Source organism: Podarcis pityusensis, assembly GCF_964106645.2.
Source record: "Podarcis pityusensis genome assembly, chromosome: 16".
In the NCBI taxonomy this organism is placed as follows: domain Eukaryota; kingdom Metazoa; phylum Chordata; class Lepidosauria; order Squamata; family Lacertidae; genus Podarcis; species Podarcis pityusensis.
The window spans coordinates 741,100-811,728 of NC_138041.1; the positions used below are offsets into that span (position 1 = coordinate 741,100).

General features: G+C 50.4%; 2 protein-coding genes across 2 annotated transcripts in view; both read left to right on the plus strand.

The window, feature by feature from the left end:
- The first annotated feature begins 487 nt into the window (after positions 1-487).
- CASQ1 (calsequestrin 1) lies at positions 488-27,235 on the plus strand. Its single transcript, XM_080986079.1, has 11 exons — positions 488-1,187; positions 9,311-9,395; positions 11,665-11,765; positions 12,522-12,633; positions 15,606-15,679; positions 15,951-16,081; positions 20,517-20,562; positions 21,963-22,017; positions 23,615-23,715; positions 23,973-24,047; positions 25,937-27,235. Exons 1-11 carry the CDS (start codon positions 945-947, stop codon positions 26,096-26,098), a joined length of 1,185 nt encoding a protein of 394 aa, XP_080842205.1. The 5' UTR covers positions 488-944; the 3' UTR covers positions 26,099-27,235.
- Positions 27,236-37,663: 10,428 nt separating this feature from the next.
- Positions 37,664-70,629, plus strand: part of PEA15 (proliferation and apoptosis adaptor protein 15) — a 58,237-nt gene continuing 25,271 nt past the window's right edge. The window contains exon 1 of the mRNA XM_080986123.1: positions 37,664-37,854. The gene's annotated coding sequence lies outside the window, so the exon portion shown is untranslated. The remainder of the gene's footprint in view (positions 37,855-70,629) is intronic.

Below are 70,629 nucleotides of genomic sequence, written 5' to 3' on the forward strand. Positions count from 1 at the left end.
TATCCGACCACCTCCCGTGTAATTCAAGAACACCCAAAAGAGAGAGAGAGAGAGAGAGAGAGAGAGAGAGAGAGAGAGCGCCTTCCTTTCTGGGCCCCGTACAGTATCCCCCCCCCAACCCAACGCTCTCTAATTTCCCTGCCATCCGCATAAGTCCATCTTGATTTACCTCCGACTCATCGTCTCTTATTTTTAGACCTCCTCCAAGCCTCCAGGCCTTCCCACCCGGCCTCACATACCTCCCCTCCATAGTCCCCCCCTCCTTAATATGGCAATAAGGAGAGGCCGTCAAATATCAGCCTCGGAGAGAGGGGGACCAGGCCAAGGTGAGGCCCTGGTAATAAACCAGAGGCAGGTGGTTTGGTCGGGCAGGTGAGGGTTCAGAGGCTCCCCGGACCGGGATGCAGGTGGCTGTTGTTCAGGGCGGGGGCCCCTCCATCTCCCATATACATATATAGGCAGGGAGCAGAGGGGTGGGGTGTCTCTCGCGGGCAGTGCCAAATGCCTGAGGATAAGACAGCCCTCCATCTCCGGGGCACCTCCCCTCCCGGCTGCTTTTATGGGCTGCCCGTTGGTCCCTGCCTTTGCTTTTGACGCCCCTCGCCCCTCAGAGAGGTTGTCGCCACCCTGACGGAGCCAGGGCCCCCCTCGGCCAACTCTCCGGGCTGCCTGCCTGTGTCAGCAAAGAACCCAGACGTCCTTGCCCCCCGGAGCCCCCTGCCCTGACAGCTGCCTTAAAGGCAAAGGCGGGAGAGGGGGAGGAAGAGGAGGAGGAGAAGAGGGCCACCTCTCCTTCCGCAGCCGTCTTCCAGGGGCCGGGTTGACTTTCTGTGTTGCCAGGGGAAGGACGAAGGACCGGGGAGCCCAGAGGGAAGTCTCCGCTATTCAGTCTCCTTCTCTCCTCCTTCAGTTTGGAGCTTCCTCTCCCGGGAAGGTCAGGCAGGATGAAGTGGCTTGGGGTGGCCCTCGTGGCCTTGCTGCTGGCCGCCTTTGGCCCTCTGGGCCAGGGCGAAGACGGGCTGGATTTCCCCGAGTACGACGGCATCGACCGGGTCATCGACGTCAACGCCAAGAACTACAAGAACGTCCTGAAGAAGTATGAGATCCTGGCTCTGCTGTACCACGAGCCCATCGGGGACGACAAGGCATCCCAGAAGCAGTTTGAGCTGGAGGAGCTGATCTTGGAGGTAACGACCAGGAATGTGATGGAGGGAGGCGGCCGGCAGGGGGGGGACAGGTGCCCCCACCCGCCGGAAACTCTTGTCCCCAAACAGCCATTTAGCAAGGAAGGGCAACAGGCAACTCAGGTTGTGGGAACGGGTGAGGTCAAGGAATTTCAGGAGCTTGGAGAACTCTGCGATTCCATCTCTGTGCTTCTAGGGCTGGGGTGGTGCAAGGGTTGGGGGGGCAAAGGGGCAGATGTCCCAGGTGTATCATGGGGGGGGGCCGTGCTGTAGATCATGGGGGAGGCTACCCAAAAGCAATGGCATTCAGCTGGTTTGCTGAGTCCTCTGATTCCTGCCGTGTTCTGTGGGAATTTCTGCCATGATGAAACCAAGCCTTCTCCTCTCTGCCCCCACACCTGTTCCCTCCCCAAACCCCAATGATGGGTGCGATGCAACCCCCCCTCATCTAATCCTTGCCCTGAATCCGTCTCAGGGGAGGAGCGTGGATGTGTGGAAGGAGTTGTGGAAGATCAGGGGAGTGGGCAAAGAGGGGTTGTCCCTTGTGCCCTCCATAAACGGGGGCACTCGGCCAAATCTTTGGGTCGATTGTTGCTGGGGCTGTAATGCTGGAATCTGTGGAACTCCACTGCCTGACCCACCTTGCAAGGTTGTTGTTGTTGTGGGGATTCCACAAGGAAGAGGGAGAACCCCACATGCCACCTTGAGCTCCTTTGAGAGAGAGAAATGGGATACAAATGCAATAAATATATAATCATAAATCTGGGTCAATCCAACAAGGAGGTTCTCCTCATTGTGTGTCTGCCTTGTGAATGGAAGGCAGGGGCAGAAAACCTCTATTATTATTATTTCATAAGATTTATATGCTGTTTCATTGTTTTTAATGAAAATGCTCAGACAGTCCTTCCTGACAATCGTTTGCCTTCTGCAACCGGTCCAAGCTTAGGGCTACACCTTCACGTGCGATACACAAGCATGTCCTTGACATGTGCTGCTGCAATCGTGCCTCCGTGCAAATCTGGGGTGCAGAACCAGGCAAAAGAGATTGCCTCCCCCCAGGCCCAGATCCGCAAGACCCCACTCAGGGCTGCGTCCCCCTGTCCCAGACAGCTTCTCTCCCAAGAGAGGAGAGCAACAGCCAGGGCTAAAATTGCCATCTCCTTAATTGGCGCCTTCGGACGGCTGCAAGAACCTCCTCCTCTCCAGAAAGGCAGCCTTGGAATAGTTTCCTTAGGAATCTTGCCTGGGGGGCAGGAAAGCAGGGAGGGGGCCAAGGGCTGTCCAGGGAAGGGGGTGCAGCCAGCGCAGGTCAGTGGAACTTTCTAAAAATGGCCCCAAGGAAGGAGGAGGAGGGGGAAAGAGACACATTTCAGAGATGGTCTCCGTTTGGGAAGCCTCATTTTGGCATTCCTCAGACCGCAGCAACTTAGCCGGGGGGGGGAGGTGTTGGGTGGCCTGAGGAGGGAGGGTGGGGTGGGAAAGGAGGTCAGTCAAAAGTGGGGACACTTAGGAACAGGAAACTGGGGGCCATCTGGCCTGCTGTGAAGCCGGAAAGGATCGGAAGGGTCTGGCTTAGTTTTGCAATAATGGGCCATTTAGAGACAGAGGTGGAATTCGATTAGGTGCGCATCTTAATTCGGTTTCTCAACTGAATTCTCAGCTGCCAATTCACAACCTGAAAAGAAAGCGTCCTATTGGAATTCGCTCTGTTCTGAATTTTGCAATAGGGTTTTTCCAGCAAAAAACCACATTGACTGGGGTAAAAACCAGAGGAAGGAATGCAGAGAGGTAGTGTGGTGTAGTGGTCAAAGGGCTAGAGGAAGATCTGAGAGGGCAGGGTTCAAATCCCCTCTCAGCCTGGAAGCTCCCTGGGTGGCCTTAGGCCAATCACAGTCTCTCGGCCGAACCTACCGCTCAGGGTTCTTGTGAGGATAAAATGGAGCAGGGAGAGCTATGTGCAGGGAAAGTGGGGTAATGATAACAATAACAATAGTGATAATAATGTGCAGTGGAAATTCGCACTGAAATCAGGATGAATTTTCAGACATTCTTTTTATTTTATTTTTTAACTGACATACTGAGGAGGAAATGCGAGGAACAGAAATTAAAATGGGAGAAAAATGGAAAAGTTGTGGAAACCAAAACTGACAAGCTGCAGCGCCGCCCCCACCTAGTGCTGTTTTGTGAAAAGGCTACACAGATTTGCATCCAGTGTGCATATGCTAATGTAGGTATAATTGCTATAATTTAAGAGCCTGGCTGCTGGATCAGGCCAAAGGGCTCCATCCAGTCCAGCCCCCTCTTCTCATGGTGGTCAGCCAGAGGCCTCAAAGGGAAATCTGTAAGCAGGATCCGAGCGCAAGAGCAACTCTCCCCTCCTGTGGTTTGCCAGCAACTGGGATTCAGAAGCAGGGCTGCCTCTGACGGTGGGGAGCAGACCAGGAGCCACCGATGGCCCTCTCCTCCTCCGTGAATTCCTCCATTGCGCTTTTAAAGCCATCCAGGTTGGTGGCCTCCTGTGGCAGGGAGTTCCACAGTTTAACTCTGTGCTGCCTGAAGGAGGACTTCCCAGTATGTTTCTGAGCACAATTCAAAGTGTTGGTGCTGACCTTGAAAGCCCTAAACAGCCTCAAAGGCCCAGTATATCTGAAGGAGCATCTCCACCCCCATCATTCAGCCCAGACACTGAGGTCCAGATCCAAGGGCCTTCTGGCAGTTCCCTCCCTGCGAGAAGCAAAGCTACAGGGAACCAGGCAGAGGGCCTTCTCGGTGGTGGCACCCGCCTTGTGGAACGCCCTCCCACCAGATGTTAAACAGATAAACAACTACCAGACTTTTAGAAGACATCTGAAGGCAGCCCTGTTCAGGGAAGTTTTTAACGTGTGACATTTTAATGTATTTTTCATCTTTGTTGGAAGCCGCCCAGAGTGGCTGGGGAAACCCAGCCAGATGGGTGGGGTACAAATAAATTATTATTATTATTATTATTATTATTATTATTATTATTATTAAAACTTTAATAGGGAGACAACGCACTTCACCCCAGGGATGACCAGGCTGCTGTCCAACTGCTGATCTGGGTTGAGGAGCAACATCAAGGGAAACACACACACACACACACACACACACACACACACACACACACATGGCCGTCCTGCTTCGTAGGGTCCCTTTATCTTTAAACGGGACTTGGACACACAGCCCTTCAAAGACAGGACACAGGGCCTCCCTCTCTAGGCTGCCAGGGGAGGAAGGGAATTCATAGAATCAGTGGTGTAGCGTGGGGGGTGCCAGGGGGGCCGGCCGCACTGGGCGCAACATGGGCGGGGGGCGCGCTCGCACTAGCAGCTCTCTGCCCCTACTAAAATCCACGGGTTAGGGAGCCCGCGCTCGCTCGGCTTGGCGAGGAGGTCGCAGAAGGGGGAGAGCGAAGCCTTCTGCCGCGGGCAAAAAAAGGAGAGGAAGCCGGGTGGGCGGGCGGGCGGGCTGGCTGGCGGGGGTCTGGCTGCGCCTGCTGCTGCCAGTGCAGGGCAAGGCAAGCAGAGCGAGGAGGAGAGAGAGGGGAAGGGGGGGGAAGCAGCTAGGAAACCCTGCGGTGTGGAGGAGGAATCAATTAAGGAGAGAAAGCGAAAAGCCTTGGAGAAAGGGAAAAAAGGAAAGAAAAGAGGCAGCTCCAGGAGAGCGCGGGGGAAAGAGAAGCCTCGCTGCTGCTGCTGCTTGGGAGAGTAAATTACTGTACTTGCCTTGCCCCGGGTTAGGGGGCGCAAATTATTTGCCTTGCCCCGGGTTAGGGGGCGCAAATTACTTGCCTTGCCCCGGGTGCTGATAACCCACGCTACGCCGCTGCATAGAATTGTAGAGAACGGAAGGGACCCAAAGAGTCTTCTCTTCCAGCCCCCAGCTAGACGTGGATTGTACTGGCTGGGGTTTTTCTTCTCCCAAAGGTGCTTTGATGTATAAGCCCAGCGCGTCTGTCTCAGTCTAATCCATGGCCAGATTTCGAGGGTTTTGTAAACCCTGCAAAAAAGCAACAACCCTTCAGGACCTCATTGTTTGTGAGATGAGGCGAGGTGAGCGTTGTCCTTTGACACCAGATGGCATCTCTGATTCAGACAGCCCCCCCCCCCCCCATGGAGCAAGCAAACAAACAGGAAAGTGATGGTTAGGAGACTTCTGGACACACAGGCAGCAGCCCCCAGGTGGAACCAGGGAGGGACACAGTGCGAATTCTGAGCAGTAGAGATCTAACTCTCCTTCATTGCAGCTTTGGGGGGCAGACATCTCCCTGTGGCTGACATCTCCAGACAGAGGGGCATTGAGTGATGCCTAATCCCATCTGATTTCTTCGTTTATTGAGACAATTTATATACCACTTAATTGCAATAATCTCTAAGTGCGTACAAGGGATGAAACCCAGGGGAAACGGAATTGGCTAAAATTATTAAATCAGGCTTCAGTTAAATTGCCTGACATAGTTTATTTTTTTTAAGTCTTCAGTAAGAATCCGGGACGCGGGTGGCGCTGTGGGTTAAACCACAGAGCCTAGGGCTTGCCGATCAGAAGGTCTGCAGTTCCAATCCCCGCGATGGGGTGAGCTTCCGTTGCTCGGTCCCTGCTCCTGCCAACCTAGCAGTTCAAAAGCACATCAAAGTGCAAGTAGATAAATAGGTACCGCTCCGGTGGGAAGGTAAACGGTGTTTCCGTGCGCTGCTCTGGTTTGCCAGAAGCGGCTTAATCAGGCTAGCCACATGACCCAGAAGCTGTACGCCGGCTCCCCCGGCTAGTAAAGCGAGATGAGCGCCGCAACCCCAGAGTCATCCGTGACTGGACCTAACAGTCAGGGGTCCCTTTACCTTTGTAAGAAACCGAAGTTCAACAGGGAGAGTGGGCCAGTGTGACCTCAGCTAGAATTTAGGCCCACAAAGACAATTAGCTGTGGTTTCCGCAAGGGGTTGGAAGACGATTCGAGGATTCTAGGAGTGCACAGTGCATCTGAGCCACAGTCTCCCCCAAGAATCGCAGTGATTGGCCAAGGATGCAAGGGATCAGGCGGTCCTTGAAGTATCCCCGTGTATTAACGCAAGACCCTTGAACCTGGCCTGGCAGCTTCCCAGGGGAGTTGCATGCTGTGGGCAGACTGCCTCACCCCACTCTAGGTCCCCAGATCCCACGGCAGCTTCAGATGCTGAGCTGGGCTCCTCAGGTCTTCTGGAAAGGACACCCTCTCCTCCGCTGCCCGCCTTGAAGCCTTCTCCCCACAGAGAGACATTCCAAGGCAGCTTCCGAACGTCGTCATTGCTTCCATCCCTAAATATTCTCCTCTCCCTGGCACTAGCCATCAGAGCAGAAGTGCGATATGAATTCCGGCCGGGTTATTGGAGTCACCTTTAATAGGTTTCCCAGAACGAGGCCTGCAAGGTGGAGGCAGATCACCTCTGCCTGGGCTCTGGACAGGGTGGATGTATTCAAGAGATGGGGATCAAGAGATGGGGATCCCAAGGGTCATCTAGTCCAACCCCGTGCAAGGCAGGAATGACAGCTAAAGATGGCAATCTAAGCCCTGCTTAGACACCTCCAGAGTCCGCCCCCTTCTGAGAGAGACCCTTCCACTGTCAATATGTTCTTACCCACAGAATTTCCTCCTAAAGCTGAGCCCTTTCCTGTAATTTGAATCTGTTGGTTCGGGTTCCGCGCTTTGTTCCTGCTATTCTTTGATTTCATGCAGCGCTGCTGCAGGGTGAAGCTGAGTTAATATTTTAATAATAATAATAATAATAATAATAATAATAATAATAATTTATTATTTATACCCCGCCCATCTGGCTGGGCTTCCCCAGCCACTCTGGGCGGCTTCCAACAGAATATTAAAATACAGTAATGCATCAAACATTAAAAGCTTCCCTAAAGAGGGCTGCCTTCAGATGTCTTCTAAAAGTCTGGTAGTTGTTGTTCTCTTTGACATCTAATGGGAGGGCGTTCCACAGGGCGGGTGCCACTACCGAGAAGGCCCTCTGCCTGGCTCCCTGTAACTTGGCTTCTTGCAGCAAGGGAACCGCCAGAAGGCCCTCGGGGCTGGACCTCAGTGTCCGGGCAGAACGATGGAGGTGGAGACGCTCCTTCAGGGATACTGGACTTCAAATATACTAATAGACGTCTCAGGGAGCCAATGCTGGCCAAAGACATTTTCTGCCTGCAGCCCAGTGCTAGATGGAGGGATCCAACTATCTGACTAAGTAGCTTCCTGTGCCCATCAAGCTTAGTGATGCTAACACCGGCTGGCAGCAGCTCTGCAGGGTTTCAGAAACAGGGGACATCCTACTGGATCCAGCCCAAGGGAGGCCTCCTAGCCCATCCTCCTGTCCTCGTCACAGTGGCCAAATACCCCAGAGAACCTTGGGATCTAGATAGACTGCATCTGAAACTGGAGGCTCCATCAGAACCCAAGAAGAACCCGGATGCTGGATCAGGCCAGTGACCTGATCCTGTGCCACCCAGGTGCCTGCAGGAAGCCCCCAAGCAGAAGACCCCAGTCTCAAACCCCAACCCTGTAAGGATCTTTACATGCTTGCCCTTTTGGATCCCAAGCTGCCAAGTATTTGCAACATGTTCTCTGTTTGGGCGGAGGCATCTGGGATCCAGCACTTACTGCCTTCAATGTTTCTCAACCTTTCAGAGTTGATATTCAGCAGGATCTGGCATCCGGCATTTTGTGTTTGACGATAGCTGCCTTCCCACGGAATTCAGTGTTTGAAAACGCTTGAAACCCTGGCAGATTTTTATTTTGTTTTTATTTTTTTGCTAGTTGATTGCTAGTTAGTGTATATAGGACACTGGACACTGTGCCTGAAAGGAAATTCCTGCTCTCTTTTTTAAAACAGGTGTCGAAACTGAAAAACCAAATTTCAAATGGAGGACAACTTTTTTAATTTTAGGGGGAAATTCAAACTTTTTTTAAAAAGCATCTTAGCTCAGTTTTTGTGATTTCTTACACACACACAGACACACCACAATCGGCTTTCAGTGCTAGATCACAGCCCTATGATGTGACAATGCCCAAGCACACCATGCCTCTGACCATGTGCAGAGTGTGTTTTGTGCATCCCTGAGTAACCAGCCCCTCCAGCCAAAACACATCTGGGGCAGCCCGTGAGGCTTCCGAGTCAAGTGCTATGCGATTGCCGGACCTCCCTGAGCCCCAGAACCTGCCTGCTGAGAGCTTAAACTCCCTGAGGGAGGTGGACTTGGCAAGGCCGGCCCATTTGCTGGAAGGGTGCCCTGCCTAGATTCACAGCAAAGGCCCCAACCTCTCCCCTTTTCAGAAATTACGAGCGACTCTCGGCTTTTGAGAAGCTGGTATCACTGCTTCATCGATTTTGTTGAATTTGCTTAAAGTTTTAATTGCATTATATATATGTATATATATATATATATATATATATATATATATATATACCCCGCCCTCCCCAGCCAGAGCCGGGCTCAAGGCGGCTAACACCAATAAAATCGTAGTAAAAACATAATGGGGGGAAAGAGAGGGGGAAGAAAAAACCAATTTAAAATACAGGTTAAAATGCAATTTAAGATGCAGCCTCATTTTAAAATAGCTGATAAATCAAGACCATAAGGGGAGGGAAGCATAAGGGTCAGACTGAGTCCAAACCAAAGGCCAGGCGGAACAGCTCTGTCTTGCAGGCCCTGTGGAAAGATGTCAAGTCCCACAGAGCCCTTGTCTCTTGGGACAGAGCATTCCACCAAGTCGGGGCCAGTACTGAAAAGGCCCTGGCCCTGGCTGAGACCAATCTAAGCACCTTGCGACCTGGGATTTTGAATAAATGTTCAGTTTATTGTCTTGAATTCTATTCTGTTTACCTTCCGGCTTGTGCGAACTGCTCCTTTTAAAGGGTAGGGCTGGTGGGGTTGGGGGATGAGTTCATGGGACCAAGAGGACAGATTTAGAGCCTCTGGAAAGCTCCACAGCTCGCAATGAAGACAAAAATCCAAAGAGGTGGCAAGTTTTTTCTGCAAAAAGCCAACACCCAGGAGCTTGTTCATTCCCATCTTCTCCCTCTTCTCTCTCTTTCTCTCTCTCTTCGTCTGCCTGCCCTCCTGCTGACTCTTTCTCCTAGTTAGCAGCCCAAGTCCTGGAGGAGAAGGGCGTGGGGTTTGGCCTGGTGGACGCAGAGAAGGATGCCGCGGTGGCCAAGAAATTAGGTAAGTGCCCGGCAGGGAGCAGAAGGGGGGCTGGCAATACCTCCCGGGGCAGGGAGGGTGGGCAGCAAGGCGCTGCTGGAAACCAGGGTGAGGTTTGGGGCTGGATGGGGGGGAGGTTTGCTGTGGACCAAAAGGGCATCCGGCTATCTTTCCCTCCAGGAGTAAAGTTACCAGATTTTTTTCAATGAATCCTAAAGTAAAGGTAAAGGGACCCCTGACCATTAGGTCCAGTTGCGGACGACTCTGGGGTTGCGGCACTCATCTCGCTTTACTGGCCGAGGGAGCCAGCATACAGCTTCCGGGTCATGTGGCCAGCATGACTAAGCCGCTTCAGGCGAACCAGAGCAGCGCACGGAAACACCGTTTACCTTCCTGCCGGAGTGGTACCTATTTATCTACTTGCACTTTGATGTGCTTTCGAACTGCTAGGTGGGCAGGAGCAGGGACCGATCAACGGGAGCTCAGCCCGTCACGGGGATTCGAACTGCTGACCTTCTGATCGGCAAGTCCTAGGCTCTGTGGTTTAACCCATCACGCCACCCACGTCCCTCAATGAATCCTAGGACATTTTAATTAATTAACTGCCTTTCAGAGCAGCCCCATCCCAACTTCTACTTGCGTGCAAGCAGGAGGGGGCAGGGATCTCTCAGGCAGCACAATGCCTCCCTTCCCATCAGAGCAGCCCCAATCCCATTCCTACTTGCGTGCAAGCAGGAGGGCATGGGGATCCCTCAGCTGGGAAGGGAGGCTTCACACTGCCTATCAGAGCTTGCGCGCAAGCTGGAGGGGGCAGGGATCCCTCAGCTGGGAAGAGAGGCTTCCTGTTGCCTAACTGAGAGATCCCTGCCCCCTCCTGCTTGCACGCAGGCTCTGATAGCCAGCGTGAAGCCTCCCTTCACAGCTTAGTTGCTGGGGTCAGGGAAGGTGGAGGCAGCCCGGAAGCTGCGTCTTGGAGCCCCTTCACCACCATCATATGGGGACTTCCCAGCAGCTCCTGAAGCCAGCAAGAGCCAACTGTTCCGGACTGCTGAGACTGCCGCTGCTGCGTTTCCCGGGGACATTAGATGAAATCCGGGGACATTCCGGGGATGGAATTTGTCTGGGGACTTATTCGCAAATCCGGGGACTGTCCCCAGGAAACGGGGATGCCTGGTAACCCTGTCCAGGAGGGCTGCCATTTCTACACTTGAGTGACACAACATCAGCAACAGGCTAGACCACCGGGGGGGAGAAAGGGAACGAAGCAGGAAGAGCCCTAGCTCAGTGCTAGAGCAGCTGTTCTGCATGTAGAATGTCCTGGGTTCAATTCTGAACAGCATCTCCAGGTAGAAATCCCTGGTCCGTGCAGACGGTCCTGAGCTGGGCAGCTATACCTCTGAGAATCAAGGCAGCTTCCTATTTAAATCAACCTTTTCTTCAAAACCATGAGGACTGGAAACTTGACTTTGGTTTTAAAGGTTCAGCATGTGGACGATTTCTGCCTTGCATGCAGAAGGTGCCATGTTCCGTCCCCAGGGGCCTCTCCAGGTGGTGCTGGGGAAGAGCGCCTGCCTGGAAACCCCAGGAGCTGCTGCCAGGCAGTGTACGCAGTACTGAGCGAAAGGAGCCAAGGGTCTGGCTGGCAGGAGAAGGGAGGTTCCTGTGAAGTGTCAGTGGTGCGCCAACCACCAGGGGGCGGTAGAAGCTCAGAGATCCCTGCAGAACACCTCGAGCCATTCATGTACTTATAAACAGGATTCTAGCTCCACTGAGATGCACGGGTGCTTTGTGGAATGAGAGAGATGAGTCCCTGACCCAGAGGTGGCTGTCAGCCTCAAGCAGCCTCTGCCAAGCTAGCGTCCTGCAGGTGTTTTGGACTACAACTCCCATCAGCCCCTGCAGCGCCTGATTTATGGCGCAGTTTTCCCCAGCACAGGGCACCAAGCCAAGGGAAAACAAAATTGAGGTGATCCAAAATTGAGAAGATCCATTTTGGGGCGGCAAATCTAGACCGCGCCCAAGGGCGCCATATTACCAAAGATTACCCCAAGCCCCTGAGCTGGTGGGAATTGTAGTTCAGAAGTTTTGGAGGGTGCCCGGTGGGCAAAGAGTGGCCTAGAGTGTGTGTCCCCATGGTATATGCAAGGGTGAAATAAGCCCCCTTGCCCTCCAGCTCCTCTCTCTTTCCTCTGCCCCCTATACCTTACAGCGGGGGGTTGGGTTAGATGACCGTTGGGGGTCCCTTCTCAAGCAACAATTCTGTGATTCTATGTCTGTCTCCCCTGTGCAGGCCTGGGGGAAGAAGACAGTGTGTATGTGTTCAAGGATGATGAAATCATCGAGTACGACGGGGAGTTTTCTGCCGACACTTTGGTGGAGTTCATCCTCGATGTAAGTCCTGGGCCTCCTCCTATCCCGCAGTGCCCCACAGCCTGCCCATATTGGCTGAAATGCCCCCCCCCTGCCTCTCAACGCCTGGGGGGCCAGGGAGTCCTGCTCACCTGGGTCAGGGGCGGAAAGGCGTGTTTGTGTGTGGACGGAACCCTAGAATCCTTTGCGTGGCTGGAACGTAACTCCGTGGCTCTGCAGAATTGGCCCCTGGAGGGTTGGTCATGAAGGAATGTGGCCCTTGAGCCCCAAAAAGGCTCCCCACCCCCACTGCAAAGCCTTAAACAGCCTGATGGCTGAACAAGTCCACCCTCCCTGTAGGAACCAGCCAAGTTCTGAAATTGTTGGGAACCGCCTTCCAAAGGAGACCCTGCTTCGCTTGCTCCATTGCTAAAGCCGCAGCACTCGGATCGTTGGATAAAAAATGCTCTGGTCTGTTGGACAGTGGAAGAAGCAGCCTTGGAAGGTGGTGGGCTTTCTTTCAATACAGGGGGTTGGACTAGATGGCCCTGGGTGTCCCTTCCAACTCTGCAATTCCATGATTTTACGACCTTGAAAGTTGGTGGGCTCTCCTTCACTGGAGGTTTCTAAACAGAGTTTGAACGGCCACCTCTCAGGGCTTCTTTGGCTGTGATTCCTGCACCGCAGGGGTTGGACTAGATGACCTGTGGAGGTCCCTTCCAACTATGATTCTGTGATTTTGGTGCTGTGATGCCAACGGCCTTTTCCTTCCCTTTCTCCTTCTCTCTCTCCCTCCAGGTGATGGAAGACCCAGTGGAGTTCATTGAAGGGGAACATGAGCTTGAGGCGTTTGAGAATGTTGAAGACGAGCCCAAACTGATCGGCTACTTCAAGAACGAAGACTCGGAACGTAGGTGCCTCTTTGGGGCAATGGGAAAGGGGGGTGCTGGTCCCCCCAAGAGGCTCTGCTGAAACGCATCCCCTCCCCCAAACACAAACATGTGGGAATGTCCAGGGATGCAGGAGAGGATATATTGTTTGATTATAGCCTTTCCAACTTGTGTTAACAAGTTCACAATTTAGCAGAGTATCATTCCCCTTTTTAAACTTGCAGCGGATGCATTTGCTCAGGCTCGCTAAAGTCTCTAGAATAACTGTTCTGGTATTTTCCCCTTATTCCCTCATAAAAGATAAGACACGACACAGTCTTCTATAAAAGTATAAAAAGAGTTTACTCACTCACATTTTGTTCACAATCAGATCCCAGAAGGCAGACTTAGCTTAGAAAAGTTACATACACCTGGAAACTATCTCATAAGGAGACAGTCCCTTTGTCCTCTCTTGGCTGGAGGCCAATGAAAATAGGGACAACCTAAGGAAAAGTAGGGGATGCGGGTGGCGCTGTGGGTTAAACCACTGAGCCTAGGACTTGTTGATCAGAAGGTCAGCGGTTTGAATCCCCGCGACGGGGTGAGCTCCAGTTGTTCGGTCCCTGCTCCTGCCAACCTAGCAGTTCAAAAGCATGAAGTGCGAGTACAGTGGTACCTCGAGTTACATATGCTTCAGGTTACAGACGCTTCAGGTTACAGACTCCACTAACCCAGAAATAATACCTCGGGTTCAGAACTTTGCTTCAGGATGAGAACAGAAATCATGCTCCGGTGGCGCGGCAGCAGGAGGAGGCCCCATTAGCTAAAGTGGTGCTTCAGGTTAAGAACAGTTTCAGGTTAAGAATGGACCTCCGGAACGAATTAAGTACTTAACCTGAGGTACCACTGTAGATAAATAGGTACTGCTGCAGAGGGAAGGTAAACGGCTTTTCCGTGCGCTGCTCTGGTTCGCCAGAAGCGGCTTAGTCATGCTGGCCACATGACCCGGAAGCTGTACGCCAGCTCCCTCTGCCAGTAAAGCGAGATGAGCGCCGCAACCCCAGAGTCGGTCACGAATGGACCTAATGGTCAGGGGTCCCTTTACCTTTTAAGGAAAAGTAGGACATTCCAGGATCAAATCAGAAACTGGGTCTGGTATCTCTAAACCAGGGATGTCCCCGGAAAATAGGGAGACTGGGAGGGTCTGCTGCTTAAAGGCCTCCAGTGAGGGAGATTCTGCCGCCTTCTGCGGGAGTCTGCTCCACTGCTCCAAGGTAGACTGCTCCTTCTCCTGGAGGGACTACTCCACCATCACAGATCTATCCTTCCGTTGGTTCTGCAGCTGTGGCTTTTCTCCGGGAGAGACACAGCCCCGGACGAGACACGCAGTGCTGTGCATCCGCCGCCTTGCTGCGCGGGTGCTTTTTTAAGAAACAGAACGCAGCCCGGAGTTAAAAGTTTGCAGATTTGCGCGGATGCCTCGTGTGCTCCCAGACAGCTCCTGTCAGCCCCCCCCCCCCTGTCTCCCGCCAGTCCCTGCTTCGGGGCCGGAAGCCCCACGACCAGCTGACACCCGCATTAAACCAGCTTAACATGTCAGCCCTGTCACCCATCACGGCTCGGCGGAGGGAGAAGCGGCCGCTCTCTCGCCCGGGCGGAAAGCCTGGTGTGGGGACGCAGATCCTCTCTCGGTGAGGGGCTGCCAGCTCTGCAGGCAAGGGGGGAGCTAACTGGGCTCCTGAGCCCCCCAGGGGTGCTGCAGAAAGAAGGTACAGTGGTACCTCGGGTTACATACACTTCAGGTTACAGACGCTTCAGGTTACAGACTCTGCTAACGCAGAAATATTACCTCGGGTTAAGAACTTTGCTTCAGGATGAGAACAGAAATCGTGCTCCGGCGGCGCAGCAGCAGCGGGAGGCCCCATTAGCTAAAGTGGTGCTTCAGGTTAAGAACAGTTTCAGGTTAAGTACAGACCTCTGGAACGAATTAATTACTTAACCCGAGGTACCACTGTAGTTGCTTAAGGGACCTGTGGTCTCAAAAAGGTTGGAAAACTCTGCACTAAGGTAAGAACACAGTAAAATTCAGCAATCCATTGCACATTTATTCAAAACCCGATTCAAAGGATTTAATTTGCAAAATGGATGGACCGGGTCCTGTGAGGCCAGCTTTCCAAAGTCTGAGAGTCATTTATACCTCCAGTGACGCCCCCACCCCATTGGCTCTTAGCTCCCCCCACAGGTAATCCCACTCCCAGGTTCTTAGCGGTATTTGGCTACTATGATAACAGGATGCTGGGGCAGAGGGGTGATTGAAGGGGCTGGAACAGAGGACCCCAGGGTCCCTTCGAACTCTATGATGCTTTGTTGTTTAGTCGCTTAGTCGTGTCCGACTCTTCGTGACCCCCTGGACCAGAGCACGCCAGGCCCTCCTGTCTTCCACTGCCTCCCTCATGCTGGTCGCTTCCAGAACACTGTCCCACCATCTCGTCCTCTGTCGTCCCCGTCTCCTTGCGCCCTCCATCTTTCCCAACATCAGGGTCTTTTCCAGGGAGTCTTCTCTTCTCCTGAGGTGGCCAAAGTATTGGAGCCTCAGCTTCAGGATCTGTCCTTCCAGTGAGCACTCAGGGCTGATTTCCTTAAGAATGGAGAGGTTGGATCTTCTTGCAGTCCATGGGACTCTCAAGAGTCTCCTCCAGCACCAGAATTCAAAAGCATCCATTCTTCGGCGATCAGCCTTCTTGATGGTCCAGCTCTCACTTCCATACATCACGACTGGGAAAGCCAGAGCTTTAACTATACGGACCTTTGTTGGCAAGGTGATGTCTCTGCTTTTTAAGCATCTGGGACGCTACGATGGCCTGATCTTCTTATGTTCTGATAATAGATATTAATAATAATATCAGCCCAAGGCAGGCAGGATCCCCTCTTTCACACACACACCCAGCAGCCTTTCGGGCTTTGCCACCCCGGAAACAAGGCGCTGCTGATCCCATTATTTCCCCCTTTCCAGATTTCAAGGCCTACGAAGATGCGGCTGAGGAGTTTCACCCCTACATCGATTTCTATGCCACCTTTGACAGCAAGGTACATAGCTGGCCACAAACACCACCTCGCTTTTGCAGACAGCAGGACAGCAAAGGATGTGTTCCTTGTGTTGGAAAGAAGCTTGCAAGTTGCAGTGGGGGAAGGGCATTGTGGCATGAGAAGTTAGGAGGGGGGCAGATTGCAAGTTTCCAAACAGGAGCAACCAACACACCTAAGAAATTGATTCCTGCGTTGCAGAGGGTTGGGCTAGATGACCGCCGGGGGTCCCTCTGCAATTCTAGGACTCCATCCCTCTCTCTCCCCATCGCAGGTTGCAAAGAAGTTGTCTCTGAAACTGAACGAGATCGACTACTATGAGCCTTTCATGGAGGAACCGGTCACGATCCCAGACAAACCCAACAGCGAGGAAGAAATTGTCCAGTTTTTGGAGGAGCACAAGAGGTGAAGAGAAATTGAGGAGGGGGGAGGGGGAATTAGAGGAGGAGGAGCCCCCCCCCCCCCACGCCTTCCTGGCTCTAGACAGAGGCGCGCGCACACACGCGCACACACACACACACACACACACACACACTCCCCACTGAAACGGGCAATTCTTGCTCCGTCTCCCGGCTGACTGCTGTGGATGGGGAGGCGAGTCATCCGTTGCCATGGCAGCAGCAACACCAAAGTCCTTCTCCTGCTGCCATGGCAACGGCACATTTATTGGCTGAGACTCCAAGCCCCAAACGGAGAAATCTTTGCAAACAGGGGCTGGGGGGGGGGGGGGAGGGAGAGATGCGTTTCGCTGGGCGGGGGGGGGGCGCAAAAGATGGCATTGCTGTCCATCAGAAGCATCCCCCAGCCAGGCCTCTTGCAGTCAACACTGGCTGGCAGCAGCAGTCAGGCGGGAGGGGGCCAGTCCCAGTCCTTACTTGGAGATGCTTTCGGGAATGGAAGGGACCTGTATGGCACGAGTCCTTCCCGTTTATATGTGGAGAAGACGGCTGGGCTGGCTGCTGAGCTGGAGCATCGGGGAGGCGGCGTCCTGGGGGTCCCCTGAGGACAGCCAGCTGGTTTCTGGAGCTCAGGAAACAGGTCGCGCCTGCAGCTCTGGCGCCCGGCGGAGGCTCCTGAGCGGCGGTCCCTGCACTGCACGACCCTCGGGGTCTCTTCCACATCCTCCACCCTGCAATTCTGCCAGAGGAATAGCCCCGGGGGCGAACGGGGAATGAGGCAAAATGGCAATCAGTCGCCCTGGGGATGTTTCAGAAGCCCATGCATGCCAAAGACCTAGGAGAAAAATCCCCTCTCAAATCATCCCCTCTCTTCCCCCCAACTGCCACCCTCACCGCCGCCAGGGCGCTTATGGGGAGGCCTACCCCCCACCCAAGCTCCCCTCTGCTCTGCTGCAGATGTTTCCGCTGACCCTAATCCCCTGGGATTAACCGGGAGGTTTCCTAACCCCAATCCCTCTCCTCCCAGGGGACCTCAGCCCTGGCACAAACAGGGCGCATTTTGTGGCATAAATCCCCTTCTCTGTCCTGGGGAGGGGAGCGGCGGGGTGTCCCTCGCTTTTGGGGGAAGGAGGCCCTGCACCCCTTTCCCCCTCCTCATTTTGGGGGTGCTGTTGATGCGCTTCATGCCCCTGTTTCTCAGGCACTCCCCCCCGCCCCCCATGGCATCTCCATCCAGCTGCTTCCAACATCGGGCCGACGAGGGGCTGTGCGGTTGCTATGGCAGCCTGGCCTTTGCGATTCGCTCACGGGACCGGATTAGGCCTGTTTTGCACAGCGATGCTTCTCCGGCTCTCATCCCTGGCATTATCCCTGAACCTCGCTCTGACCCCAAACTGACTCCCCCCCCCTCCCCCTTGGCTACCTGCGTCAAAAGGATTTGCTCGGGCTTCTAAGGCTGCGTACACACCCAAATGCGTTTTAAAAGCACGTTTTGCGGGTATGGGGTCTTTCGTGAGAATATAAGGAGCGGCTGGCGGCTGGATCAGGCCAAAGGGGGCCCATCGGGTCCAGCCTCCTGTTCTCACAGTGGCCGAATAGATGCCCTAAAGGGAAATCCGTAAGCAGGACTCGAACACAAGATCAACTCTCCCCTCCAGCAACTTGTGCTCAGAAGTATCTCTGCCTCTGACTGAGGAGGCAGAGTACAGCCATCTTGGCTAGGAGCCACAAATTGTCTCCTCCTCCATAAATTTGTCTCATCCTCTTTTAAAGCCATCCAGATTTGTGGCCGTTGTGGCAGGGAGTTCCACAGTTTAACTATGTGCAGCATGAAGAAGGACTTTTCTTTTATCAGTTCTGAGTCTTCCAACACGCAGCCTGATTGGATGCCCCCCCCCCCAGCACTGGTGTTATGGGTGGGGGGGTTGGAGAAGAAGAAGAGAAGAGTTTGGATTTGATATCCCGCCTTTCACTCCCTTTAAGGAGTCTCAAAGCGGCTAACATTCTCCTTTCCCTTCCTCCCCCACAACAAACACTCTGTGAGGTGAGTGGGGCTGAGAGACTTCAGAGAAGTGTGACTGGCCCAAGGTCCCCCAGCAGCTGCAGGTGGAGGAGCAGAGACGCGAACCCGGTTCAACAGATTATGAGTCCACCACTCTTAACCACTACACCACACTGGCTCTCCCCTCCATCCACTTCCTCCAGGCCATGTATAAAATCATAGAATTGTAGGGAGGGACCCTGATGGTCATCTAGTCCATGGGTAGGCAACCTAAGGCCCGGGGGCCGGATCCGGCCCAGTCGCCTTCTAAATCCAGCCTGCAGATGGTCCGGGAATCAGCATGTTTTTACATGAGTAGAATGTGCCCTTTTATTTAAAATGCATCTCTGGGTTATGTGTGGGGCATAGGAATGCGTTCATTTTTATTATTTTTTTCAAAATATAGTCTGGCCCCCCGACAAGGTCTGAGGGACAGTGGTCCGCCCCCCCCCCCCCCGCTGAAAAAGTTTGCTGGCCCCTGAAATTTCTAGTCCAACCTCCTGTGATGCAATAATTTTACCCAGGCTGGCCCACCCATGAGGCAAGTTGAGGCAAGCGCCTCAGGCAGCAGAATCCACAGGGGCAGCAGACCCAGCCTCCAAGGGATGCATTGGCTGCCGCTGCTGTTCCTGCTGCCTCCTTAGCACCCCTCCCCAGCCCACCTCGGCTGCAATATCTCAGCCAATAGGAGGCACTGGGGGCCTCCTTCCACCCTTGCAAATGATGTACACCTGTCCCTGATGTAGATCTTCACTCGCCAGTGTGGTGTGGTGGTTAAGAGCGGTAGACTCGTAATCTGGTGAACCGGGTTTGCTTTCCTGCTCCTCCACCTGCAGCTGCTGGGTGACCTTGGGCCAGTCACACTTCTCTGAAGTCTCTCAGCCCCACTCACCTCACAGAGTGTTTGTTGTGGGGAGGAAGGGAAAGGAGATTGTGAGCCGCTTTGAGACTCCTTAAAGGTAAAGGGACCCCTGACCATTAGGTCCAGTTGTGTCCGACTCTGGGGTTGCGGCGCTCATCTCGCTTTGCTGGCCGAGGGAGCCGGCGTACAGCTTCCGGGTCATGTGGCCAGCATGACTAAGCTGCTTCTGGCGAACCAGAGCAGCGCACGGAAATCCCGTTTACCTTCCCACCGGAGCGGTACCTATTTATCTACTTGCACTTTGACGTGCTTTTGAACTGCTAGGTGGGCGGGAGCAGGGACCGAGCAATGGGAGCTCACCCTGTCACGGGGATTTGAACCGCCGACCCTCTGATTGGCAAGCCCTAGGCTCTGTGGTTTAACCCACAGCGCCACCCGCGTCCCTTTGGAGACTCCTTAGGGTAGTGATAAAGCGGGATATCAAATCCAAACTCTTCTTCTATTTGGGGGTTTGCCTCAGGTGTCCGAATGTCTTGGGATGGCCCTGAATTTTATATGCTTCTATCATGTTGCCTCTTCCTCGCCTTTTCTCCAAACTAAAAATCCCCCAATGCTGCCAGCTTTCTTCACAGCCCCATCTGGAGGTGCCATGGGGCATTGAACCAGGGACCTTATGCATGCAAAGCAGGTGCACTGTTGCAGAGCTACAGCTCTTCACTTAAAAAGAAAGCAAGATTCTGGTCCTCATTGTTCTGAATTAAGGGCTGGTGGCCTAGAGATGCGCATTGTACCAGGGAGCTTCCGAATGCCCAGTAGTTTATATAACCGCTGGTAAAGGTAAAGGGACCCCAGACCATTAGGTCCAGTTGTGCCCGACTCTGGGGTTGCGGCGCTCATCTCGCTTTACTGGCCAAGGAAGCCGGCGTACAGCTTCCGGGTCATGTGGCCAGCATGACTAAGCCGCTTCTGGCGAACCAGAGCAGCGCACGGAAACGCCGTTTACCTTCCCACCAGAGCACTACCTATTTATCTACTTGCACTTTGACGTGCTTTCAAACTGCTAGGTTGGCAGGAGCAGGGACTGAGCAACGGGAGCTCACTCCGTCGCGGGGATTCGAACCGCCGACCTTCTGATCGGCAGGTCCTAGGCACTGTGGTTTAGACCACAGCGCCACCTGTGTCCCTATATAACTGCTGAGTTGTGGCCTCTTCTCTCCCCTCCCATGGCTCATTTTTGGTCATCTCCAAACTCACATGCATAGCCTAACCAAACAGCTTTCCGGTCCAGCAAAGGTCTTTGCCACCCACTCACAGCCCCAGGATTTTTGCTGACATCTGCAGATTGGGTTAACTGAAAGATGAGTATCTGATGGTTCCTTCTGATGATTAACAGGATTTTGCAAGGCAGCGTTGCAGGGGATCTTACCGGATTTCAACAGAAGCTGCACTGAAGATCATTAGTACCCGGAGCCTTAAAGAAGTTTGTGTGTGTTTTCCCCTCTTCCTCAAACTCTCTCTTCTGCCCCTCTTGTCTTACAGGCCCACACTGAGGAAGCTCCAGCCAGAAAGCATGTATGAGACTTGGGTACGTCTAGGGGAAGCCAGGGGGGAGGGAGAAAGAGGAAAGCCTCTGGAATTCTCTGCCTCCAAACCTGTCCCTGGATTTTGGAGTTTCGGGTTTCCTGGAGTGCTTCTGCAGATGTGTTGCTGATGCTCCTCAGCCCCCCCCCCCTTAGCTGGAAGCAGAAATAATGTGAGGATTTCAGACAGCATTTATATCATGCAGCAATGCCCTTCCCTGTGGCCAAGATCTTTCTAACAATGTCTGCTCACAAGTATAAACAGAACTGATTTTCCATTAAGGAGTTGGGTGGAATTGAGCAAGACGTATGAGTGATTCAGTATTCCACCAGCTGCCTAACTCCCCCATAGGTGAGAAAACGGACATGGGGCAATTCAGAGAAGATATTTTCAAGGGGAAATTGACCACTAATCCCCCAGCCAGTACAAATGCCAAACTTTCTTTGCTTTTATAATTTTATGATGATTTTAATGATTTCATTGTCTGCCCCCATGCTATTTGTTTAATGAGCTGGAAATTGAGAAATACCAAGATGTCTGTGTATTTTTGTGACTTTTGTTTTCTCTGTGTGTTTGCCTTTCTTCCGCCGCTACACCACCAAGGTGCATTGATAAAACACGGTGATCTTGAGGCCATTGTAAGCGAGATGCCTGCAGCCTCGTTCATTCAGAAAAACGTATACCCGGCCACCCCACCCAGCTATTCACCAAGCGGCCTCACCATAAATAATTCACCCTGGTGCAAACAGCACAAAAGCAGCAACTTTGTGCAAACTGATATTGCTGTGTTGGCCAGCTGAAAATGACCAACTTCCTTTTGTTCTGAACTCGTGGATGTTCGTTCCAGCTCTCCCTTCGCCCTACGGACGTAGGTGACAAAACCTTCCCAAAGGTCGTCATCAAGGTGCAGACGCGTCCCTCAAAAAATCTCCCTGTTGTTGTGGGAAAGTGCCCTTTGCCAAGGAGCTCTCCCGCAAAGGAGAGCTGTACTTGAGAGTCACCGTGAAGAGCACCGAGTGGCTAGTGCCTGGGATGTCACCAATTCCTATGCATGTTCCTGCACAACTTCTGTTCCTTGCAACAGGACTTGCGTAGGGGAATTGCCATGGGGCCTTGTGGTCAGTGTCTTTACTAGTGGTAAGACAGTCGCCACAAGCTGGGATGCCGGAGAATTCTGACATAAATGAAAATGGGAGCTGAAATTGTGAATGTTTGGTGGAAATTGGTCCGGCAAATACGGGAACAGAGCTTTGAGTCCTAGTCGGGATTTGAACTCTGATCTCCCAGGTCCTCTAACCTCCATACCACATTGACTCTTGATACAAGGCAGAATAGAAAGCTATGCTTTCCTACATCCCTGCTAGTGAGTAACGTCTCTCTCTCCCTCTCTCTTTGTCCTTCCAGGAGGATGATATAGATGGCATCCATATTGTTGCTTTTGCAGAGGAAGATGACCCTGGTGAGTTGCCCTTACAGAGAACTGAGAGCAGAGCTTCATGGCCACGGGGGGGGGGGGGGGGCTTGCCTGCAGTCTCCATTCTCTTCCCCAATGGTCATTTCCCCATCTTTCCCCATCTACAGTAACTAAAAAAACAGGAAAGGAACGTGGTAATATTACATCAGAAGGGGACATTCAAAACATATCATAAAAACACATCCAAACTAATAATTGAAAGAAACTGAGGAAGAACTAGGAGAGTTTGTGCTCCATTGTGCTGCCTGGAACAGAATTAAAATAGTATAGAAGCTGATTGTCAGTCTTACCATCAACAGACATCCCCAGCAGAGAGTGTTTGCCCACATTCCACAGCTGCAATACCGATAATATATTTATATTTGCCAGTAGCCAACCCAGTTTTCCCTGGCTTGCACTACAGTCCCTCAAAACAGGATAATTAAAAAGGTGAGCCTTTGGGTTTCTTTAACAGAGCACCTGAACCAGCAGTGCGTCTTGCCTTCTGCATCTCCAGAAACACAAAACTTTAGCTTGCTGTGAGTACAAAGGGAGCACTCATCCCACACCCTAAATTTAAAGCACTCTTATTCCACTTTTAACATCATGGCTTCCCCCAAAAAGCCTTGTCATGTGGCGAAAGAGTACTCTAAGCCCGTGGCATGGATGTGGAAACTGAAGCAGCCTTCCTAGAGATGAAATGATTTTGATGTAGAAGTTTGATAACATCTATCAAGTGATTCTGCTGTCCGTAACTGGGGCAGATTTTTGCCACGAGACTCTTTGGATTCCGGCTGTCTCTCTTTGCTGTTATCATACTGGAGCCCCACGGATGCCTCGTGGGGAGGCAGGAGCCATGAGACTGGGTTGAAATAGTGGCTCTGTTTAGGAAGGGCAGGAGATGGATGGGGTGGGCCTTGATTTGTGGGGGGAGGCCTTTGCACAGGAAAGCTGGCAGACCCTGGCTGCCCTCTCACCTCTGTGGGAATGTTCAGGGATGCAGAAGAGGATATATTGTTTGATTATAGCCTTTCCAACTTGTGTTAACAAGTTCACAATTTAGCAGAGTAACATTCCACTTTTTAAACTCACAGCGGATGCGTTTGCTCAGGCTCCCTAAAGCCTCTAGAATAACTGTCCTGGTATTTTCCCCTTATTCCCTCATAAAAGATAAGACATGACACAGTCTTCTATAAAAGTATAAAAAGAGTTTACTCACTCACATTCTGTTCACAATCGGATCCCAGAAGGCAGACTTAGCTTAGAAAAGTAACATACACCTGGAAACTATCTCATAAGGAGACACTCCCTTTGTCCTCTCTTGGCTGGAGGCCAAGAGAGCATCTTTGGCTAAGCAGATGTTGCTTCTTCAACGCATGTAGTCAGAGAAAGAGAGATGGCTGCCCTGCCCTGTGCTTTTGTCGTTACCTGCACAGGTGAGGCCACGCCCACCTCTAGTCACATGCAGAGGAAGTTGACCTGCTGGCTGGACAAACATTCCTCCCCAGGTGTAAACATGTTCACTCTAGGAATGTTGTACTTGACTGCTCTTGTGTTTCACATCCCACAACCTCCCTCTCTCCTCAACACTTTCTGGCCACAGATGGTTATGAGTTCCTGGAAATCCTGAAGGATGTTGCCCAAGACAACACAGACAACCCAGACCTCAGTATCATCTGGATCGACCCTGAAGACTTTCCACTGGTGAACAGGCAATTGTGCTCTTTAGCGGGGGTGGGGGGTGGCTGTCAAGGACACCATGGCTTGTTCTTGCTGCTATGGCCCCCACCAATGCCCCCCAAAGTTGGATTAGACCCATTTCCTGGAAGAAAGCCACTATCAATGGCCGGTGTCCCCACCACCCCTTTGTGTCCCCACTCACCCTCCACAAAATCGGACGCTGTGCAGGCCTGGAAGTCTTTGTGGACCCTCATTCCCTGTTCCCTCTTTCTCTCTCTCAGCTGATTCCCTACTGGGAGAAGACTTTTGACATTGACCTGTCCCGGCCTCAGATTGGCGTTGTCAACGTAACGGACGTAAGTGACCACGGGCACGGGAGACGCGGGCACTTCTGCCACTGTTGTGAAGCCCAAACCGGGCGCATGCCTCTTGAGAACAACGCTTTTGTAGAATTTGTAGAAAAGTGTTTCTGAATTCCCAGGTGGGAAATTCAGCAGTTGTATGGCAAACAAGAGGGACGCGGGTGGCGCTGTGGGTTAAACCACAGAGCCTAGGACTTGCCAATCAGAATCCCCGCGATGGGGTGAGCTCCCATTGCTTGGTTCCTGCTCCTGCCAACCTAGCAGTTCAAAAGCACATCAAAGTGCAAGTAGATAAATAAGTACCGCTCCGGCGGGAAGGTAAACGGCGTTTCCATGCGCTGCTCTGGTTCACCAGAAGCGGCTTAGTCATGCTGGCCACATGACCCGGAAAAACTGTCTGCGGACAAACGTCAGCTCCCTTGGCCAATAAAGCGAGATGAGCGCCGCAACCCCAGAGTCTGTCACGACTGGACCTAATGGTCAGGGGTCCCTTTACCTTTCTGGCAAACAAGCTATGGACACCCCCTGTTTCTGGAAGCCCCCATAATAAATAAATAAATTCCCAATACTCAAAGAAGCAACATTTTAAGTTTCCTGCCTTCAAGCCCTCTCCCCTTCTTTCAGAAAGCTCTGCTATAGACAGCGACAGGGGTCAAGACGTCCATGTAGGCAGGGGGTGGGAAGTTATGGGGGAAATGTTATCTGAGAAAGACCCCCTGAGCCACCTCAGTCACCCGCTGCATGTTCCCTTGATTCCAGGGATGAATCAAACACAAAGTGGGGTTGGACTAGATGGGCCCCATGGGGTGCCTTGCAACTCTATAGTTCTGCGATTCTATAAATTTTTTCACAGTCTTGGGAAAGCTCAGGGGTGGGGGTGGGGTAATCAAAATGTCATACACATTTTACCCCCCCCCCCCAAATATCCTTCACTATATCCTATGTCCTTTTTTATATTCAGAACAGATACAGTGGTCCCTTGGTTCTCAAACTTAATCCATTCCAGAAGTCCGTTCCAAAACCAAAGCGTTCCAAAACAAGGGTGCGCTTTTCCATAAAAATGCAAAATGGATTAATCCTAATCCGTTCCAGACTTTTAAAAACAACCCCCAAAACAGCAATTTAACATGGATTTTACTATCTAACGAGACCATCGATCCATAAAATGAAAGCAATAAACAATGTACTGCAGTCACACAATCAATCAATCAATCAATCAGTAGCTGAACTGGGTTCCACATAGTCACAAAAACAAAACAAAAAGAGCCGCAGAAACAAAAATGCAAAATAAATAGCAGAAACAGACAGACCTCAGCGTAACACTCAAAACAGAAGCATAACACTCAAAATAGAGAATGTTCGGCTTCCGAAAAAAGTTCTCTTACTTCAGGGTTTACAGTGTTTGGGTTCCAAGTTGTATGAGTACCAAAGCATTTGAGAACCACTGTAAATGTAAAGTATTTAACCTGCACTAATAATAATAATAATAATAATAATAATAATAATTTATTTGTACCCTGCCCATCTGGTTGGGTTTCCCCAGGCACTCTGGGCAGCTTCCAACAAAGACCAAAAATACACTAAAATGTCACACATAAAAAACTTCCCTGAACAGGGCTGCCTTCAGATGTCTTCTAAAAGTCAGAGAGTTGTTTATTTCCTTGACGTCTGATGGGAGGGTGTTCCGCAAGGCAGGCGCCACCACCGAGAAGGCCCTCTGCCTGGTTCCCTGTAGCTTTGCTTCTCGCAGGGAGGGAACCGCCAGAAGGCCCTCGGAGCTGGACCTCAGTGTCCGGGCAGAAAGATGGGGGTGGAGACGCTCCTTCAGAACATCACAAATCAATAGGATGATCTCCAGCTGAATTTTACATCCCTCCCGCCAGGCTGACAGCATATGGCTGGAGATGGACGACGAGGATGACCTGCCATCCACAGAGGAGTTGGAAGACTGGATTGAGGATGTGCTGGAAGGAGAGATCAACACGGAAGATGACGACGACGATGACGATGATGACGATGATGATGATGATGATGACGACGACTAGAGGCTCCCGTTCTTCATGGAAGGCGGACCCTGCCTGTTGAGGTCCACCTGCGTCACACCTGTCCCCAGAGTGTCCCTTGGGGGCCGCAGTGCCAGGCGCCTCTGGCTGACGTGAAATTCAACGCTTTGCCACCAGACCCTAGCAAGAACGTATTTTTATATTGATCCTATTTAAGTCAAGGGCCCCCACCCTGTGCTGAACCCCACGTGTCCCCCCCAGGGACCCCGCTCTGCCCTCTGCCAGCGCAGCGGTGGTTGTTGGTGCTGACCCCTCCCTCCCCTTTCCGCACTAGGCTCGCCAGGTGTCCTTCAGGCACCTGAGGATGCTGTTCCTGGATGGACCATCAGTTTTCCCTGGGATGTTAAGCCCAGCTCAGGTTTTCCAGGTGAATCCCAGGAATGGGCAATGCTCTTTGCCTGTTCCTAACCCTCAGCATCCTGGTTTATCAGGGCACTTGATGGACCCCCCAGCTCAGCACAGGCAGAGATGTGTGTGACCCAGCCCTAAGTGTTGTCGGCCCAGTGAATTTCCCATCATGCCTCTCTCCCTCTATGCTTCCCCTGTGATGTCCACTCTGACTGGCAGGGGCTGTCCAGGCAGGGAATCTTTTCTCAGCCCTTCCTGGAGATGCCACTGGGGTGGGAAGGGTGAAACCTGGGACCTTCTAGACGCAGAGCAGATGCCTTATTTACCATCTCTTCCCAAATTCCCTGCCTTCCCACCAATGCCTTCCTCTTCCTCACCGCGACGCAAGGGAATAGTTCCCGTCTTCTTTGCTAGCGTCTCTCTTGGACTTTGTTAAATCTATCACTCACTTTGGCTCTGAGTTTCTGTCAGGAAACACCTCCCCGAATCATTTCATCAGTTAAACTGAAGTGGGAGGGCAGAGATCAGCCAATAACGTGTGTGTTTTGGGGGGGGGGGATAGAAACAAATGTAATTCCTGGGCTTTGGGGGTGAATATATTTGGGCTAAAACTGTCTTGTTAATATTTCGGGAGCGGGGAGATAATCGGGGGGGGGGGGGACACACAACCTGTTCAGCACTCAGTGGGGGTGACACAATGTACAATTTGTATATTTTTCAACAACTTTGTACAGATCAACCAAAGCGATTAAAAAAAAAATCAAATAACAATGCCGGTGAGATATTATTTTCTGCCCGCTACCCTTCTCCCCCACCCCCCAAAATTCTCATAACGATGAGGGCATATCAGTTATTATGGAGAGCGGGGGCTCAAAGTCCCGAAGGCAAAAAGGACCAAGGATAGGAATTAATCCTGGATATCTCTTCTTCATAAGAACTTGAGAAGGGTCCGCTGGATCAGGCCAGAGGGGGCCCAGCTGGTCCAGCCTCCTGTTCTCACAGTGGCCCACCAGACGCCCCAACCAGAAACCCGCAAGCAGGATTCAAACGCAGGAGCCCTCTCCCTTCCTGGGGTTTGCAGTGTGATCATCCTGGCTGGTAGCCATCGATAGCTGGCTCCTCCATTTTAAGGCCTCCACTCCTCTTTTTGAGCCACCCATGTTGGTAGCCATCTCTGTCCCCTGTGGCAGGGAGTTCCATAGTTTAACTCTGCGCTGCGTGAAGAAGGACTTTCTTTTATCCGTCCCGAATCTCCCAACATTCACCTTCACTGGATGTCCATGAATTCTAGTGTTAGGAGAGAACACTCCTTGTTCTTCCCCCAGACCAGGTATAGTCAGATCAAAAGGCTACACTGGGTTTTGTTTCCATGCCTATTTCACTGTGATTTGGGGGGGGTGTTGGGGGGGGACCTTCCCTTGGAGCCTACATTGCCTGTGGGAGATTGTTTTGGGATTTGGGGCAGGGGGCAGAGAAAGAGATTTTTGAGGATGGAGGGAGGGAACCTGATCCACCCCAAGACCAGCTCTTCTGTCCTTTGTTTTCCTGCGGTTGCCAGGGTCACCGTCAACTGCGCCATGGAAACGGCACGCTGCCAGGGGTCTGCTTAGAGGCTGTCAGCAGTGAGCTGGACTGGGCCGGTGGGGTGAGGTGGGGGCACCTCTGGGCACTGATGTGTGCTGTGGGGGGGGGGCTGCCCATGCACCCACTAGGGTCCTGTGCACATCTAGGTGCACAAAGCAGCTAGACTGGTGATGGAACACCCACCGGGACCATATGACACTGGTCCTGAAAGACCTACATTGGCTCCCAGTACTTTTCCGAGCACAATTCAAAGTCTTTGTGCTGACCTTCAAAACCTTAAATGGCCTTGGTCCTGTATCCCTAAAGGAGCGTCTCCACCCCCATCGTTCAGCCCAGACACTGAAGTCCAGATCCGAGGGCCTTCTGGCAGTTCTCTCATTGTGAGAAGCGAAGTTACAGGGAACCAGGCAGAGGGCCTTCTCAGTGGTGGCGCCCTCCCTGTGCAACGCCCTCCCACCAGATGTCAAGGAGAAAAAGAACTCTCTGACTTTTAGAAGACATCTGAAGGCAGCCCTCTTCAGGGAAGTTTTTAATGTTTGATGTTATGTTTTTAAGTGTGCTGGAAGCCACCCAGAGTGGCTGGGGCAACTCAGTCAGATGGGCAGAGTACAAATTATAAAATTATCATCATCGCCATCATGAGTGCACAGAGAATACTGCTGGCTGAGCTCCCCCAGGGATTTTGCCAGTCTTGCCACAGTCTTGCCCTTTTCCATGAAAGTGGCCACCTGCTGCATCAGGTCCTCTGCAGAAGAACGTGAGAAGAGGCCTCCCCAGATCAGGCCAAACAGAGAGTCATAATATCACAGAATTGTAGAGCTGGAAGGGATGCCCAAGGAATCACAACTAAAGCATCCCTGATGGTTGACCATCCAACCTCTGCTTAAAAACATCTGAGGAAGGAGAGCTTGCCATCCCCTAAGGCCATCCATTCCACACCATGGACAGGAATGCAAGAAGCTGCTTTGTATTGAGTCAGACTGCAGGGGTCACCTAGTTCAGTCTTGTCTACACTGGCTGGTAGCATATCTCCAGGATTTCAGCCCAGAAGTTGCTACCAGCCGTGACTGGAATCCTGGGATCTTCCGCCAGCAAATCAGGTGCTCAGCCACTGAGCCACAGCCCTTCCCCCACGCCAGGGACAGGACAGGTCCTTCCAGATGTTTTTGGAGTCCAGCTGCCACCATCACCATCCCTGGCTATGCCACTTGAGATGGAATCGTAGAACATCTGGAGGGTTGTGAGTCTGCGCCCTGTAGACCATAAGGAGTCCAATGCGGTTGCTGGTCCAATGGGTCCCAAACTTTATTTTTTGGGGGGGGACTGCCTCTCTGGTCCCATAAACTCATCCCCAGAGCCCCTTACCCTACCCCAGAAACAGAATCACAGTTTGCACAACCTACAAAGGAACATAAAGGTAAAGGGACCCCTGACCGTTAGGTCCAGTCATGGCCGACTCTGGGGTTGCGGCGCTCATCTCGCTTTATTGGCCGAGGGAGCCGGCATACAGCTTCCGGGTCATGTGGCCAGCATGACTAAGCCGCTTCTGGCGAACCAGAGCAGCACACGGAAACACCGTTTCCCTTCCCGCCAGAGTGGTACCTATTTATCTACTTGCACTTTGACGTGCTTTCGGACTGCTAGGTGGGCAGGAGCTGGGACCGAACAACGGGAGCTCACCCTGTCATGGGGATTCAAACCGCTGACCTTCTGATCGGCAAGCCCTAGGCTCTGTGGTTCAACCCACAATGCCACCCGCGTCCTTGCTACAAGGGAACATAATAACACAATAAAATTCAAAACAGAAACAACAGTACATTTATTCAAGACCCAATTAAAATGATTTAGTTTAATCAATTCAACACAACTGATGAGCTGGGCCCAGTGATACTAGCTTTCCAAAGTCTGATAGTCGTCTCCTCCAGCGACCCACCCTTGCCTCTTAGCATCCCCCCAGGTCAAGGGGGCAATGCCACCCACTTGGGGAGCCCCTGCTCTGGTCCGAATGCCCCCCATGTTCGGCACCGGCTGACACTTACGGAAAATATAAATGCAGAGGGATCGCCACCGTCAGCAAAGGCAGTTTCATGCGCACATTGATGGGTCCGTATGAATAATGTATGCTAAAGCAACAGAATATTCAGGCTCAGAGTCCCAAGTTTGCATCATGTGCTGCTTGGAAATGAAGCGGCGATCCATCATTCCTACAGCACACTGAAAACTGTCTCCCCCTCACAGCAAGATGCTGTGGGCTGCCCTGGTGGGAAGGGTGGGTTGCGGTTACCCCCATTTCACAGACGGCTAAAAGAAGGCAGAGACTGAGAGCGAGGGGTGGTCTTCAACAAAGTGCAAGGGGCAAAAGAAGATCAGAAGAGCAGCTGGATCAGGCCAAGGGAGGCCCATGGAGTCACAGAGACAGGTGACAAGGGGTCCCTTTTCCTGCTCTAGGGTAAAAACGGGTCTCCGTAAGACCGGAGTCATCACTTCCATGAAACCCTGAGGAATGTCTCACCTGAATATTATGCTTCCTGAGAGGAGGGCTTGCCTGCTTAAGGAAACAGGAGCCCTCTTCTGAATTAAATCAACACATTAAAGAACTTTGAACATATCAGACTTGGGATTTGGGCTTCTGCTGTTTTGGTGACTTATGACCAGGGCCAGATCTAGGTTTGATGAGGCCCTAATCTACTGAAGGCAATGGGGCCCTTTATATGTCCAGCTGTCCTTTGTCAACAACAAATTGTCATTGTTTTTTGCGTTGAATACATGCTATATGGTAATTTATGGACCTAATAGGTATCTAAAGCCATTTGCACGTAACAAAATATGTATTTTATCAAAGTAATTGCTGAACTGAAATACAATTAAGAAGAAGTATATTAATAGTGAAATACAATTAAGAAGAAGTATATTAAGAGTGAAATAATTATTGGGGGCCCATTACTTACATCATAGGAGCCTGTTGTTGTTTAGTCGTTTAGTTGTGTCCGCCTCTTCGTGACCCCCTGGACCAGAGCAGGCCAGGCCCTCCTGTCTTCCACTTCCTCTCACAGTTTGGTCAAACTCATGCTGGTAGCTTCGAGAACACTGTCCAACCATCTCGTCCTCTGTCGTCCCCTTCTCCTTGTGCCCTCCATCTTTCCTAACATGAAAGCTGACTTCATAAAACTTAGGGAGGTGCTGGGTGAGATCCCATGGACAGTAATACTAAAAGGAAAGGGAGTTCATGATGGCTGGGAGTTTGTTAAGAGGGAGATAGTAAAAGCACAACTTCAGGCAATACCAATGAGACGGAAACATGGAAGGTGCCTAAAGAAGCCAGGGTGGCTATCTAAAGAACTTTTAACTGAGTTAAGATTAAAAAAGGATGTGTACAAAAAATGGAAAAGGGGGGAAACCACCAAAGAGGAATTCAAACAAATAGCCAGCACGTGTAGACACAAAGTCAGAAAAGCTAAAGCACAGAATGAACTCAGGCTTGCTAGAGAGGTTAAAAGCAACAAAAAAGGCTTTTATGGGTATGTTCGTAGCAAAAGGAAGAACAAAGAAACAGTGGGGTCACTCAGAGGAGAAGATGGTGAAATGCAAACAGGGGACACAGAAAGGGCTGAACTCCTCAATGCCTGCTTTGCCTCAGTCTTCTCTGATAAAGAAAACAATGCCCGACCTGAAGAATTTGGAGCAAATGATTCAGCAGAGGAAACACAGCCCAGAATAACTAAGGAGATAGTACAAGAATACTTGGCTAGTTTAGATGTATTCAAGTCTCCAGGGCCAGATGAACTGCATCCAAGAGTATTAAAAGAACTGGCGGAGGTGATCTCAGAACCACTGGCAGTCATCTTTGAGAATTCCTGGAGAACAGGCGAAGTCCCGGCAGACTGGAGGAGGGCAAATGTTGTCCCTATTTTCAAAAAGGGGAAAAGAGAGGACCCAAATAATTACCGCCCAGTCAGTCTGACATCAATACCAGGGAAGATTCTGAAGCAGATCATTAAGCAAACAGTCTGTGAGCACCTAGAAAGGAATGCTGTGATCCCCAATAGTCAGCATGGATTTCTGAAAAATAAGTCATGTCAGACTAACCTGATCTCGTTTTTTGACAGAATTACAAGCCTGGTAGATGAAGGGAACGCAGTGGATGTAGCCTACCTTGATTTCAGCAAGGCATTTGACAAGGTGCCCCATGATATTCTTGTAAAGAAGCTGGTAAAATGCGGTCTTGACTATGCTACCACTCAGTGGATTTGTAACTGGCTGACTGACCGAACCCAAAGGGTGCTCATCAATGGTTCCTCTTCATCCTGGAGAAGAGTGACTAGTGGGGTGCCACAGGGTTCTGTCTTGGGCCTGGTCTTATTCAACACCTTTATCAACGACTTGGATGATGGACTCAAGGGTATCCTGATCAAATTTGCAGGTGACACCAAATTGGGAGGGGTGGCTAACACCCCAGAGGACAGGATCACACTTCAAAACGACCTTGACAGATTAGAGAACTGGGCCAAAACAAACAAGATGAATTTTAACAGGGAGAAATGTCAAGTATTGCACTTGGGCAAAAAAAATGAGAGGCACAAATACAAGATGGATGACACCTGGCTTGAGAGCAGTACATGTGAAAAGGATCTAGGAGTCTTGGTTGACCATAAACGTGACATGAGCCAACAGTGTGACGCGGCAGCTAAAAAAGCCAATGCAATTCTGGGCTGCATCAATAGGAGTACAGCATCTAGATCAAGGGAAGTAATAGTGCCACTGTATTCTGCTCTGGTCAGACCTCACCTGGAGTACTGTGTCCAGTTCTGGGCACCACAGTTCAAGAAGGACACTGACAAACTGGAACGTGTCCAGAGGAGGGCAACCAAAATGGTCAAAGGCCTGGAAACGATGCCTTATGAGGAACGGCTAAGGGAGCTGGGCATGTTTAGCCTGGAGAAGAGGAGGTTAAGGGGTGATATGATAGCCATGTTCAAATATATAAAAGGATGTCACATAGAGGAGGGAGAAAGGTTGTTTTCTGCTGCTCCAGAGAAGCGGACACGGAGCAATGGATCCAAACTACAAGAAAGAAGATTCCACCTAAACATTAGGAAGAACTTCCTGACAGTAAGAGCTGTTCGACAGTGGGATTTGCTGCCAAGGCGTGTGGTGGAGTCTCCTTCTTTGGAGGTCTTTAAGCAGAGGCTGGACAACCATATGTCAGGAGTGCTCTGATGGTGTTTCCTGCTTGGCAGGGGGTTGGACTCGATGGCCCTTGGGGTCTCTTCCAACTCTTCTATGATTCTATGAGACCCCATCAGGTTCAGCATCTCATTCTCGCCGTGGCCAAAGACCCTTAAGAATCCAGGACTCTAGATAGACTGCCTCTGGACCTGGAGGTTCCATAGGGAGAGCCTGGCTACTGGATCAGGCCCAAGGGGGGCCCTTCTAGTTCTGTGAAAGAACCAAAAGTGATAGCCTCTCCCCTCCACACCGTTCATTGCCAACTCTCATTTAATGCAAACTTCTCTCTGCCCCAATGACACTACAAATGAACGTAATGGTCAGCGGTCTGGACATCTTTTTCTGCAGCCACAGAACAAGGCCTGTGGTTTTAAAAAGAAGCCATTTGAATCTTGGGGGATTTTGCTTCTCTTCTCTATTCCGCACCCCCCCAACAACGTTTACATTAAAAATGCATGTGAAACATTGCCAGTCTATTAATACCAAGCCTTGTAAAAGCCTTTTATGCCCTTAATCTTGTGGTGTGACGGCGAGGCACACAGAGGCACTGAAATATCCCCCCGAGATCTATTTCCTGAGGAGGGGGGGCTCTGGATTCCACCCTCTTTTTAAAAAAGCAAAAGAGTTTAACTTGGGAGACATAGTTTGTGCTGTTCGCCTAGTGAAAAGGCATCACCTGGCAAAAGATTCTTACACCAAATTAATTTGCAGGGCTTTGGACGAGGCGCAGGGCTTCTCCACGCCCCACCTTCCTAATGCCAAAAGGTTGGTGGGGAAGGGGTTAGCAACATAACCCAACAGGCAAAAAAATAGGACAAAAGTCCAAAGCCCTAAGAAGCCCCCAGTAAAAAAGGTAAAGGGACCCCTGACCATTAGGTCCAGTTGTGGCTGACTCTGGGGTTGCGGCGCTCATCTCCCTTTATTCGCTGAGGGAGCCGGCATACAGCTTCCGGGTCATGTGGTCAGCAGGACCAAGCCGCTTCTGGCGAACCAGAGCAGCGCACGGAAACGCCGTTGACCTTCCCGCCAGAGTGGTACCTATTTATCTACTTGCACTTTGCTGGCATCATTTCCACACTTGCCTCTGAAATAAAACCATCTTTGCCGCGACTTTTCTGCAGGAAAGCTGCTAGAGAAACGTGGTCCTTCCTCTCTCTTAACACTAGAACCTGAGGGTGTCTGAGGAGGCTGGACGTGGGAACATTCAGGACAGGCAAAAGGAAGTCCTTCTTCACGCAGCACAAATTTAAACTATGGAACTCACATCTGCAGGAGGCCACCAAACTGCGTGGCTTTTAAAGAGGACTGGACAAACCCACGGAGGGGGAGAGGCTATGAGTCTTGAAAGGTTGTGTGTGTGTGTGTGTGTGTGTGTGTGTGTGTGTGTGTTAACGTATCATTTTCAACAGTAATTAAACATACGTTTACATCTTATTCAATTTTTTTGACTTCCATCAATCCTGTCTGAAAATTTTCCAGTCTAATCTCTTAGTATGCATTTCTTATCTTCCCTATTACATTTCAAACTCATAATCAATATCTCTACCTATTTCTACTTTGTAACACTTTGTATATTTCTCCTTACAAAACTTCTTGTAGTCCTACTAGCGTAATTTGTTGGTTACCGTTGCTCTTCAAATAGTTCATATACTTCTTCCAATCTTCTGTGAATCTCTGTTCCCGCAGGTTTTGAATCCTTCCTGTCATTTTGTCCAATTCTGCACAGGCCATTAATTTTGTCTGCCATTCTTCTTTCGTCTTGAAAGGTTCTTGAGAATCCCTCTGTGGATGGAAACTTGCCACTTGATCTCAGGAAGTGCAAGTGTAAGAGCTGATCTCATCTCCGTCTCATGGCCAGCCACAGGGCGATGTGCGCAGGGAAACAGTGGGAGGAAAGAGGTGCAGCTTGCTCAGATCTCAAGTTCCTCCTTTCTTTCTCAAGTCACACTGAGAAGGTTTCCTGGCAGCACAGAAGGCAAGACCTTAACATGGGAAAGGTCCCACCCACCCCGGCCCACGCAACGGTATCAGCTGATGGGAGAGGGAAATTGTTGTGTTTTTTTTTAATAATATTTATTAAAGTTTCAAAAGAAGAAAAATCACATTAATAAAAAGATTAACAATAAAAAGGAAAAATACAAAGCAGAAAAAAGAAAAAAACAGTTAAAAACAATTCCATCTTTTCATCACTTCTTTTACGTTTACTTGTTTCCCGGACCTCCTCATACCTCCCTCTTTTGTATTCCAATTCAATTTGTTAATCCAACAATTCCTTTCCCTCCTTTTTAATCCCAATCTTTAATCTTGATATATTATAACATTAAATTTTTACATATTAAAAACCAATTTTTCCATATTCTTTTGTACCTGTACAGCTAGAAACCACTTAACTTCAATCCAACATCATTCTAACATTCATTAATTTTGCAATATTTCTGTAAATAGTCTTTAAATTTTGGGGAGAGGGAAATTGTTGTTGAGTCGTTTAGTTGTGTCTGCCTCTTCGTGACCCCCTGGACCAGAGCACACCAGACACTCCTGTCTTCCACTGCCTCCCTCATGCTGGTAGCTTCGAGAACACTGTCCCACCATCTCGTCCTCTGTCGTCCCCTTCTCCTTGCGCCCTCCATCTTTCCCAACATCAGGGTCTTTTCCAGGGAGTCTTCTCTTCTCATGAGATGGCCAAAGTCTTGGAGCCTCAGCTTCAGGATCTGTCCTTCCAGTGAGCACTCAGGGCTGATTTCCTTCAGAATGGAGAGGTTTGATCTTCTTGCAGTCCATGGGACTCTCCAGAGTCTCCTCCAGCACCAGAATTCAAAAGCATCAATTCTTCGGCGATCAGCCTTCTTTATGGTCCAGCTCTCACTTCCATACATCACTACTGGGAAAACCATGGCTTTAACTATACGGACCTTTGTTGGCAAAGTGATGTCTCTGCTAGCTTCCTCCAAACCCAGCTGGTGGATTTTGAGCAAGCAAATGGCAGCCAAAATGAAACTTGTTTCCAAGCATTTGAGGGTCACATGTACCTTTTTCCAAAGACGGGGAATATCTGTGGCCCTCTGAATGTTGCCAGACTCCCAACTCCTACCACATTTGACCATCCTGAAGCTGCTGGGAGGTGGGAGTCCAACAGTATCAAAAGATTCATAGGTGTCCCAGCCCTACACATTCACTCAATCAAACCTTTATTGAATATCCAGCAAATAAATTGTATTTGACGCCTAATGACATTTTAGTTCAGTACTGAATAATACTGCACCGAGGCCATGCCATGTTATTCTTGAAAGTTAACATGCAACAGCATTCAGCCACCTGGTTGTGTTTGACAGCTGGCATGCATCGGTATTTAGTATTTATTTATTCTACAATTATCTTTCCTTATTTCTTAACAGCATGTTTAGGCTGGTGTGAAATAGTATTTGGTATTTTGGACTATATTTATCTACAGCACTCATTTGCTGCCCAAACGCAATGTGCTCTTTGGATGCCAAGCAACAAAACATTAAAAATACAATAACTGCCATGGAACAATGGAAAACAGTAAAGGAAGCCCTGCATGAAAAATTTAGCAGCAGGGAGCGGAGAACCATAGAAGATGCAAAGAGGTAGCTAAAAGCGTGGAACAGATCTGAGATCAAGTGGATTTAAAAGTCTCTCAGTAGGCTGGGCATCTTCACCTGGAGTCCTAAAGCCGCTGGATCAGGCCCAAGAGGCGGTGGTCCTGGTGCTAATCTACTCAAGCACCCTCTCCTCCCTCACAGCGGCCTTGATAACGACCAGCTCTTCAGGCTTGACACCAGCAACAATCAGAGCAGATACCAAGTGGTTTAAGTGCAGACTCCAAAAACCAGGCAGCATTTCGGGTTTGGAAAGACTTGTTCCAGCCACTTTTGCAAAAGTTGGGTTTCTCTTGGCGAGGCTGAGCGGAATGCACCCCCATGGTCTGACTCGGTATATGGCTGCTTCCGACCACTCTGTCCCCAGCAGAGGACAAAGGGGCCGCCATCCGAAAGGACCAGCGTCTTCCCTAATTGTTTAGGGCTATTTTTGGTTTTTTTAAAGATGGGGCGGCGGGAGGTGATGCCCGCTGCTGCCCTCCTTTCTCCCGGCCAGGCTGGGGCGGCTGCCCGTCTCCTGAACCCCTCCGAAGAGCCCTTTCGTCTCCGGGGGTCGTTTGGCGAGACGCGCGCTCCGGAGCGTCACGTGTGAAAGGGGCTGGTTTCGGGTTCCTGCTTTGCCAAGCCTCGCGCATCAGCACAAAAAGCCAGCCCGCCCGCCCGCCAGCCAGCCTCCTCCTCCTCCTCTCCGCGGCTCCCCCCGCTGACATCACTCGGCGCGGAGGAGGGCAGAGCAGGAGGAGGGTGGGGTGACCCGGAGAGCCGCCCAGAGCGAAAGGAGAAGCCTCGCCGCCGCCGCCGCCACCGCGCACAGACAGACGCTCGCCCGCCGCCGCTGCCGCTGCCGCTGCGCCCGGCTCGAGGGGCGCGTCCCGTCCAGGGAGGGCAGGAGGACGAGGTCGCCGCCGTAACCAGCCGTGCCCAGGGGGACGCATCCTGCTCCGGCGCTTCCTGCCGCCGGTAAGTCCAGCGCCTCTCCTCCGGATCAGCCATCCCTCGCCATGGGAGAGAGAAAGAGAGAAAGCTCTCCAAAGGGGCGCAGCCGCCGCTCCGTGCGCTCTGCACATGGCCAGAGGCGCGCCCGTGCCCGCCCGACCGCTGGGGGACTGAGCGACCAAAGTCGGGGCGGTGGGGCTGATGGAGGGCTGGGGCGATGGGGAGTCGGTGGCGACGATGGGGACGCAAAGAGCCCCGTTTCCGGGGCGCGCCCAAGGCGGGGAGCCCCCTTCGCCTCCCGGCTCTCCTTCGCCCGCTGAGGGTGACTCAAACCCAGATCCCGGGCTGAATCATTGCCGCTTCCTCTTTGGACTGCTGCCCTGGCTGATTTCTGGACAGAGCTCAGCAGCCGTCGCCTGACTCGAACCAGAGAAGCTCAGGACTGTCCACACTGGCAGGCAGCAGCAGCGGCTCTCCAGAGTCTCAGGGCAGGGAGATGTCGGTGGAGGGGGGACAAGGGGGGATTTGAACCCGGGACCTTCTGCATGCAAAACAGATGTTCTGCCCGGACTCGGCCGCATTTGCTCTCCCGGCTCTCAGGCCATCGCCAGCCCCCTTCCCCCCGTTAAAAAAGAGCCCAAAGTGAACCACATTGTGCAGGCAAAACTCTAAAAGTGCCAACCGCCTTGAGAGCCAGCCAGAGCCCAACGGGGCATTGTCCCTGCTGCCTAGTCTAACTCTTTAGCTCTTTCTCGCCCCCCCCCATTTCTTTCCCTCCCCCTGCAACTTAACTCTGCCCCTGGTCAGCCCAAGGTGCTCCAAATTGAGAGGAACCAGGCACAGGGCGGGGCTCCTCCCAGTTTGCCACTTCCTCCACAAATCTAGGAAACATAGGTAGCCGCTTTCGAGTAAGTCGGGCCATTGGGTCCACCTGGCTCAGTGCTTCCTACACGGGCTGGCAGCCCTGGCTCGGCAGCTCTACCTGGTCTGCAAGCAGAGCAGGGGCTCTGCCAGGGAGCCACAGTAGACCTGCTCTACTCTAGAGAAGGCGAAAGAACAGCAGCGATTCCTGCAGTTCAGGGGGTTGGACTAGATGACCCCTGTGGTCCCTTCCAGCTCTACAGTTCTATGGCAGGCTAAACAGAGCCCTGGAAGAAAACTTCGGGAAAACAGGAATGAGCCAGGAGCGCTCTCAGCTGCGAGCGGATATGAACTTGGGAGTTTCTGGCACCTAAACTCTGGTGATAAACGGCCAAGCAAAGTCCTTCTGTAACGGGGACCAGCCTGGATATGGCTGTGGAGTGTGGGATGTGGGAGAGACCCGGGTTCAAATCCCCCGCACTTAGCCTGCCTACCTCATGGGTTTGTTGTGAGGATGGTGCTCTGGAGAAGGCACCTTGAGCTCTTGGAGAACAGGCAGGATATAAATGCAGCCAGTAAATGGGGATTGTCCACCCTGGTCAGCTGGAACAACACCCAAACTCTTTCCCTCGGCTCTCCCTGCCCACAGCAGAGCTGAGGGTCTTGGGCCTGGAGATCCCTAGCCAAGAGAGAACTTGAAGCAGATCAGATGGCCACCCCTCAATCACTGGGTTCAGAGTATTCAAGGGACTAGTCCTCAAGCTGTTCATTCAGATCAAGCCTCAGTTCTTTCCCTGGCACAGCATTCCTTCCTCCACCACCGCTCCTCCTCCCCACCCTGATTATCCTCCTGAGCATCTCCTTGCCTTCTGAGGTACCCACTGAACATGAAAAAGCCCTTGTCTTTTTGGCATCCTGTTGTGGACAGCCCTGAGGTGGGACTGTTCTTTATCTAACCAACTTTGCATTTATCTTATGTTCATTTTCTGTTTTAGCTGCAATTACGTGTGTGTGTGTCTGTGTGTGTCAGTGTCCCGGTGTCCTGCTGATTTGCAGATTTGTTGCCTCCTTTTCGATGCTTAGTTGATATTGATTGACAGGGATGGTGGTTCCCGCTTTGCTGGAGTTTTGCTGTGGCGTTGCAAACGGTGTTTGGATACTTTTGCATCTCGGGGAGTTGTCCCTTTTGGGTCCTGCCAACCCCACAATTCTAGGATTCTGGGATGATCCCTCGTGCCTCGGAGCGGGGAAGGCAGCCACCGAGATGTGCTCTCCACACAGACAGAATAAATAAATCATGTTGGGTAAATGCACCCTGCTCAAGCTGAAATGGGCTCCTCTAATAACGCTCGGTCAGAAGCCAGGGCCTTGCAGGACCAGGCCAAAAGGTGCATTTAAGCCAGCATCTGGTCCTCAGGAATAGCTGGACCGGTGCTTCTGTGATGCTTTGCAATTTGGGCCACCTTGGGCTCATTTGGCAGGAGACTCCTTTCTGTGCTTGGAGAAAGTGGATGGGGAGAAGCTTTTCTCCCGCTCTCAAAATACGGTGGTACCTCTGGTTATGGACTTAATGCATTCCGGAGGTCCGTTCTTAATCTGAGGTACCACTTTAGCTAATGGAGCCTCCTGCTGCTGCCGTGCCGCCGCCATGCGATTTCTGTTCTCATCCTGAAGTTCTTAATCCCAGGTACTACTTCCAGGTTAGCGGAGTCTGTAACCCGAAGTGTTTGTAACCTGAGGTGTTTGTAACCTGAGGTACCACTGTACTAAACCCAGGGACATCTGAGGAGGCTAAATGCTGGGAGATTCAGGACAGACCAAAGGAAATCCGCCCTCCACGCTCTGTGCAGAGCTGAACTATGGAGCTCACTCTCCCAGGAGGTAGCAGCAATGGCCCCCAGCTTGGAAAACTTGGAAGGAGGATCGGATTCCTTCCCAGAGGAGGAGACCAGCCGTGGCTATCAGCCGCAAGGGTGGCTGAGCTCCTCCTTCCTCCACCACCATGCCTCTGAATAATACCAGTTGCTGGGATCACACAGCTGTTGTGCTCATCGGAAGCCGCCTTATCCTGAGTCAGACTGTTGGCACATCTAGCCCAGTAATGTCTACACGGACTGGCAGTGGCCCTCTAGGATCCCAGGTCAGGATCTCTCCCAGCCCTACCTGGAGGTGCCAAGGATTGAGCTGCTTCCAGGTTTCCCACGGGGGAATCTGGTTCTTCGCTGTGGGAACAGGATGCTGGACTAGCTGTGCCCCTTTTGGGCCTGATCCTGTTGGGCTTCCCGCAGAGAATGTGGTTGGCCACTATAAGAACCGTGTGCTCGACTAGATGGCCCGCTTTGTCCTGATCAGCAGCAGGGCTATTCTTACATCCGTAGCGTGAGGGTCAGCAGCTGATGTTGGTCTTCTCAGACTCCAGCGCCCATCCTTCCTGACCCATTAGCCAGACTGGCCATGGCTGATGGGAACTGGAGTCCAGCAACATACAGAGTGGACCACCTTAGCTACCCCTGTCGGACATGAATCACTTCCAAGGACTGTGGCAGAGTCAGGATGGGAGTGGGATGTCCCCACAGAAAGGAGAAGGCTGCTTTAGCCATCATGGCTACAGGCAGCAGAGGACAAACACAAAGGATGTTAGCAGAGCAGGTGGGCTTGCAAAGGATTATCTCTTGGGCGGCTCATGCTGCCTCGCTAGCATCCCTTGAAGTCGTAAAAGTGTAAGGAGAGCCCGGCTGCTGGATTAGGCCCATGTGAATTGTCTCGTCCTCTTTTCACGCCATCCAGGTTGGTGACTGTCACTGCCTCCTGCGGTCCCGCTGCCCCACGTGGGTCATTCGCAGAGTCGGGCTGGCTTTGCCTCTTCCTCGCTCCGCCGTGACTTTTGACTTTTTCAATGTCCGCGCTGCAACATCCACGTGGAAGCAGGGCTGCCCCAGCAAAGGGGCCCATTGTGTCCGCTGAGTCCAGATACCATCACGCTTCGGACAGCGGCGTTGGAGTCTTGCTAGACAATGGGTCCCTTCAGACAACCCAGTCCCACGAGAAGCTGCTGCTGCTGCTGCAGAGTCATTGCTGTGTGTGTTGTGGGGGGGGGGGCGGGATCTGCTGTCATCTGGGTCCTCCAGAGAGGGCACACTTTGTCTTAGTTGCCGTCTGGGACCATCTTAATAAACTGACTTGCAAGTTATCACTGTGGGTCCCTCCCTCAGTCCTTCTGGTTTGTAGAAATCGCAAGGAGGGGAGACTAGTGTCACTGTTGAACTCTGGTTCTGTTTTTGTGGACTTTTCCTTAAGGCAGCTGCTTGGCCCCTGGGAGAACTGGACTGGATGAGCCCCCTTTGTCCTGAACCAGCCGCCAGCCTTTTCTGATGTTCTTATATTGACTTCTGTTTGCAGGACGTAGTTTGGGCTTTATTGCTTTAGTGCTTAGTCTTTGTTTAGGTCTGGAGGTCGTTTTTGTGGGGGCTGTTGTTGTCACACCCTGTTGTGAGTTTGGTGTTCACCGCAGGGTGCTGAAATAGGTGGGCCTTTGATCTGAGCCCACAGGCCTCCTTTTATGTTAGGGCTTTTGTTCAAAATGTTTCACACGATGCACCAAAATTCTCCAAAACGACGTCTTTGGGCCAGTTCATTTTTACAACAACCTTGTCAGGATGTGGCAAAGTTATCATCCCCATAGTACAGAGAAGGACAAAAGCAGATAGCGGCAGGGTTCAAAGCACGAGCATCCTGGTTCACAGCTCACACCCTTAACTGCCTTTCCCTCAAATCATTTGTGGTCTTCAAGCTTTTAATTGTGTTTTTCCAAATGCTGTCCCGCCCTTCTAAAGCCAAGTTGTTTCAGCTTCTTGCACACCCCTGAAAACTTGGGGCGACTGCTCTCAGTCTCTTCTGCCTCTCTCTGATCTGCCCTTTGGGACTCTGCAGGCCCCATTCGCCCCCTCACTAGCCCCAAATATTTTTCTCCGGCTGGGATGTGTCCTTGGGCCCTGATCATGGATGGAGAATGCAGAGGGAGGGATGCCAGAGGGTGTACGAGGAAACTAGCCTCCTGTACAAGGGGGACATTCACATCCCTTGCCCCGCCCACATTTCCATCTGGCTCCACCCACACCTGGCATGTGGCCCTCGGAAGATTTCTCAGAAGAGAATGTGGCCCTTGGGCTGAAGAAACCAAGAAGCATTCAAAACTGACCCTACTTGCGGGACACCTCCCTTCTGGTCAAAGCCTCTCTGTCTCCTGTGTTCTCCCCAGGTAGACTCACCTGGTCCCTTCACTGCACATTTTAAGGTGCAGTCGATGGCTTTTTCAGCGTGTTTGCCGGAGAGGAGGGCCACTGGTTTTCGTTTCATTTTTATTATGTCATCATTTTGTAAGTTTATGCTCTTTTGCCATGTGCTCTTCAGATGGGGATCGGAATATAAAGTAAATAAATAAATAAATAAATAAATATCTCCTTTCCTCACCTCCGTTCCTGCATTCGAAAGTTACTGCTTCCACGTTAAAAAAGGGGGGGAAAGGCAGCCTTAAGATCTCTCCCCTTGATTGACAGCAGCCAACTCAGAACACCACTGATAGCAGGCAAATAAGAGATTGGCTTATATATATTTTCCCCCCTGTGTGCGTCATTCGGCAATTACCCTTCCCCCCTCGGTGGAATTTTATCCACATCCTTCTTACAATACTTCTGAAACCCTTTTCTCTGCCTGCCTTGCTTTGGACTCGCGTGGTTTCTGCATCTCATGACAAGGGCTGGTCGTCCTCTCTGTGGTGATTCAGCTGCCTCGCCTTCCGTCAGATCCTTCGTGGTTGTGCTGGGAGGCACAGGTGGGCCCGTCTATGGCCTGCTCTCCAAAGTGGGAACATCCTTGATCCTTCACGTTCAGCCTCTTCCCTTTCCACACACACCTTCAGGCAGTTTTGTGCCTATTAAAAGGCTCCCAGTTCGTCTGACAGCTTCCAGTCGTCTTTCATCCTTCCTTCCTTCGGGTTGAGAAAGTTTTCGCCTCCGCTTGGCTTTCGGAAGAGCTCGTTCCAAGACCCCCGGGGCCACTTCTGCAAGCGAACTCCGCTGCGCAGGTAACTCAAGCACACTGAAGCCCTCCCTCAGTTCTGAAATTCATAGAATCATAGAATGGTAGAGTTAGAAGGGGACCCCAGGGGTCATCTAGTCCAACCCCCCGCAGTGCAAGAATTGCAACCGGAGCATCCATGACAGATGGCCGCCCAACGGCTCATAAAACCCTCCAGTGAAGGAGAGTCCTCCACTTTCCAAGGCAGTCCCTTAAATAAGCTTGTTTTCTGTTGCTGCAGGGCCTGAACCAGTGGTTTCAAATTGTAAGAAAAGAGATTCCAACTAAACATTATTAGGAAGAACTTTATGACGGTAATAGGCGACCTTGGAAGGTGGTGGACTCTCCTTCTTTGGAGGTTTTTAAGCAGAGGTTGGATGGCCATCTGTCAGGGATGCTTTAGCTGAGATTCCTGCTCTGTGGGGGTTGGACTAGATGACCCTTGGAGACCCCTTTGAATTCTACAATTATATGCTTCTGAGTTGTGGTTTATAGGCTGCAGTGTGGATCAGCTTCATTGATAAGGAAGAAGGCTGAGGGGCAGCTCTGTGTGTGCACCTGCCTTTGGATCAGACCCCCATCCAAAAGACATAATCGCAGTTAATAAACATGCTTGCAGAATCCTAAAAAATATTCCAGTGCATTTTGCGAGATGCAACTTTACAAAATGTGCATCGTCTCTCCCCCCCGCCCGCCTTAACTATTAAGGCACTTGCATCATCTTGACAAAATACTAAACTAGAATTACTTACATACATACTTCCGACCTCATCCGTTCCCCAGATTTTTGACTGGGTGCACAATTCAGATGTTTCCCTCTCCTGTTTCCCCTAATATTCCAGGACAGGAGTCAGTAATTCTGGGAAGGAAAACTTGGCAAAAATAAGCCAGTGTGTTTTGCCACAGGAGGAAAAGGATAACCTGGGTGGCAGGGAGAGCAGAATACCTGTGGGATTAGATATATCAGTGGCTGAGAGGGCATTAGCATCCACGAAACCTCCTCTTGCCTGGCAAAACCAGGACAAAATATTGCAAAAATGAGAGGGAGGCCCTGCAGCTCAAAGCCAGCTCAGAAGGTCAGCTGGAGGCTGGAGCCGTCTTGGGCCAAAGCGTTGCCCTTCCTGGGACGCTGCCTCTTGGCTGACGAGCTGCACATCAGAGCTGAGTTTTTTTCTCTTCCTTTTAATGGGAGTGTGCCAGATTGTTTGATCTCAGCTCGTCCATTTAAAAGTCAGCTGCTTATCTAAGTCCAGTTAATAATGCTGAGCCCGACTTTATACGCATCTCAAAGCCCTGGATATATATACATTATAATGACAAGCCAAGCTAGGCCTCCTGCAGAGGAGGAGGAGGAGGGAGGGAGCCATCATAGCTCAATGGGGAGAGCATGGAGAAGATCCCAAGTTCAGTCCTTGAAAGTTTCTCTGGGTAGGGCTGAGGGTGTGTCTCCTAAAACCCTGGTGGGCCTCTGCCCATCAGGGAAGACAAAACTGAGCTACCGTAAATGGGCTCAGGGGTCCTGACGTGGTACAGGGAAGGTCCCTCTCTTCCTGTTTAAATTAGCCCTTTCTTCAGAACCATGAGGACTACATGCTTAGTTTGTTTTTAAAGGGAACAGCTGTAACCTCAGCGGCTTTGCATGCAGAATACGTTCAATCCCCGGCTTCTCCAGGCCTGAAACTCTGGCAAACTGCTGCCAGTCAGTGTTGCCATTACTAAGCTAGATGGAGTAGTGGATCCAACTCCTTATAAGGCAGCTTCCTAGGTTCCCATTTATGCTTCAGATCTGAGTGTGAGGCTTGCTGTCACATTTAGTGTGGGGAGGGTGGTTCTTTGCACATCTGGAAGACGACAGTGTCACCTCCCATCACCCTCTTGAAGGTGCTTTTACAGCTCAGGGGAAAGGGCAGCCAGCCACAGCATCTGTAGACTGTAGCATCCTGAATTAAGGGGGGGGGGTTCCCGTTGCAGCCAAAGGATTGTTTGAGGCCACCACGAAAGAGCTGATCTTCAGCTTGAAACCAGGACTTGCTCTTTCACCAGGCTGCTCCTCCAGTTGCCAATGCCATCCATGTAACCTGTGTGAATATCAAGCGTGGGTTGTGTCCAGGCACCTGGGAGGTTTTCTTTCACGTGTGTGCATGTTTTCATTTTTAAATAAACAGCCCATGCAAGTTTCTAGCTCTTATGGCCATCGAGATTAGCCTGGCCGTCTCAGAGGAAATCTGGGGAGGCTGAGGTTGACCTTCCAGTGGTCAAAGTGTGGTTGTGTCTTCCTGCCCGGCATCTATTTCCTGCCCTCTTCCCCACCGCACCCCTCTTTTTCTCTCACACTTGAACCCAAACCCATAAGTCGTGCAAAAGGAGCAAATCTGTGCAATGTTCTTGAACAGTTGCAGAATCTGGTTTCGGTTCATTTTCCTTTTCTTGCTTGGGACTGGGAGCAGAGCAGGAAGCTTAGATGCCGAGTACACAAGCCTTCCCAGCCCTGCCTCCTGCAAAGCACTCTTCTTCCAACCACATGCTGGAACATTTCGATGCTGTCAGGTGGGTTTCGAAGGAAGATCGCCCCTTTTGTGAGCCTGGAAATCGCAGCAGCAGCCCTGCTTTGAACCCGTTCAGTTGCAAGCCTGTCTCACCAGTCTTCTCTCCCCCCACTCCCATGTTCTCTCTCTGTGCATCTCCGCTCCTCTCTGTTCCCTTCGAGCAAGTGTCACCCCTCGTCAGAGGCCCTTTGCATCCAGGTGCCTGTTCTGCCCTCCCAATAGTCCCCGCGGAGCTGTCTCCCTGACTCCTTCCTTCCACATCTGTTTGCTCACCTCCCTGGCTCTCAGACCCAGCTGTCCCAGAACCTTAGCAGAGCTGCCTGTCATTCTAGGGGCTGAGTTCATTTCGCCAAACAGTGACTGGCGGCTCGGGCAGGGGCTGCTTGCCGTCGCCCCAGCCTCCTGTCGCAACCGTCTTTCCCTGGAGTGTTGCATGGATTTTAATCTACCCCCAAAGAGATCCCTTGTGGTTGTTTAGTCGTTTAGTCGTGTCTGACTCTTCATGACCCCATGGACCAGAGCACGCCAGGCCCTCCTGTCTTCCACTGCCTCCTCATGCTGGCAGCTTCCAGAACACTGTCCCACCATCTCGTCCTCTGTCGTCCCCTTCTCCTTGGGCCCTCCATCTTTCCCAACATCAGGGTCTTTTCCAGGGAGTCTTCTCTTCTCATGAGGTGGCCAAAGGATTGGAGCCTCAGCTTCAGGATCTGTCCTTCCAGTGAGCACTCAGGACTGATTTCCTTCAGAATGGAGAGGTTGGATCTTCTTGCAGTCCATGGGACTCTCAAGAGTCTCCTCCAGCACCATAACTCAAAAGCATCCATTCTTCGGCGATCAGCCTTCTTTATGGTCCAGCTCTCACTTCCATACATCACTAAAAGAGATCCCTTATCATGTTTTCTTTAAAACATGGGAACTGGTGTCTGCCTCTCAGGCCGGGCCAGCATCCTGTTCTCACAGTGGCCATGGGAAGGCGATGAGCAGGACCTCAGCATGAGAAGATTCTCCCTTCCTGCAGTTTCCAGCAACTTATGCAGAACCTCAACCGGCCCCGTATCCTTTCCTTCAGGCACCCTCTCCAGGATTCCTTGCATTTTATAAACCATTTGCTCTGCACAGCAGATTAGCCGACAGATGCCAGGGAAAGAATCTTGCACATGGCAGAGCATCTCCAAGAGCATCAGCCCCGTCCTCCTTCAACAGCACTCGCCTTGCGCTCAAGAGCCATTTGATATAAAGGCAGCCACCTGGCTTCATCTGTTGTCATCAGCAGGAGGCTGTGTGAATAAAAGCAAAATGGGCTTGCTCATCCTTGATTCGGTCTCCCCGAGAGTGGTTTTGCTTTGTTTTGTTTTTTAAGATCTTCCCTTTGCTCATCAAATACTTGTTTTTGGAGATTTTCAGGCTCAGAAACTATAGGAAGAATCCAGAGCTTAATACTCTTCATTTAAATGAGATTTAAAAAATTATATGTCAGGACTGCCACACATAACGGAATGAGAACACATAGAAGTGCAAGAAGGCTCTCTTACCCAATTCTTACTTCTTTTTCCAGTTCAACCCCAGAGTCCAACTCAAAATACATGTCTCTCACCCAGAAAGTGTGGTGTAGTTCAGGCTTGAGGCCGATGGTTAAGTTGGTAAGCAACTTGTGAAAACACAAGACTCCAGGAAGGGCCTGCTGGGTCAGCTGCCCAAGGGGACCCATTTAGTCCAGCCTCCTGTTCTTACAGGGACGCGGGTTAAACCACTGAGCCTAGGGCGTGCCGATCAGAAGGTTGGCAGTTCGAATCCCCGCGACGGGGTGAGCTCCCGTTGCTCGGTCCCTGCTCCTGCCAACCTAGCAGTTTGAGAGCAAGTGCAAGTAGATAAATAGGTACTGCTCCGGCAGGAAGGTAAACGGCATTTCCGTGCGCTGCTCTGGTTCGCCAGAAGCGGCTTAGTCCTGCTGGCCACATGACCCGGAAGCTGTACGCCGGCTCCCTTGGCCAGTAAAGCGAGATGAGCGCCCCAACCCCAGAGTCGGCCACAACTGGACCTAATGGTCAGGGGTCTCTTTACCTTTACCTGTTCTTACAGTGACCAGCCAGATGCCCCAATGGGAAACCCACAAGCAGGATCCGAGCGCAAGAGCAACCCTCTCCTGTGCTTTGGTTTCCAGCAACTGGCATTCAGAAACACTGCTTCCTCCAACCATGAAGACAGAACCAAGTCATCACAGGCAGTTGCCATTGCTAGTCTTATCCTCCACGATAAATTCCTTTCCTTTCCAATTCAGTGTTATTCATTTCCATGGGTGTTGCTTCAGCCCATTCTCGAGAAACTCCTGTGCTGGTCTTTGTGATGTTTAGAATCAAAGAGGAAGCCAGGCTTTACCCGGGAGGGCGGGCGGGAGCCATACTTTTCTGTTTTTTTGTTCCTCCTACACACACAGGCTGACTCTCGGTGGAATAGCCTTGGAGAAAAGCCCTGAGAGTTAAGAGCCAATTGATGCTCAGCTCAAAAGTGCAACCAAAAGCATCTCTTTCCAGGACAGAGTAGCAGGAAGTCAAGTTGTATATTTATATTCTGTTGGAAGCTGCCCAGAGTGGCTGGGGCAACCCATTCAGATGGGTGGGGATAATAAGAATAAGAATAAAGTTGCTGGTTGCATTGTGGCTTGGCATTCTGTCCATGTTGCCACAAGCAGCTCCATGTTCTGGGTGCTATGCTTTTGAGCTCACTGTCCTCTTGGTGAATTTGAACAGTATTTGGGGCAGGGACCCTGCTCAGTGTGCATGGCATGCAGAAGGCCAGGGAGCCTTTCTGGTCTGGCCCGCTGTGATTTTAGCAGGCCTGGCAGGTGCTTTGCAGAGCCACTGCTACTCTGAGGAGACACTGGTGAACTAGAGGAAGGATCAGGCAGCTTCCTACGTCCTCACAGAAAAGGCAGTTGCTGCGGGATTTTTTAATATTGTGCCATCAATGTACATATGGCACTTTGTGCAATAGGGCAGATCTCTGACTTGACAGACTTAGACTCTAGCAGGTGGTGGGAAATGCCTTTGGCGGCCTGGGGGCTGGATGCCGGGGGGGGGGGAGCGAAAGTGCTCAGAGCAAGACATCTCAATTTACTCCTGCATCCCTCCGTAATGCCAGAAGCACAATCTGAGCTCAAGGACACATGGTAGCTAGGCAGAAACACTCAAGAAGAATCCACAGCAGAACCAAAGAGGGGTGTGAGTCCTGGAAGACCTGGAAGACCTTTCCACTTGGCCTGGGAGGGTGGGGCCTGGACGGACTCCATCTACAAAAGCTGAGGCTGCTGAGCAGTATTGTTTTGTTTTCTTGTTCCTGTTATTGATATTAATTCTTTTTGTATATTTATATTAGATGTTGTTGTGAATTATATGGAAACTGTTTCAGTTGGGTTGTGTACTTTTTGATGCTTCATCTGTTGTCCATGACTACTTTTTATCTTTGTAATTGTGTTTTTTTACGTTGTAAGCCACCTTGAGCATGCTTTTAACCATAGGAAGGCCGCATATAGATAAAGTTATGCATGTGTAGTCTGGGTAGAGCTGAAAGGGCCAGGCAGAAAGGTCTCGAGGGCCACATTTGGACCCAAGGCCTGAGGCTTCTCCACTCCTGCGCTACCCAATCAAGGCAGATTGCACCCAAGACACGCACTTGGGTTTTGTTGCAGAAGGCTTTGCGGAAAAGGGGTTTGAAGGAGGGATTTGAAGGAAGTGGCAGAGGTGATGTTGCACAGATCCTCTTCTGGACAGGTCCAGGCATATGGGGAGGGGGGCAGAGGGGAACCAAGGAGAAGTGTGCAAGTTTTACATGTTGCATTCAAGACACTTGCAATCCAGCAGGTCATAACCTGCTTTCAAGGCAGCCTCATCACCCCCAAAAAGCTTGCAGAAAACCCCAAGGGCAGAGGCTGGCAGAAAAACCGGTTGATCCCTGGGTTGAAGTTGACCAGCAAGGAAGCCTGACTTCCACTTGTTTAATAAGAGTAGCAACAAAATAATCATTTTCTCCCCACACCTGCAAATTATACCGCTGAAATGAAGAAAGCTTGAGGGGTAACCAGGAGTGGTTTGGTTTTTTTGAAGGACTGTGAGTTCCATTCGTCTTCTTGTGCTCAAAACAAATTTCTGGGCTTCATTTGGAATTGTTGTTGTTTTTGAGGATGTACAGTATGTCTTTTGCGCCTGGCTTGGGTTGGTGGATCCTGAGATTCTCTTGCAAACAACAAAGCAGATTCTACGAGCCTGCAGCTGCCCTGGGGAACCCAGAATTGCCATTTTGAGTCGTGGCCCAGCTATCTTGCTTGCATCCCTCATTCCTGAGCTGGCCTGTGCACACACACACACTCTTTCCTACTCCTCCCCCAGCAACATCCCCCTCCCTCAGTAGCCAGGGTGGAAAACAGCTGGACCATTCAGCATATCTTCTGAATTGCGTCTGTCTCTGGGTGTCAGCACCATCAGCCAGCCGCTTGCCATTGTCTCGGGATTTGGGTGCTGGGGCGAGCTGGACAAAAGGGCTATTGTTTGGGCACTTACACTGGTATCCCCCTGTCCTGCCTCGCCTTTGTTCCATCCCTGAATATTCCTCTCTCTCTCTCTCTCTCTTTTGCACACACCCCAGTGGCTTCACAGCAGCCAACCGGACATTCCATTGCATTTCCAGAGGTGGGGAGTGGAGGGGGGGGGTTGCGAGAGGACAGAAGGAAACTGACAGGGTGCAGGCCCAGTGTGCAGGAGACGGGCTTGCGGCTGCAAAAGCAAGGAGCGTGAAAGGTGCAAAAGCTAAGAGTAGAAAAATAAATAAATAAAGGCGGGTAAAAGGAACTGTGGAAGGAATAAAGGAGACCCCCCCGGGAAGAACAGACTCTAGTGCATAAAAAAACAACCCTGATGCGATTCCCATCTGTGTAAAGGAAATGTGAACTTGCTGTTCCTTTCCCTTTGCAGAATGCTGGGATCTCTGCTCTGGGGTTGGGCTGAAATGCTCCACATCTGTTGGGAAAGGAATTCTGAGCAGGGAGTTGTGTGTGTGTGTGTGTGTGTGTGTGTGTGTGTGTGTGCATGCGCACATGAAGCATTCTCTCTCTCTCTCTCTCTCTCTCTCTCTCTCTCTCTCTCTCTGGGAAGGAGCCCATCTTTTAACAGCCCAGCTGTGCAGAACTGAAAGATGCCTGCTGCCTGGCGCCAAGCCAGCCCCAGAAAGCGGAAGCGTGGCTCTCAGTGCGCCCAGCTTCCCATCAGATCGCTTTGCTCGGCTGTGTCTGGGGGAACCGACTTCGCGGAGGAGGGGGTTTGGTCTGTTTTATTTTTAAGAGTCCAAAAACAGGATGGGCAAAAGGGAATGGCTCTCTGTTGAAACTTAGGGCTTGCCGCAAGCATACATTCAGAGCGTGTTGGACTTGGAGTGGGGCATATCAAACCCCTCCTATCTCACCTGCCTAAATTCTGCCACATGCAGCCCTGACGCTGCACACCTTTTAAAATGTTCTTGCCTTGCATATTTTTATTTTAGTATTTCATGCATTTCTATCCCAACTTTTTCTTTCTCAAAGATGCTCGAGGTGGCATATATGGCTTGTCTCGCCTCCTGAATAAATCACCCACAACACAACCCTGGGAGGCAGGTTAGGCTGGGAGGCAGGCACTGGCCCAAAGGCACCCCATGAACTTCATGGTTGAGCAGAGATTCGAACCCTGCTCTCTCAAGTCGTAGTCCGAAACTCTCACCGCTACACCCCACTGGCTCTCTGATGGCACTGATTCCACGAGAATTACAGGGCAGTATTAACATATTGAGGGACGCGGGTGGCGCTGTGGGTTAAACCACTGAGCCTAGGGCTTGCCAATCAGAAGGTCGGCGGTTCGAATCCCTGTGATGGGGTGAGCTCCCGTTGTTCGGTCCCTGCTCCTGCCAACCTAGCAGTTCGAAAGCACTTCAAAGTGCAAGTAGATAAATAGGTACCGCTCCGGCGGGAAGGTAAACGGCGTTTCCGTGCGCTGCTCTGGTTCGCCAGAGTCATGCTGTCCACATGACCCAGAAGCTGTACGCCGGCTCCCTCAGCCAGTAAAGCGAGATGAGCGCCGCAACCCCAGAGTCAGCCACGACTGGACCTAATGGTCAGGGGTCCCTTTACCCTTTATTAACATATTGCAGTTATAATCCTGTTTATGAGAGATCTCAACTCTTTCCTCAGTTCCTGTACGGGGTGCAGGGGGGTGTTTGTGTGGGTGTCTTACAACATAGATCAGGACAAGCTAAATGGGAGGGGGAGAGAGAAAAGGCCTGGTATGTGAATGCCCTGTGCCCCTCCACCTGGTAAGGCCCCACGAACTGCCCAAGACCCACCCTCCTCAAGCCCCAGAGCCAGCCCCTGCCTGTTTTGCAAACAAGGATTCTGCGAGGAGGATGCAGCGGGCCGGATCCACGGTGCCTCAGCATCCTTTCGACTACATAGCATTTCCCAAGTTTCTAATTTTAATGACGGGCGGAGGAGAGGAAGTGTGAATCTTATTAAGGAAAAATAATGGGTTAGCTAGGAATGGGGTGAGGTCAAAGAAAGCTCAGGCTGGTTTTGCAGAGAGGTGAAAGTTCTGGTTGTTGGCTGGAGATCTGGGCAACAGTAGAAGATTCTGGGGGCCTGCCTGCTTGCACTCGGGGGCCGCCTCTGTCTTGAATCAAACTCTGGCAGTCCCGTCTGTCGTTCCTGGAGTTACTTTCTCCTCCCTTCCAGGAGGTTTTCAGAGATTACAAGGAAGTCTTTCTTCACGCAGCACAGAGTTAACCGATGGAACTCACTGTTGCAGGAGGCCCCGAACTTAGATGGCTGTGAAAGAGAACTGGGCATCTGGTTGGCCACTGTGAGAACAGGAGGCTGGACTAGATGGACCCCCTTTGGCCTGACCCAGCAGACTCTTCTTATCTTCTTACGATGATGAATTTGGACGTGGGGAATCAGCTGCAGTGCCTCCTTCTGGTTTCTCTTGGCCAGGCCTACCTCACAGGGCCGTTGTGAGCGTAAACAGCACTCACAAAGCAGAAAGCAGCAGAGATAAGGAATGGACCAAAACTCAAGGCGCACAGAGACCGCCACGGGGAAAGTTGCCAGAATCAGAGTGTGCCAGACACTTCACCCTGGTGCCTAATAGGATACGGCAAAGAACTGGGCACATTTGTGGAAATGAGCTGTGAATGAGAAACAGGCGCTTTAGGGCAGCAAGGGGTCTGCGTTGCCATTGGCACGGCCTGCCTCCTGCCCCAGATTTCCTCGGAGGCAAGATGCAAACAAGCCTAGCTAATCCCAGGGGTTTCAAAATGTCATGAAAACGAAGCCTCGGAAATTTATTAGAGTGCTTGAGAGCTGTGAGATTAAACACACAAACAAAGCTGGCCTCCCGCCTCCTGTTCTTAATGGGGGTTTTTTAAAGGGGGGTCTCAACCTACACCCCCCTCTCTGTTCTTTTCCCACCTGACACCTGTGGGTAGCAATGGAGAGGGAGAGAGAGAGAGAGAACAAGGGAACTGGACAAAGACAGGATGAGGCCTGAGGGAGGGAGGAAGGAAACTGGGGAGGGGACAAGACCCAAAGCTGTCTCCTTGTGCTGCAAGCGGGTTTCCTGAATCCCAGTTCCTGCAGTGACATCCTGGGGTAGTTTGTGGGGTGGGGGGGCTGCACCGCACCCCAGCCTGTGAAGGAAGCACCTTCCTCTCCTGGCTTCTGCCTCCCTCTCCCTCTCGCCTACTTGCAGCTGTCACAAACATCTTACGTGAGGAGTCTGGTCCAAATGGGTCATCTTGTTGCGGAGTGACTGGCAGCTCTCATGGTAACATGCTAAGCAGGCTGACGGACTGAGGAGCGGACAGGAGGAAGGCTCTTTTTGAGATGGCATCTTTGAGGGATAGGGAAATACGAAAGGTTCCTTGGGAGGAGTAGATATCGGCTCCGTCTGGCTTAGTTTCATATAGCCAGTGCAGTGCCCTCTCATTTAGGTTTCATAAAATGTGTATACACTGCTTGATTGTAACAAACAAACAAACAAACAAACAAAACTCAAAGCAGTTTACTAACAGAATAAAACAAGAAAATTTTCGGTAAAAACAACTATTAATCATTTTTATATAAAAAACTAGAAACAGATTAAAACACACATCGGCATTCTATATCTTTCTATATTCTATATTATATTTTGGGGAGCGGGGATAAAATGTTATGTTGAAATTACTAATAAAAAAAACTTTAAAAAATGCCCCAAAACACACCGGCATTCCTAAGGCTTGTCTAAACAAAAATGTTTCTAACAGGCACCAAAAAGAGTCAATAGGCAGGGAGTTCCAAAGTGTAGGTGCGGCTGCACTAGAGAATTGGTATCTTACCAATGCAGTTCTGGTTCCACAAATCAAAGCGGTTGAGTGGGCGCATTTGGAGTAAGGCGATCTTGCCGGTTAACTGGTCCCAAGTTATGGGCTTTGTAATCTAATAGTGACATGTTGAATGTCTACAACAGGGGTCGCCAACCTAAGGCCCATGGGCCACAAGCGGCCAATGGGGGTCGTTTAACTGCCCCATGGACCCCCACCACCCACTCGGGGACCCCCGCTGCCCACTCGGTTGGCTCCCGTGCGCTGCACTAAAACCGGCACAGAGGAGAGCCAGGACCGCCGTCCGTGACACTGGCCAGCTTTCCACTGGCTGCAGGAAGCTCCTGCAACCAATAGGAAGCTGTGTACACCTCCTCCGCGAAATAGTGTTTGCTCATGCATGCATGTGTGCGCACACACTCCAGCCCACTGCGGCGTCTGCGGGACCATGAACCAGCCCAAGCCGCAAAAACTTTGCCAACCCCTGGTCTAGAAGATGATGGTGGTGGTGGTGATTATTATTATTATTAAGCCTTCATTCCCTACCCTTACTGTCAGCATCCCTTGGAAGTGATAACACAACATTTAGACATTCTTGCGTTGGATTAAACCACCCCTGGCTTCAGGAAAATGCATGGCAAAATCAATTTGTTTCCTCGGTGGTAAATGACTCTTTTTGTTCCGTAGCCTGGTTTGCGATTTTCTTTGCTTTCAGTCTGGCTTGTGCCTCAGTGACCACGTGCGGACGCCTGGCCGCTTAGGAAAGAGGGCGATCTTGTTAGGCACCCTCAAAGCCCTGGCAAGCCCATAGCAGCCAAGGGGTTAGGAAAATTGACCACTCCGCACTTTGACAGATAGAGAGGCCACTGTTTGGGGGAAAGACCGGAGGGGGGGTTGCCGATTGTAATGGGGAAGGGTGTCAGGCAGAGGGGTCAAAGGCCGGCTTGTTTAACAGTCATATTGTGTCTCAGATTAAATTACTGCTTCATGGAGAAAGGTCAGAGGTCTTCGCCCTCCAGATAAGGCCAAGGGGAGACCCCTGCCCCAGAGACGAAGGCCAAGGACTTGGCTACAGGGGTGGGCCAAGGACGGAAAGAGGGTTTCTTAGCTTTATGGTGGAAGTTTTTTTGAACTATGATACAGGGGAGCTGTTCTCCCTTAGGTGCCCTTGCTGCAAGAGAGCCAACATTTGCCCCTTTGACTGGGTGTGCTGTCACTATAACCGGACTAGAGAAACAGAACTATAGAGTTGGAAGGGGCACAAAGAGTCATCTAGTCCGACCTTCTGCAATGCGCATGATGCTCTGCCTTGCCATCCTCAGCAGAAAAAGTGGGTGGGGTGGCTTGGCTTGGTGCCTACCATAACAGACCAGTTGTTGTTGTTGAGTCGTTTAGTCGTATCCGACTCTTCGTGACCCCCTGGACCAGAGCACGCCAGGCCCTCCTGTCTTCCACTGCCTCCCTCATGCTGGTAGCTTCGAGAACACTGTCCCACCATCTCGTCCTCTGTCGTCCCCTTCTCCTTGGGCCCTCCATCTTTCCCAACATCAGGGTCTTTTCCAGGGAGTCTTCTCTTCTCATGAGGTGGCCAAAGTATTGGAGCCTCGGCTTCACGATCTGTCCTTCCAGTGAGCACTCAGGGCTGATTTCCTTCAGAATGGAGAGGTTTGATCTTCTTGCAGTCCATGGGACTCTCAAGAGTCTCCTCCAGCACCAGAATTCAAAAGCATCAACTCTTCAGCGATCAGCCTTCTGTATGGTCCAGCTCTCGCTTCCATACATCACTACTGGGAAAACCAGAGCTTTTAACTATACAGACCTTTGTTGGCAAGGTGATGTCTCTGCTTTTTAAGATGCTGTCTAGGTTTGTCATTGCTTTTCTCCCAAGAAGCAGGCGTCTTTTAATTTTGTGGCTGCTGTCACCATCTGCAGTGATCACGGAGCCCAAGAAAGTAAAATCTTTCATGCCTCCATTTCTTCCCCTTCTATTTGCCAGGAGGTGATGGGACCAGTGGCCACGATCTTAGTTAGCAGTGGTCAGTAGAGATGTTTAATTGCTTCTGCCCTGCTGGATCTATGATCTTGTGACTATCCAATGAGGCTGAATGCTGGGAGATTTGGGAGAAAAGAAAGTGATTTTTTTTCCACGAGAACATAGTTAAACTATTACACTCTCTCCCACAGGAAGCCGTGAATGGCCACCGATCTGGGCGGCTTTAAGAGAGGGATAGGCAGATTCATGGAGAATGCAGGGCCTTTCCTGTTGTGGCTCCCTGTTTGTGCAATGCTCCCCCCAGGAGCATTACATATATTTAGGTGCAAAAACATTCCTCTTCTCCCAGGCCTTTGGCTAATTAAACAAACAATGGCCTTTTAAACTGGGGGGGGGGGGGTATGGTTTTTGTTTGGTATCATGGCATATTTGTGTTTTAATATTATAAAACTGTGATTTTCGGATGAAGGGCAGCATAGAAATTAAAAAACAACAACAATAATAATAGAAAGTAATAGCCATAGCCACGATGCCTGCACATTGCAAGCAGCATTGCTTCTGAATACAGTTGCTGGAGGGGAGAATGGCCTTGTGCCCTAATTCTGCCTGCTGGTTTCTCTTTAGGGCACCTGAGTGACCAGTCTGAGAAGAGGACGCTGGGCTGGATGGGCTGTTGGCCTGACCCAGCAGTCTCTTCTTATGTTCTTGACTTTTGGTGTTTTAAAACTGCTTCCACACCCATCCTGCAGTCAGTGGGAGAAATAAAGATGGGGAACATCTGTCGCCTTCCAGATGTTGGCCCCTGATCTCCACCAGTAGGTCCAGTGCTCAGAGATGATGATGATGATGGGAGTTGTGATCCGAAAATGTCCCTGACTCCTCAGGACTTCAGATTTAATTGGAAAGGAGATGTGCTTTGAGTTGAGAGACGAAAGGGAGAGAAGGAAAGGCAAAGCAGAAGTGAGAGTCATAACCATGTCAAGCTTAGCTGTTGCCATGGTGATTTCTCTTGCTCCTATAAACTCAGGCTGTATCACTTTCCTTCCCCTCCTCCCCATCCTGGCTGCACTGCTCCTTACCCCACCCCTCCCCATCTCCAGTTTATGCACACTCGTAATTTCTGGGCTTGCATCCTCCATCCTCCACCAGTACCAGTTGCTGGAAATGAAACAGGAGGGGAGAGTTGCTCTTGTGCCCGAATCCTGCTTGTGTTTTCCACAGGCAGCTGGTTGGCCCCTGTGGGAACAAGACGCTGGGCTAGTAGCGTCGTTGGCCTGATCCTGACAGGGCAGTTCTTAACTTTCCCTCCATGTGCAATTTGGGACTAGTGCTTTTAAATCCCCTCTCCGAAGTGCCGAAGTGGGAAAGGGGGTCCAAGGCAGAGAACGACTGGAGACTCTCCATGCCCACATGACAAGCTGGCTTTTGTCCCACCCCTCTCCCCCCACCTAACTATTCATGTGTCAGTTAAATCCCCAGCCTCATTTCAACCCATCATTCTCTGTTTAACAGGGTCTATTATCTGCCCTTGCATTTGCAAAATCTCTCTCTCTCTCTCTCTCTCTCTCTCTCTCTCTCTCTCTCTCTCTCTCATACACACGCGCACACACACACACACGGACACAGACAAATCTTCTTTGCGACTGGTCTCCATACTTCCTCTCTTTCTGCAGGTTGTCTGCCTGGCCTCTTCTCTGGGCACGGGTGGCTCTGCCCTGCCTTCCACAGTCAGAAACCCTAATACAGTGGTACCTCGAGTTAAGTACTTAATTCGTTCTGGAGGTCAGTTCTTAACCTGAAACTGTTCTTAACCTGAAGCACCACTTTAGCTAATGGGGCCTCCCGCTGCTGCTGTGCCGCCAGAGCACAATTTCTGTTCTCATCCTGAAGCAAAGTTCTTAACCTGAAGCACTATTTCTGGGTTAGCGGAGTCTGTAACCCAAAGCGTCTGTAACCCGAGGTACCACTGTACAGGGGTTGGCAAGGTTTACCTCGCCTGGGCCAGTTCACTCCAGCAGAAATCCCTCCATGGGCTGGAGCGCACATGAGTGCGTGTGGCCGCGATTTCCGGTGTCTGCATCTGCACAGACACAATTTCTGGCATCGGCATCTGCGCAGACATGATTTTCGGCATCTGAGCACGCGCAGACGCAATTTCTGGCACCGTGGAAGTGAGTCCCTGCGCCGTGCTCAGCCAGTTTAGCGCAGCGCGCGGGGACTTGCTGAGCGGGTGGCTCAGTTTGGAGGCGGCTCATGGGCCGGTTAAATGACCCCCGTGGGGCACTTGTGGCCCATGGGCCTTAGGTTGCCATTGTTGTTTAGTCGTGTCCGACTCTTTGTGACCCCCTGGACCAGAGCACGCCAGGCCCTCCTGTCTTCCACTGCCTCCCACAGTTTGGTCAAACTCAGGCTGGTAGCTTCGAGAACACTGTCCCACCATCTCGTCCTCCGTAGTCCCCTTCTCCTTGTGCCCTCCATCTTTTCCAGGGAGTCTTCTCTTCTCATGAGGTGGCCAAAGTATTGCCCTAATTCCTCTTAATACCAATTACTGGAAACCCGCAGGAGGGGCGGAGAGAGTCCTCTTGTCCTTTAATCCCTTTGGGGCACCTGGTCGACCACTTTGAGAGCAGGATGATGGACTCTGTGGACTCTCTTTGGCCTAATCCAGCAGGCTCTTCTTGTGTTCTGGAGTTCTTGTCTGTAAAATGGGTGCAGCTTTTATCCCCAGCCCCTTTATAGAAATTACATTGACTGTCCTTTGTGATTTGGGAACAAACTCCCAGTTCTTTACCCATTTGCCTGCTCTAATCACAAGAGCAAAAGAAAAGTAAACAAACAAACAAACAGCCCATGAAGACACCCAGCTACAGAAGATTGTGCTTTTTCATAGAATCATAGAGTTGGAAGAGACCACAAGGGCCATCGAGTCCAACCCCCTGCCAAGCAGGAAACACCATCAGAGCACATATGGTTGTCAAGCCTCTGCTTAAAGACCTCCAAAGAAGGAGACTCCACCACACTCCTTGGCAGCAAATTCCACTGTCAAACAGCTCTTACTGTCAGGAAGTTCTTCCTAATGTTTAGGTGGAATCTTCTTTCTTGTAGTTTGGATCCATTGCTCCGTGTCCGCTTCTCTGGAGCAGCAGAAAACAACCTTTCTCCCTCCTCTATGTGACATCCTTTTATATATTTGAACATGGCTATCATATCACCCCTTAACCTCCTCTTCTCCAGGCTAAACATGCCCAGCTCCCTTAGCCGTTCCTCATAAGGCATCGTTTCCAGGCCTTTGACCATTTTGGTTGCCCTCCTCTGGACACGTTCCAGTTTGTCAGTGTCCTTCTTGAACTGTGGTGCCCAGAACTGGACACAGTACTCCAGGTGAGGTCTGACCAGAGCAGAATACAGTGGCACTATTACTTCCCTTGATCTAGATGCTATACTCCTATTGATGCAGCCCAGAATTGCATTGGCTTTTTTAGCTGCCGCGTCACACTGTTGGCTCATGTCAAGTTTGTGGTCAACCAAGACTCCTAGATCCTTTTCACATGTACTGCTCTCAAGCCAGGTGTCCCCCATCTTGTATTTGTGCCTCTCATTTTTTTTGCCCAAGTGCAATACTTTACATTTCTCCCTGTTAAAGTTCATCTTGTTTGTTTTGGCCCAGTTCTCTAATCTGTCAAGGTCGTTTTGAAGTGTGATCCTGTCCTCTGGGGTGTTAGCCACCCCTCCCAGTTTGGTGTCATCTGCAAATTTGATCAGGATGCCCTTGCGTCCATCATCCAAGTCGTTGATAAAGATGTTGAATAAGACCAGGCCCAGGACAGAACCCTGTGGCATCCCACTAGTCACTCTTCTCCAGGATGAAGAGGAACCATTGATGAGCACCCTTTGGGTTCGGTCAGTCAGCCAGTTACAAATCCACTGAGTGGTAGCATAGTCAAGACCGCATTTTACCAGCTTCTTTACAAGAATATCATGGGGCACCTTGTCAAATGCCTTGCTGAAATCAAGGTAGGCTACATCCACTGCGTTCCCTTCATCTACCAGGCTTGTAATTCTGTCAAAAAATGAGATCAGGTTAGTCTGACATGACTTATTTTTCAGAAATCCATGCTGACTATTGGTGATCACAGCATTCCTTTCTAGGTGCTCACAGACTGTTTGCTTAATGATCTGCTCCAGAATCTTCCCTGGTATTGATGTCAGACTGACTGGGCGGTAATTATTTGGGTCCTCTCTTTTCCCCTTTTTGAAAATAGGGACAACATTTGCCCTCCTCCAATCTGCCGGGACTTCGCCTGTTCTCCAGGAATTCTCAAAGCTGACTGCCAGTGGTTCTGAGATCACATCTGCCAGTTCTTTTAATACTCTTGGATGCAGTTCATCTGGCCCTGGAGACTTGAATACATCTAAACTAGCCAAGTATTCTTGTACTATCTCCTTAGTTATTCTGGGCTGTGTTTCCTTTGCCGAATCATTTACTCCAAATTCTTCAGGTCGGGCATTGTTTTCTTTATCGGAGAAGACTGAGGCAAAGCAGGCATTGAGGAGTTCAGCCCTTTCTGTGTCCCCTGTTTGCATTTCACCATCTTCTCCTCTGAGTGACCCCACTGTTTCTTTGTTCTTCCTTTTGCTACGAACATACCCATAAAAGCCTTTTTGGTTGCTTTTAACCTCTCTAGCAAGCCTGAGTTCATTCTGTGCTTTAGCTTTTCTGACTTTGTGTCTACACGTGCTGGCTATTTGTTTGAATTCCTCTTTGGTGGTTTCCCCCCTTTTCCATTTTTTGTACACATCCTTTTTTAATCTTAACTCAGTTAAAAGTTCTTTAGATAGCCACCCTGGCTTCTTTAGGCACCTTCCATGTTTCCGTCTCATTGGTATTGCCTGAAGTTGTGCTTTTACTATCTCCCTCTTAACAAACTCCCAGCCATCATGAACTCCCTTTCCTTTTAGTATTACTGTCCATGGGATCTCACTCAGCACTTCCCTAAGTTTTATGAAGTCGGCTTTCTTAAAGTCAAGAAATTGAGTCCTAGTATGCTTGGCTGCTCCTTTCCGCTGTATAGTAAACTTCAGAAGAGCATGATCACTCGCGCCTAATGATCCTTCCACTTCTACCCCACTAACCAGGTCATCAACATTGGTTAGGACCAGATCTAAAATGGCTGTTCCTCTTGTTGCTTCTCCCACTTTCTGGACAATGAAGTTGTCTGCAAGGCCAGTGAGGAATCTGTTTGACCTTATGCTCTTGGCTGAGTTGGACATCCAACAAATATCCGGGTAATTGAAGTCCCCCATTACTACTATCTCCCTTCCTTTTGCATGCTTGGCCATCTGTTCCAGGAAGGCATCATCTATGTCCTCCGTTTGGCTTGGGGATCTATAGTAAACTCCCACAATGAGGTCACTGTTATTCTTCTCTCCCTTAATTTTGACCCAAATGCTCTCACTTTGGCTTTGAGGTTCTAAATCTTGGATCTCTTCACAGGTATACACATCCCTGACATATAACGCCACTCCTCCTCCTTTCTTGTCTGGTCTGTTTCTCTGAAATAGATTGTATCCCTCCATTATTACATTCCAATCGTGGGACTTATCCCACCAGGTTTCAGTGATGCCTATTATGTCATATTTAGTTTGCTGTACCAAGAGCTCAAGCTCATCTTGTTTATTTCCCATGCTTTGCGCATTAGTGTACAGACATTGAAGTCCATTAATCATTCCCCCGTGACTCTTTTTTATGTATATAAAAATTATTATCAAAAACCTTAGATTTGTTCCAGAATCAGAGGCAGTGATGCTTTTCAGTACCAGTTCCTGGAAACTGCCATTGTGCTCTCAGGTCCTCCTTGTGGCTTCCCATTGAGGCACATGCTTGGCCACTGTGGAAAAAGGATTCTGAATTAGGATGGGGCCCCTTTGGCCTGATCCTGCAGGCTCTTCTTATTACTTTAATGACGGCAGTGGTGGTGACAATTATGATGTCAGGAGGGAAGGGAGATTATATTCAACCTAAGCTATGAAAGCTCCTATTTCCCTACCCACCCTCCCACCCCCAACTCCAGCTTTCCTTCTTTTCTCTCGAGTCTGTGAGAAAATATTCTTGGCAGGACACAGGGAAAAATAATTGCTCTCATCACAATTCTTCCCCCTCCCTGCGCTGCAGCCCAGCTGCTGTGTATGCAAAACGACTTCTTTTCATGAATGAACCCCCTCATGCATATTGATGAACTGCTTTGCATATGAGCCATGAATGGAGGCCAATTTGGTTTTGTTTTTTAAAAAATTGCAAATGCCTGGTTGAGTCTTTCCATTTGCTGGCAGCTCCTCGGTGTTGAGCCTGTGAGGGTTGCCTCCCCACACACCCCATAATAAAAGGACTTGGGTTACGTCCACACAGGACATTTAGAGCACAGTGTGCACACACAGTGTGCGTACCCCAAAGTATCCTGGGGATTTTAGTTTGTTAAGGGTGCTGAGAATTGAAGCTCTGCTAGGGAGAAGCTACAGGGCCTAAGGATTATGGGGGGGGGGGGGCAGAGCTATGTGTTCTGAATGTGCTGTGGGGAGGGGACCTTGTTCACAGGTGCTGGAACACAGCACAGTTCTTAATAAACCATCTTACCAACCGGAAAATGGACGTATAATCGCGGCCGTGTTGTGAGGGGAATCAAACGACAGACAACACCCTGTGCATGCTAAATATGTTAAAGAATTTTGGGAACTACAGTGGTACCTTGATTCTCGAACTCAATCCACTCCAGGAGTCCGTTCGACTCCCAAAACCGTTCAAAAACCAAGGCGCAACTTCCGATTGGCTGCAGTAGCTTCCTGCAGGAGCCGCATCGGATGTTCAGCTTCCAAAAAACGTTCGCAAACCAGAACACTTGCTTCCAGGTTTGTGGCATTCGGGAGCCAACTTCTTCAGGAGCAAAGCCGTTTGAGTATCAAGGTACCACTGTATTGTGGCCAATAAAAAGAGAGTATGTATGAGACCTCTGGGTATAGGGATGCAGGTGGCGCTGTGGGTTAAACCACAGAGCCTAGGGCTTGCCGATCAGAAGGTCGGCGGTTCGAATCCCCGTGACGGGGTGAGCTCCCGTTGCTCGGTCCCTGCTCCTGCCAACCTAGCAGTTCGAAAGTGTGTCAAAGTGCAAGTAGATAAATAGGTACCGCACCGGTGGGAAGGTAAACGGCGTTTCCGTGCGCTGCTCTGGTTCACCAGAAGCGGCTTAGTCCTGCTGGCCCGGAAGCTGTATGCCGGTTCTCTCGGCCAATAAAGTGAGATGAGCGCTGCAACCCCAGAGTCGGCCACGACTGGACCTAATGGTCATGGGTCCCTTTACCTTTTATGAGACCTCTGGGTATAGGATGGTATATAAATTCAATAAATAATAATAAGACAGTCAGGCTGGGCCCAAAACTTGCCCGTGGACAGAACATCACTCCCCAGCACTCTGTGATGCTGCAAACAATTTAGCAAGCCCTGTAAGCCACCTAGCTGGTGGCTATTGTGTTTCCTTTGCCACTCAGAAGCCTGGGGGAAGAGCTGTGGCTCAGTGGGGGAACATCTGCTTTGCACACAGAAGCTCCTGGGTTCAGTCCCTGGTGGCATCTTCAGGTAGGGCTGAGAAAGACTCCCTTGCCTGGAACCCTGGAGAGTGATTGCTAGGCAGTGTAGACCAGGGGTCAGCAAACTTTTTCAGCAGGGGGCCGGTCCACCGTCCCTCAGACCTTGGGGGGGGCTGGACTATATTTTGGGAGAAAAATGAACGAATTCCTATGCCCCACAAATAACCCAGAGATGCATTTTAAATAAAAGCACACATTCTACTCATGTAGAAATATGCTGATTCCCGGACCATCCATGGGCCAGATTTAGAAGGCGATTGGGCCACATCCGGGCCCCGGGCCTTAGTTTGCCTACTCATGGTGTAGACAGTGCTGGGCAAGATGGACCAATGGTCTGACTCAGTATAAAGCAGCTTCCTTGTGGATGGGTTTGTAACAGTGACATCCGTGGGAAGGAAAAGGCGCAGCAATTAGCCATAGAAAGCTTGGTTCACGGAGGGAAAATGAGATACTTCGATTGAGTTTTGCTCGTGACTTTTGGGGCCTTTGTAAGTCATGGAAGCAGCTGTTTCGGTCCCAAAAGAGAGAGTGAGAGAGAGAGTGTGTAAAGCATGGAGGCATTTAATGCCTCATCATCTCCTTTGTGGACTTCTAAGTTTAGAAACTCACCAAATGCCTTATTAAAAGAAGAGAGTGTGCATGCGAGTCTTGCAGCACATTATTAAAGTCTAAAATGGGTTTATTGCAGCGGAATCTTCCTTGCTTCCGAGGATGCAAATTTTAAAGCTCTGAAATTTGTCACCCAAAATCCCTTGCAGGCCTGTTTTTGCATCTTTTCCAAAAAGCCCCCACCAGCTGGTGGGAAACTTACAGGCCAGCAGAGAAACAGACAGAGAGAGAGAGAGGCTTAATTCTTCCAGATCCTCTCAGTGGCTGCTCTACTTTACAATGAAATTGATAAAGCCAAACTAGAAAAGCCAATTCACACTTATTTTTAACTGAAAAGGGAAAAAATTGGCCCTATCAGGACAGTGTGTTTGATTGTCTGCCTCCCTTTGAAATGTGCCGAGTTCTCATTATCCATCTCGAAAAACTAGAACTGCAAACCAAGAACTAGAACTGCAAAAGGGATCCTTACAGGGAGCCACACGTGAGCAACTCAATTCCTCACCAACATTAGGCTTGTGGATTTAAGGCTGGATACAAAATTATCTCCTGGACATCATTGCATGTGGCATCGTTCTAGCAACCTGCCTGGCCAAGGTTTAAAATATTTTTCAAATAGCCCATTGCGAAGTCTTTTACTCTGTGAGAACCTGGCAAATGATCGATGATGGATTCTTAGGTAGTTCTTTTTAAGGGGCGTGGGGCATTTTCAAAAACAATTCCCTACTGAGAATTCCCTATGACTGCTATTATTATCACCCTTTTAAGTCTGAGGCCAGTCCACAGGCAAATGACTTGAAGCTCTCAAACAAATTAAATAAGGTTCTTTAAAATTAAATTATCCGGTCGTGTAAGACGATTTGTATCTGTCTTTTACTGTTTTCCATTGACTCACAATGTTCCCTCCGCCCACAACATTTCTGGCTCCGGGCCAAGTTAACTAAATGGATGCTAAGTAATTGAGCATGCAAGAATATTTTGCTCCACATCGAGAACAACATACAAGGCCTCTTATGTGACTCGGAAACATTGGTATCTCTCAAATTAAATGAGCTGAGCCAGGACACTTCCGATTTGCAACTCGCTTTAGCTCGTGAGAGCAATTACAGACTGTCCCCTGTGTGAGCGCTGATGTCTGTTTATATCCTCCTTCGCTGGTGACTCTCCTCCCCTGACCTTCCTTTCCCATGGGAGATGGATGGTGTCTCCATTAATTAATGCTACGGGATCCTTTGCAGGAGCTGAGGGAGGGTAGCTCAGAGGCGCTTAGAAATCCCCCCATTCAGAAACTGTTGGTGTCTGAGAGCAGGGTGCTGTTGGAGGTTGTACTACCAACCTTACTGTCTGCTTGTGAAACATGGACCACTTACAAATGCCATCTCCAACTCCTCGAAAGATTCCACCAACGGTGTTTCCAAAAAAATTGTACACATCACTTGGGAAGACACTAATACCAGTGTACTGGAAGAAGCAAAGATCACCTGTGTCAAAGTAATGATTCTTCAACATCAACTTCGTTGGACTGGTCATGTTGTGCGGATGCCTGATGATCGTCTTCCAAAGCAACTACTCTATTCCAAACTTAAAAATGGAAAGCATAATGCTGGTAGTCAACAAAAGACTCTCAAGGCCAATCTAAAATTTGTTGTTGTTGTTTAGTCGTTTAGTCGTGTCCGACTCTTCGTGACCCCATGGACTAGAGCACACCAGGCATCTAAAATAATGTAGTATAAACACCGACAACTAGGAAACACTGGCCTGTGAGCGCTCCAGTTGGAGAACAGCTTCACCAAAGGTGTCATGGGTTTTGAAGACACTCAAACTAAGGACGCAAGGGAGAAATGTGCTAAGAGGAAGGCACGCTTGGCAAATCCACACCGTGATCAACTCCTGCCTGGAAACCAATGTCCCCACTGTGGAGGGACATGTGGATCCAGAATTGGCCTCCACAGTCACTTACGGACTCATTGTTAAAACTGTGCTTATGGAAGACAATCTTACTTGGCTACAAGGGATCGCCAAAGAAGAAGAAGAAGCTGTTGGAGGAGGAGGAAAGGGGAGGTGTAAAATCCAGGCTGTGGAGCAAGAAAGAAGGAAAGGTCTGGATAAGACAATAATTATTGATAGGGCTGCTATATTTGCAAGGTACTCCCCTCCCCTGAAGATTAATATATTCCTGCTCTGACTTTCAGGGGCCCTGTAGTGCTTAATTAGACTATGAAACTCATTTCCACAGGAGGCAGTGACAGCCCCCAATTTGGATGGCCTTAAAATAGGATTAGTCTTAGAGTGCCCCCCCACACACACTTGGGGGTCAGGATGCAAACCCTGTTAAAAAATCTGCAATAAAAAGAGAAGTGCCCCAGTCAGCTGAAGGTAGCAGCAAGCTCTACCACTGATCCTGCAGGCAGCTTCATAAAAAGAACCTCATTCACATGATGATGGGCAATGATTATGTCACTTGCTTTGATAACAAGCCATGATAGCAAGCGGTATTCTTATCACCATCACTGTAAACCTAGATAGGGCTGCAGTTTTACCATATGTTCATTGACTGTGGTTGCTGGCGCACAGATTCGTTTCGCAGCCTTTGTGTACCTTGCACAAGATCACACATCCTACAAGCTGCTTCTGTCGGTGGCCCATCTTTCGTTGGAAGAGCCGGGACAGATAAAGTGTTTCGTCAGACACAGTACTTAGTTGAACTGTGGAACTCCCTCCCACAGGAAGCAGTGGTGGCCACTGTAATAAACGAAAATCTGCCCTTATTCCCTTATGGGGGACACAAGAGCCCTTATAGAGTCCTTTGCAGGTTCTCCATTGGTTGGAGAAAAGAACAGAGGCCAAGCAGAGAACATTGAGAAGCAAAGCTGCTAGTAAGCCTGATCTTTATTGAACTGTTGCAACAGGGTGCCCCCTCACATGCAGGAGAAGGAGGACTCAGAACCCAGGTGTGCCCGCCCTTATATAGACATTTTAAATTGCCCGCCTTGGAGTCCAAGACCACCCCCAGATACATCATACCTACATCACAGAAAGGGCGGTCTACAGCAGAAATCTGAGTGCGTTGTTTATCTCCTGTCTGGCAGGTTACCTATTAATGCTCACTTGATTGGATGCCCTGGGGAGCCTGGCCAGTCTTTTGTAATGACAAATACTTAGTTCCTGAGCCAGGTCACAGGCTCACCCTATTCAGACACAGACAGACATACCCTTAAGACAGGATTTGTGAAGGAAAAGACAATGGGGAGGCTTTTCCATTTTCCTTTGACCTTGCAGAGAAAACATTTGGTCAGTTTGGTAGCCAAAATGGCTCCAGGGCTGCCCTCCTGTGCTGCTTCAGACATGTGGTCCACACATTTATGTACATGTTTGCTTGGTACATTTATGAACATTTATTATATATATATAAGACCTTAATTTTTTTATTTCACCACCAACCTGGATGGCTTTAAAAGAGGACTGAGAGGATTCATGGAGGGAAAAGCTATTGATAGCTACTCGCCATGACAGCGAGTCTCGGGCGGCGGTGCTTCTGAGAATGCTCTTGAACCCTGCCTGTGCGTTTCCGGAAAGAGACATCTGGTTGGCCTCTGTGAGAAGAGGATGCTAGTCCCCTTGGCTCTTCTTATCTCCTTATTTCCACAGCCTGCCCAGGAGCGGGTTTAACAAGGAGTAAAGCCGGGTCCCGGGAGGGGTGTGAAACAGAAGGAAGAAGAAGGCACAGCTGGTCTGAGAGCACCAGGCACCGCCACTTCCTCAGAAGCATATGAAGGGCTGAGTCTCGTGTTGCGGCTTTCTCTCTGTGTGTGCCTCAACTGTGGCGTGTTAATAGATCGGAACTGTTAGAAACACATGTTTAAACACACAGGCGCGCACACTGAGTTAATTGGCTGCATGGGGGACGCAGCAAGCAAACATGTGTTAACCAGGCCATGAGTGTTTCTGTCAACGTAGGCATCTGAGCGTAGATTTTATTACTACACGAAGGGCCTGACCTACATACAGGCTCCGAAACCCCAAATTTAAAAAGTGAGGAGGAGGATAAATAGTTACTTGGTCTATTGTTACTTTATGCATCGCATTCGCCAGCCTGTGCAATAACTGGCTTAAAATAGGTTACTGACTTGAAAATGACAAACATCTGGAGTGCTGAAGACATGATTATTATTCTGTACGGAAGCAGCTCAGGATTCTCTACAGTGACTGCTGGTGGTCCTCTGGGGTTTTAGGCAGGGGGTAGTTCCAGTCCTAAAGCTCTGGTTTTCCCAGTAGTGATGTATGGAAGTGAGAGCTGGACCATAAAGAAGGCTGATGGCCGAAGAATGGATGCTTTTGAGTTATGGTGCTGGAGGAGACTCTTGAGAGTCCCACGGACTGCAAGAAGATCAAACCTCTCCATTCTTAGGGAAATCAGCCCTGAGTCCTCACTGGAAGGACAGATCCTGAAGCTGAGGCTCCAGTACTTTGGCCACCTCAGGAGAAGAGAAGACTCCCTGGAAAAAGACCCTGATGTTGGGAAAGATGGAGGGCACAAGGAGAAGGGGACGACAGAGGAAGAGATAGTGGAACAGTGTTCTCGAAGCTACCAACATGAGTCTGACCAAACTGCGGGAGGCAGTGGAAGACAGGAGGGCCTGGCCTGCTCTGGTCCAGGGGGTCACGAAGAGGTGGACACCACTAAACGACTAAACAACAACAGTTCCAGTCCTACCTGGAGAAGCTGGGGATTGAACCTGGGACTGACTGCACACAAGGCAGATGCTCTACCGCTGAGCTACAGGCCTTCCCCAAAGTTGGAAGGACCAGCTTTGTGTATCTTGCATAGCTGTGATTCCTGCATTGTAGCAGGTTTGGACAACATGACATTCCAGCACTATATTCTATGGTCTCTAATGCATTTTGTAAACTCTGATTTTTGTTTTCTGGTCTCTGTGTTTTAGTATGCGCTAATATACAGTATAGGGGACACGGGTGGCGCTGTGGGTTAAACCACAGAGCCTAGGACTTGCCGATCAGAAGGTCGGCGGTTCGAATCCCCGTGACGGGGTGAGCTCCCGTTGCTCGGTCCCTGCTCCTGCCCACCTAGCAGTTCGGAAGCACCTCAAAGTGCAAGTAGATCAATAGGTACCGCTCCGGCGGGAAGGTAAACGGCGTTTCCGTGCACTGCTCTGGTTCGCCAGAAGCGGCTTAGTCCTGCTGGCCACATGACCCGGAAGCTGTACGCCGGCTCCCTTGGCCAATAAATCGAGATGAGCACCGCAACCCCAGAGTCGGCCATGACTGGACCTAATGGTCAGGGGTCCCTTTACCTTTACCTTTAAATATACAGTATATTCTAAAAATCTGTGGCTTAGGGCATGACATACTTTGGGCTGCTAGGTTTAGAGCACCTTCTGGTCCCTTTACAATTCCTCCCTCCCCTCAGTAGCCCTGGAAGGGAAGACACAAGAAATCAGGCTCTTGCACTATTTGGAGTTACTTCACCATCGTAATTTCCCCTTCTTATGGACTTTTGGGTCATGCTACTTGCTCACGTATACATAAGCGCCATGCGTGTAAGATCGAAACAGTTTACAAAAGGACAAAACAATAAATACGAGAAAAGTTAACCACCATACTTTAAAACATACAAATGTTGAAATACTAAAACAGATAAAAATTGCTTCAACATTTTAAGCCTCTACACAGATGCACATACATCTC

What these genes read in the sequence shown, in the direction of transcription:
- CASQ1 (XM_080986079.1), top strand. Translation starts at nt 945, where the DNA reads ATGAAGTGGCTTGGGGTGGCCCTCGTGGCCTTGCTGCTGGCCGCCTTT. An exon ending in CGCGGTGGCCAAGAAATTAG is followed by an intron (nt 9,396 to 11,664) that starts GTAAGTGCCCGG and finishes TCCCCTGTGCAG; the next exon opens with GCCTGGGGGAAGAAGACAGT. An exon ending in TGCAGAGGAAGATGACCCTG is followed by an intron (nt 22,018 to 23,614) that starts GTGAGTTGCCCT and finishes TTCTGGCCACAG; the next exon opens with ATGGTTATGAGTTCCTGGAA.